The sequence below is a fragment of the Musca autumnalis genome, unplaced genomic scaffold (genome assembly GCF_047663935.1).
Source record: "Musca autumnalis isolate F117 unplaced genomic scaffold, ASM4766393v1 scaffold_3, whole genome shotgun sequence".
In the NCBI taxonomy this organism is placed as follows: Eukaryota; Metazoa; Arthropoda; class Insecta; order Diptera; family Muscidae; genus Musca; species Musca autumnalis.
Genome location: NW_027411866.1, coordinates 126,657,805 through 126,729,893, shown reverse-complemented (window position 1 = coordinate 126,729,893; position 72,089 = coordinate 126,657,805). Strand labels below are relative to the sequence as shown.

The window sequence follows — 72,089 nt, the reverse complement described above, 5'->3', positions numbered from 1 at the left end:
CAATTGACGTGCCCCACGGTTTTATTTTTGACTAGTCTATGCATATGTTTATAATTCCCACGATTGTATCTATTTTATTATTTTTTGGTTTTTAGTACATTTATCTTAAACATTGCAATGTATGTTTAACATAAAACCGTTTAACTTAAAAAGTTTTTTTACCTATTTTTATTTTCTAGTTTTTAGTTTTTATTTCGCATTCTGTTTAATTCATTTAGTGCTTTATTATTGCAAGGTTTCTTGCCCGTTAGTTTATTGCAGTCCAACTCCTCTATACGTAGTCCCTGCAAAGATCTTACTCTACTAAGAGCCACGCAGGCTTGACCTTCTTCAAACAGTTTCGCACCTAAGTATACGACTGCGTGATCCACAGTGCTGCCCTGCATTTTATGTATTGTAGAAGCCCATGATAGTATTAAAGGCAACACACATCTGTGTGTATCGCTCCCGTTGTTTTGTTAACCTGGCTTCATATTCTTCAGGCGTTTCTGACGCTATCATCTGTGTGTATCGCTCACGTTGCTTTGTTAACCTGACTTCATATACTTCAGGCGTTTCTGACGCCCTCATTTGTGTATATCGCTGACGTTGCTTTTTTAACCTGGCCTCATATTGCTCAGGTGTTTTTGACGCTAATTGTTCCCGTCGTTTCTGTAATCGACTATTTCTATCACCTTCACTTTCTTTAGCTCGTTTTGCTTTATACTTTTCTTTTGCTTTTTGAAGCCTTCGTTTACGTTGTGTTGTAGTTTCTGTTTTATTTGTGTTTGTATTTTTTATATTTTTTACAATTTTATTCCCACGAGTAATGGACATTTAAACGGTCGACCCCCCGAGAGGTCCAATAAAGGGGCAGGGCTATGTACAACAAGATGCGCCTGAGTCTTGAGGGGAAAACGCTAACGACATATCATTTTTATCCACCCTAATGCCATACAGTTCTCGGCGCGTTTTAACCTTTCACCTTAACTTGGGTGGTGTACCGCTAACGACGTATCATTTTTAGCCACCCTAAATCCACACAGTCCTCGACACGATAAAAAATCTTGACTTGGGTGGTGGATTCAGGCTGGATTAATCAGATACCTAAATTACAAATTCAATTTCTAAATTTAAATCTTAATTATACGCCATTTAGTGGCTGCGCCCATCTTAAATATTGAGGTTGTATAGAGCACTGTATTATCCTTGTCAAGCCCTTTTATTTGATACCCATATTGGTGGGATTGATAAAAAATTGTTATCAGCCATTTGGTAGCGGCGGCCATCTTAGATTTCATTGTATTCTACTTGTTGAGACCTTTCATTTGATACCCATGTTGATGGGATTGATAAAACCTAAGTTATCCGCCATTTTGTAGAGGCCGCCATCTTGGATTTTAATTTTATATAGTACATTGTATTCTGCTTGTTGAGCCCTTTCATTTGATACCCATATTGATGGGATTAATAAAACCTACGTTATCCGCCATTTTGTAGCGGCCGCCATCTTGGATTTCAATTTTTTATAGTATATTGTATTCTGCTTGTTGAGCCCTTTCATTTGATACCCATATTGATGGGATTGATAAAACCTACGTTGTCCGCCATTTTGTAGCGGCGGCCATCTTGAATTTATAATGATAATGAATAAACATAATTGTATTGTCACCAAAATCCAAAGTGTATACAAAATTTCAGATTAATCGGTTGACAGGAAGAGGGTGAAATTTGAATTACTAAATTTGACCCAAGAATAATAAATAAAACAAACAGGGTGAGCTAAATAAAACCATTTAAAAAATTAAAATCATATTATTCTAATTTTATTTTTTTATGGTTTTATGGGAAAGGTTGAAGAAAAAATGTTCGAGTTCTTCGTCATTTTCGTCCAAATTTCAGGCATTATGAAGATATTCCGTTGCAACAAATTTTTCGATTATAGTTTTCCTATTGGCTAATATTTTTAGAACAAGGAATTCCAATTGTGGCATAACATTAAAATAATCTTATATTGAATATTACAACATTTGAACCGCATATAAACCGCGTAATAGTGAAAATGACATGATGCGATTTTCCAACACAGCGAATCAATCCCTTTTATTTGGTGTACAGTTTGTGAAATTCTATTTGGCGGCCACGATGTAGCATCTGTTGCATATTAGGGCGCAAAATACAGTTAGATGGTCATAATTTCCACGAAGTTCATTTACATTTTATGCGCATCCGATTTCGATGATAACCTTTAAAAAATACATCATTTGATGTCGTTTCATTGCGATCCATCAAGAACCGTGGATGTAGCATCGCACTTAATTTTTAGAAAAAATCAATTGTATCTCCGGATTAACGATAGTTTTGAAATATATGTTTTCGCACGTTTTAAACAGGCATACAGTTCTATTTATTTCAGTAAAAATTACGCTACCAAAACGCGTTTCAATGCGCGCAATTTTCAAAAACATTTTTTGCAGATTTTCGATATTTGAGGGTATCATATCCGCCGATCTAGTGGACGGATTTGGACGCGTGCGTCATGGCTTATTAGATTCAGAACGTAAAAAAATAACTAAGTTCACGTGGGTTTCACCGACAATTTAATGGCAGTTTTAAACAGTTTTTTATAAAAATTTACGCACAAAAATTTCGACTTTAAGCTGAGATTGTTGTGAACCTTTGAAGGCTACAAGCCCTAGTTATAAATCAAATATGCGTAATCGCGAGTACTACAATCTCAGTTTTTAAACGAGTACAGCTGCGCGTCCCGATTGGAGCAAACATTCAAAAACCCCATTTTTCAGTCTTCAAAATGTCAGCACCCGTTTGAGATTGATGCAGCGGTTATATTAAAAAATCATACATTAGAAGCTTCATCTCTGAAGTGCATTCTTTAACTTCTTCTTTGAACATTATATTCTACATTGTATTGTAAAACCACTAATTGAAAATTGAGAAACTCGTTTCCTTCAACGACTTTTTCATATTTTTTTACATTAATATGACCACAACTTCCGCTCAAATTATAATTTTAAGAAATCCATCCGTGAATCGTGCTAAAACAGTTTATTTTACCTATGGTACATATATTACAACAATTCGCGAGTTACAATACCCCATACCTCAGTTTCAACATAAGTAAATTTTCTACAAAAAGGCCGATATCTGGAAAATAAATCAAGATACGAGTAACTATGGGTGTTTATATTTATACCCTATACCACAATGTGGAAAAGGGTATTATAAGTTTGTTTTGGTAAAAATTTATGCAACACCGCGAAATATTCGTCGGAGACCCCCAATGTGGTATACCAATCTTCATATCTCGACGAGATAAAGCGATTTTGAGATGTGTGTCCGTCCGTCAGTCCGTCCGTCTGTCCATTATAAATTGTAAACACGCTCCAGGCCGCAATTATGGACCGATCGTCACGAAATTTTGTATGGAGGTCGGGTTCAGATCAGAATAGATCCCTATTCTTATTGGTGATGATCGTGAAATATTTAGCGGGTGAAATGGACCAAAAACATAATATTTATCCAATTTTCTAGCGGCTCTGTAGGTCTCAATAATAGTCCGATCAACGCGTAATTTTAAATAAGGTAAGAGTATATCACAAAGGAGAAGCTTGCAATTTGAGATGGCGATTGGATAATATTTAGAGGGTTAAATGGACCAAAACTTTTGTGTGAAAATTGTGAAAATTTTTAACAAACAGCTTATATCTTAATTCCTGGAAGTGACATTCCGGACAAGTGAGATATACTTGAAAGTGGAACGCTTGACCTTTCAATTGATGTCAATTATATTGGTGTGTATGATAAGATAACTGAGTTACAGCCTAACATATTCCGTTATTTGTTTGTAGTGTAATAATAAACTCGCTAGAAGTCGCAACTATACATCAATAGTCACGAAATTTTGCACCGGGTAAGAGCATAGGTCGAAAAAGATGCCTACAATTTTGAATGATGATCTGATAATCTTAAGCGGGTGAAATGTACCATTACTTATGTATGAAAAATATAAAAACTTTATTCTTGGTCGATATTTTAATTCCTTGAGGACATATATATTTCGCAAAGTAGCCTACATATGGAAAAAAACTACTGACCTTTCCTCTGATGTAAATTGCAATAAAGTGTTTGCTAGATAACAGGCCTACTGCCTAATATATAATGGGTTCTGTGTAGAGAACCACATTTTTATCCCATGCTACATATTGTCTCTCCAAAAGTTTATGTAACACCACGAAATATTCGTCCTTGTCCCCTTATTTGGTATGCCAAAATTTATGTCTCGACGAGATAAAGCGATTTAGCGATGTGTGTCCGTCCATTAAAAATTGTAAACAAGCTTAAGGCCGCAATTATGGACCGATTGTAACGAATTTTCGGGCCAGAATAGAAATGATTAGTTTTTGCTGATGATCGTGAAATGTTCAGGGAATGAAATAGACCAAAAACAAAATTTTAACCTATTTTGTAGCGGTTCTGTAGGTCAAAATAATAACCCGCAAAATTTTAAACAAAGTTTGAGTTTATGATGAAGAACGAGCGTACAAACCAACGTGAATATCAGATAATACTTAGCTGGTTAAATGGACTAAAACTTTTGTGTAAAATTGGTAAAAATTTCAATAACGAAGCGGTTAAACAACGGAAGTAATAGTACTACATAAGTGGGTTTCATTACATTTTAGTTTGTGTCAACTAAATTTTGCTTGCCTGCTACAAAAATGTCTTTGTCATGCTAGATAACTTTTTGGTTTTGGTCATAAGTATTATACATTACATCTCTGATATTTGATAACTAAATTTTCACAATCATTGAAAAGAAGTTCCGTGGAGAGCGATTGTCCAGGGATAGTGGTATGGTATAGGGTATCCCATAGTCGGCTCCGTCCGACTATAGACTTTTCTTACTTGTTTTTTTTTTTATTTTCCTGAAGCAAGAAGTTGAATCAGCTAGAACTGGGATGCAATTGGACTTAACAAGGAAGAATATACCGTTATAGCATTAGATTTTATAAAATCTCTGCTGAAACTAGTCAAACTACAAAATACAGCAATAAACCTATTGTCGTACTATTCATGACCTTATCACTAACAAGTCATTCATGTATACCTAGAATGAGTGAATAGCTTCACGTGGGCCACAGGAAATATGATCCACGTCCACGGATTGCGGATAGTGGAAATCCAAGTATGTATATGTACATTGGGTAGCTGCGAATTAAATAAGCAGTCGCGGACAGTTCAGCGACTATGGGGGAGAGTCTCGGGGGCTATAAACGCCAAAAATTCCCGAGTTTGACAGAGATCCCTGTAGTGACACGGCGAGTAATTGGCGCCGGAGTGAAAAGCCAATAAATACAATTAAAACCAGAATGGTGGCTTAAAGGTGGCAGCCCCACTACCATTCTAGGGTACAGTGGACCAATCACCCACTTACCTGAAACTTAATCGATTTTCGACATGTCTACAATGAATGAAATAACAACACCCGTAACGTTGACGAACTTTGGCACACAGAAAAGGACACGAATAGGAACTTGGAATGTAAGAACACTAAGTGATTCCACAAAGCTTGCTCAGGTTGTATCCCAAATGGAAATATTTGACATCGGAATCCTAGGGATAAGTGAAATGCGATGGATTCAAAATGGTGAATTTATAACAGCAAACGGAAGTCTAGTTTTGTATAGTGGCAAAGAAGAAATACGGGAAAATGGAGTCGGAATTATACTCTCAAGAGGAATTAAAAATACATTAAAATCTTGGAACGCGATCAGTAATAGGATCTTGACGGCACGCCTCAATACTGCAGTGAGGAAATGTGAGGGTATAAATAACGACGAGTTATAAGAACAATTGACCGCTACTATAGCGAAAGTCCCTAGTCGGGACATGTTACTAGTCAATGGCGACTTTAATGCCAAAATTGGATCTGAAAACACAGGAATAACACAAATAATGGGCAAACACGGTATGAGAATAAAAAATGATAATGGAGAGCGTTTTATCGCGATGTGCCAAGCTTTCAACCTCGACATAGGCGGTTCGCTATTTCCGCACAAGGAAATCCACAAATATAATTGGACATCGCCAGATGGAAACACGAAAAACCAAATAGATCACATTTGTATCCGGAAGCAATGGAGAAGCTCTTTAACGGACGTCCGTACAAAACGAAGCGCAGATACACACAGCGACCACCAACTGGTCATAGCCCATATCCGACTAAAGTTAAAGAGGCGCCAAAGAAGTAACAATACATAGGGAGTAAGAAAACGTTTTGAGGTCCAAAAACCAGAGTACGTATAAATACTTTAATTAAATTTTCCAATCGTTTCGTTTCGTATTTACCATATGAACAATACAAAACGAAACATAACCCTCGTTGGCCGAGCTCGCTGTTTAGTTTCGTTTTGTTTACATTCGTGAGTACGAACAAAACGAAAAGCGAAAAGTACTCAACTCCACAACAACAGATAGAAACCTAAATAGTACTTAACACATGTGAATAAATCAAAAACGTTTGGTGGTTGATAAAATTCACTGTGGTATGCTGATGCTAACTTATAGGGTTGTTAAGCAATCACACGTGTGTGTGTGTGTGTCTGAGTGTGTCATTGACCATAACGCACGGCAAACGTTTCCCAAAAATACTTGTCGTTTCGGTGGTGAATGAAACAACTAGACAAAGCATAGCCGAAGTTACATTTCACCAATCGTACGGTTTCCATCTTTTTACGTTGAAAAGTTTGTGTTTTTGTTTTGGTTGTGAGAATGAAACGATTCAGAGATGCTGAAAAGTTTGTGGCTTTGTGTGATTGGTACGGGAATCGTTTTGTTTCTTTCCATTCATTGCCAAAAACTTACAAACCCCAATAAGAGAGAAGAACTGAGACAAGAAATAAATGATAACTTTTTGCCAAACAACAATGGGAAACTACATGTAATGTTGCAAGAAACATAATAGAGGATAAATTTGGATATGTCAGGAACCGAGAAAGAAAAACCTGGATATCCGACAATACCTGGAGCTTGATCCAAGAAAGAAATCGGTTAAAATCACTATCATTAAATAACCGCAATATACTGCCTACATATCAATACGTTGCAAAGCAAGTGAAACGGTCAGCACGTACCGATAAGAGGAAATACCTAGACGAAATGGCAAAAGATGCCGAACATGCAGCAGGCGCGCACAACGTGCGCAAACTATACCAAATAATTGGTCAAATATCTAACCAATCACTCAACAGGAATGTGGGGATCAAGGATACAAACGGCGATACAATATCTAATGTTGACTTGCAAGCTGAAAGATGGAAGCAACATTTTGAAATCATTTGCAATAGTACTGAAAACGAAGAAAACGGGAGCCTCAACAACAACATGTCAACGAGGCGATAAATGAGAATCCTCCATCAACAGATGAAATTTCAAACGTGATTCTCGCACTTAAAAGAAACAAATCACCAGGAGAAGACAACATACCAGCCGAATTGCTACAGATTGAAACGAGGGCATCAACGAGAATCCTACAACCATATTTGACGGAAGTTTGGCAGCAAGAAAGACTACCAAACAGTTGGACGCGCTGTGAAATCATAAAACTCCCCAAAAAAGGCGACTTATCAGATTGCAACAACGGGAGGGGAATCACCCTTCTTAATTCAATTTATAAAGTACTAGCCGTAATCATTAACAACAGGCTACAAGTAGTTGAGCGCTCACTACGCGACGAACAAGCTGGATTTAGACCCCATCGCAGTTGTATCGACCAATCGAATACTCTCCGAATACTTATCGAGCAATCCATCGAATGGCATTCGCCCCTATACCTAGTGTTCATTGACTTCACGAAAGCCTTCGATTCAGTGAAACGCAGCGCAATATGGAATGCTTTGCTAAATAATGGAGTCACACAAAAAATAATAAATATAATAAAAGCCATGTACGAGAATGTATCACTCAAAGTTCGACACAACAGCATATACAGCGATACGTTCACTACAAACATCGGAGTGAAACTGGGTTGTCCTCTATCCCCACTGGTGTTTGCGTTAGTGCTTGATACCGTTATGGTCGAAGTGTGCAAGAGAAAAAGAGGAATTGTGTGGGGATTTCACCGCAATCTAGGATGTATTATGTCATCCCAAGGAGGAGTAGATGACGACGTGAATTTTAAGCTGGGCAAAGCTAGAACAGCCTTTGGACGACTGAACAAAATATGGAGATCTCCGCAAATATCCTTCCATACCAAGTTGCGTATATTCAATGCCTGCGTCAAAACAACATTATTATACGGCAGTGAAACATGGTTGACTTCCAACTCAATACTTCGGAAACTACAAATGCAAATCAATAATTTCCTGCGAATAATTTGGCGTATATTCTGGCCTAACAAAATATCAAACAACGAGCTCTGGAGAAAGTCGAACGAAATACCTATTGGCAAACAACTAATGAAACCAAAGTAGAGCTGGGTGGGCCATACTCTTCGTAAAACCCCCGACAGCATCGCGAGGTATGCCTTGGAATGGAACCCACAAGGCAACAGAAGACGTGCACGTCCGAAGAATACATGGCGAAGAACCCTAACAACGGACATCGCAAAAATAAACCTGTCGTAATGAAATAAAAATGATTTGTCATGATAAAGTAAAATGGAATGAACTTGTAGATACCCTATGTTCCCAAGTGGAATAAATAAAGAAACAAAAAAATCATAATGTATCACGTGAAAGCCAATAACAACAATTCGATAGGCCAAAAATGCTTGGTATCTGGCCACTCATTCCTACCATTCAAGATTTTGGTCTCATCGAAAAAGAAATAAATATTATAAGGACATTTTTACGCCTTGTCATTGGGATTGTGCAATCATCATGGAAAAAAGCGAACCGTTTCAAATGGGAAATATGCTGACAGGTTATATTAAAAACATATCTTAAATAGAGAAAATAGCGACAAACATAAAAATCTTCCAGACAATTATTCAAAAATTTAATGGCTTAGGATTCAGTGGCTTCAATTCCAAAATGTAAAGCCATTTATAACTCACTAAAAATATTCAAATAGCATAGATATTTTATTTCAAAAAATTGATAATATCTCCAATAAAACATTAATTTTATAATTATTTTTGAAAAAATTCGAGAGCCGAAAAGGAAGATATTCAGGAAGAAGACCAATAATTATTATTAACTAGCAGACCCCGGTTTCTGGTCTAAAAATGATAACACGAATGTTTATCATCAAAAATAGTTTTATTGTTTTTCTAAATAATTCTCCAGCACCATTTATCATAGCGAAACACCTCCAAAACTTTGCTTTTGAACGCTGTTGTGTTGCTTACAGTAACTTGATTAAAAATAACTTTGCACTAAAATGGAATTTACTTGTGAACAGTTTCGTCGTATAATTTTTCACAAATTTCGACATGGATAATAACGGCAATAGTGCATCGATCAAATTAAATCTTTGTATGTCGATAAAGGGCTATCGTATTAATAAATTCTATCGTGGCCGTCACTCGCAAAAAAAAAAACGAAGATCGTGAAGGTCGCCGAAAATCGGCAGTTGTGCCAAAAAAAATTAAGTGAGATTGAGGCATTCTTGATAATGCATGAACACCTGGCCGCACAAATGGATTTTTCTCGCTAGATTCAGCAAAATTAGTCAATCGCTCAAAAAAGGCTCTTGTGGATTTGTGCAAAGAAATTGTGAACAAAACAATCGCGATGCTTCAAACGAAATTTGTAAAATCGTCACAGACGAATCATGGATCTATGCTTAGGAGCCCGAAACAAAACAGGAATCCACCATTTGGGTCTTCGAAAGCGAAAGTTGTTCATGGAAGAAGACCTTCGAAGCAAATGGTCGCCTGTTTCATCGCCAAACCTTACCGTGGGGCGGCAATACGGCTTGAGAAATGTAGGACAGTTAATTCTGAGTGTAACACTATAATTTGTTTGCCTGAAGTCTCCTGAGGAATTCAAAAAACGAACAAGAGAAGACGTATCGTTTTGCATCATAACACTGCGAGCTCTCACACATCGATTCAAAATAGCGCCTGTTTGACCGGATAAAACGTGAAATTGATGGGTCATGTCCCGTACAGCCCTGACTGGGGATCCAATGACTTAATTTGACTGCAGCATATCAAGAAAAAAAGGCGTGGTCAACGATTTTCGTCGCCAGAAGGTGCTTCAAAAATCGTTCGTTGGAGCTGTCTCTATCAAGCCACTGAAAACAACCCAACACATGATCACATGCCAAACTGTCCTGAGTACGCATAGACTACAAACTGTCAAACTTTCCAAAAAAAAATTTCAAATGACGCCTGTCGACACTGTATGTTGCCTAGGCCAGAAGGTTTTCTATTGCCCCTCGTAAACCAGTATATCTCAGAAGTTACTTTGTGTGAAGTTTTAATATCGAATAGAGACATGTGGATCGATGGAACCCAATCACAGATTATGGCTGGTGGAATGAAAGAACGCAATGGTTCTCTATATCGAAGAACTGGAAACAAGAATCTCCCTAAGACGGCCAGTCATATCACGATGTTTCAAGCGGAAGTCCGGTTGGTTACAGAATGCCGGAATAGGTTTAATGCTAATTCAAATCCAACCACTGTAAACAACCTTACTTACTTATTTGGCTGGCCCATTACAGAACAGTTGTTCCATAAGCCGAACAAAGAAAATATCTCCAATTATCTCTGTTTTTTGCTTCGCTTTCCGGAATACCTCGCCTTTTTATCTCTGCGTCCACTTGTTTGTTCCATCTAAGCTTGGGACTGCCAATTCTGCGTGCACCCCCATGTTGCACGTATTTATTCGCCTTTTTAGCGGGTTCATCATCGCTCATTCTTATGATATGGCCTAGCCAACGCAATCGTTGCATCTCGATACGTTTATCTATACTGATGTCGTTGTATAGCAGATACAGCTCGTGGTTCATACGACGTCGATATTCACCGTCAACGCAGATCCATAGATCTTTTGAAGAATTTTTCTCTCAAACACACCAAGCACTGCCTTGTCTGCTTGCAAGGCTTCGGAACCATAAATCAGCACGGATAGTATCAGAGTTTTGTAAAACGTTATTTTTGTTTGACGAGGTGTGGCTTTGTTCTTAAACTGCTTACTTACGCCAAAGTAGCATATGTTGGCCAAGACAATTCTTCTTTTTATTTCACAACTGATATTGTTTGTTGTGTTTCGGGGGTGCCGAGGTAAACGAAGTCTTTTTCTCTCCGATCTCTATGGACGCATTGCGCGTCGACACCATCAACTCGCCGTTAACCGCCAGGCCCACTTTAGCAGATTCCCTTTCGACTCTTGCAAAGGTATCAGTTACTTTCTTTACCGATCTACCCATGATGTCAATGTCATCGGCATAACCAAGTAACATATAGTTATAAATAAGCTAACGGATAGAAAAAACAGTGAAATCAAGTATAGATTAATTAACGACTACTTCCATGATGGTAAACATTCCCCGTATAAGAGCTGACAATTTAAATTTTATAGGAATATCGTTATTTCTTTGTAGGGAAGATCGTTATAAAGAAATTCAACTATACTATCCATAACATTCCAGAAGATTTCAATTAATTAACTATTTTCAATATCTTGCATTGATGGACCAATAAATGTCAACTTCGTTTTTGTTTAAACATTTATTTTTCAGCAACTTGGATACAGTTTCCGGTTTAAAAAGTAAAAGTAGAACAAAACTTATTTATATGTTAACTGAATCTTCCTATTTCCAACTTAAATCGCCGAACTAGAATGACAGCTATTTATTAATATCTTTTATTCCAACAACAACCAATAATGTCTGTGGATCTTAATGTCTGTCTGACAAACATGATTGGTGACACAGTTAAACAACCGATATTTAAGCAAAAGCGTCATCAATTTCGAAAGGGGGGGTCTTTTTGCTCCACCTTAAAACAATGCTGAACACGCCTCACAGTGGGAAAAAATACCGATCTAGCGTACAGAAAATCAAATAATGGGCTTGAAGGAAACTGTGAAACGCTAGTACAGTATTAAAGTACAGTGTTGGCTGTACTCAATTGCATATATAATAATTAGAAATAGTTAGTCAGAACGGAATAACGCTACATTTAAAATTGATATTTTTTACAATGTTAACCATGACCTTTTTTAGCTGTAAATTTGCGATAGACGTGCGAATTCTGTGAATATATTATTGCAAAATTTGTTGTATTTTTGATATACGGTAATGGTTTTTAAATAAATTAAATAGTTTTGTAACCCATAAGTTATTTTAATTTAGATGTTTCGGGGTAAATTAATGTAAGGCCCATTTTTTCTTTAATTAATTTATTTTAAATACTTTTTAAATTTTTTTTGTATCTTGTCTAGAATAATGTCTTAAATGTTTTCCTGTGACTTCCTGTGACTTTTGGTTTTATATCAATTTTTAAGAAATATACCAATGCGGGAACTAAGCTTTTTTTTAAGTTTGGTTCAAATAAAACTACGATTATGGGAAACATTTTGATAAATAAGATCAATTACGAGGGTCACTAAAAACCTTCTGGCCTAGGCATCACGCAGTGTCGCCAGGGGTCATTTGACATATTTTTGGAAAGTTTGACAGCTTTTAGCCTAGGCGTACTCAGGACTGTTTCACATACAACCATGTGTTGTGTTGTTTACAGTGACATGAAAAAATTACTTTGCATAAAAAAGTGAATTTACTGGAGAACATTTTCGTCCGATAATTTTTCACAACTTTCGACGCGGATAATCACGGCAAGAGTGGATCGATCAAATTAAATCTTTGTATTTCGATAAAGGACCATCCTATTACACTATGAAAAACTGGTTTAATGAATACAATCGTGGCCGACACTCGCCGAAAAAACGAAGTACGTGAGGGTCTTCCAAAAACGGTAGTTGTGCCAAACAAAATTAAGCCGTGCATGAACGATTAATGCAAATCAGATTTCAGCCATTTTGATTGGATGATGTGTGTGAAATTTTAAAAATACCGAAAATCGGGCGGTACCGTTCTATGGGGGCCATATCAAAAAGTGGACCTGTGCCGAAAATTCTCTGTCGGAATATTTTATACCCATTTCAGTTGGATAATGCGGATAAAATCTTCAAAATTACCAAAATCGGGCGGTACCTTCCTATGAGGACTATATCGAAAAGTGGATCTGCACCGACAATTCTCTGTTAGAATATTTTGTATCCCTAACGATGACTAAATACCAAATTTCAGCCATTTCACTTGGATAATGCGGCTAAAATCATCAAAATTACGTAAATCGGGAGGTACCGCCCTATGTGAGTTATAACAAAAAATATATAAATAATACAAATCGGTTAAATATATCAATAAATTAAGTCAAATTGTCAATTTAAAGCTATTTTTATCATAATTATGTATAAACATACAATATAACATCGGCTTTAATTTTCTGCACGCTAGATCTGCATTTTTTCCCACTATGCGCTGTGTTTTAGCGCGCAGACTCATACTAACTTTATTTGCATTTTTATTAATATTTTTATTTGTTTTGTTATTGTTAAAGATTCAATCATATGATTGCTTTAAGTCTTGAGTATTCCCCCCTCTCTTTCTGTTACGAAAGTACCTTAGCTGGCCTTTTACAGAACATTAGTTCCATACGCCGAACTAAGAAAAGATCTCTGTTTATTGCTGTGTTTTCCCAATCTGGGATATGGCGTTTTCTGATGTCGTATTTTATTTGTTCGATCCATCGATGCCTTGGCCTTCCAGTTCTGCGTGAGCCGTATTTAAAAGCCTTTTTAGCGGGTTCATCATCATTCATTCTTATAATATGGCCTAGCCTACGAAAGTACCAATGTCCACAATTTTAGATGGACAATTTCTTTGACCACTGGGACCCCAAATAAAATAGCTAATTTGGTCAGCTAAGACTTGAAAATAACTGAAATTGGACTGCATCGCTATATGGGGGCTATACCAAAAGTGGACCTACGTCCAGAAATGTTTGAGCCAAATTACAACCAATTCAGTCTGAAAATGTAGATAATAACTTCCAAGTACCTGAAATCGGGCGGTATTGGAATATTGGGCTATAACAAAACCTGAACCTATGTCTAAAATTTTCAGCAGAGAAGTTCTTTTGACTACTTTGAACCCTAAATTCCACTGTAAACCAAATTCAACCTGATAATGTTGATAAAATCTTCCAAACTACTGAAATCGGGTGTTACCGATATATGGTGTCTCTCCCAAAATACGGATTTTGTCCAAAATTTGTAATGGAGAAGTTTTCTGGCTGCTAATCAGACCAGCCTTAGGATCGTTATAGGGGGCTATACCAAAACGTGGACCGATATAGCTCATCTTCGAACTTGATCTGCTTGCAAACAAACATGCATTTTGTGGTTGCTAGAGTGATTACAAACGGACATGCATAGAATTTTACCCTAATAAAGAATATATGTACATGCTTTATAATAATAACAAGTAGGAACGGCGTTAGGTTCGACCGGGCCGCACTTTTCATACCTTCCACCACCAACTGTATTGAAGTGAATAAAAACATTTAGTATCCTTTAGCTTATGAAACTACTAAGCTCTTTCTCTTACTGCAGAAGTAGTATATCCCAACTGATAATATTCCCTTCAAAAGATTTCATATGCGGCGTCATCTTTGTTCTTTCCAAAACGTGGTTCAACATTTACAATTTTCCCAATTGATCTTTTAAACACCCTGCAACACTCAATATTAAATTACAGCAATCTCGGTTCGAAAATTTGACAAAAAACCCTCGTACTACATAAAATCGGACAATACCGACCAGACTTAAAACTGAAGATATACAGACAGTTTGTTTGCGAGTAAGTTTTAATCTTCTTCTTCTATCTTCTGGGAACACAAAAATACAATTAACGACCAATTCTGTAGAAAAATGTGACTAAAAAAACTCTTCCAAAAACCCTTAAATTTAAATGGTGATTAAGCTTTTACGAGGCCACACAAAAACGTGAACATATACTGTCTAATTTTTTGCAAGGAATGTTTTGTCCCTGTATAAATGTCTTGTGCATTTAGCGAAGACTAAATACCAAATTTCAGTTATTCCTATTGAATAATTTGGGTAAAACATTCAAAACGTTCTATGGGGGCTATATGAAGACGTGGGCATATACCGAAAAATTTCGGGTGGAAAATTGTATGCCCCCAACGAAGACTTAATACCAAATTAAACACATTCTGTGCGATATTGGAGCCAAAATTTTCAAAATACCGAACATTTCGGGGGCTTTATGAAGACTTGGAGCAATACCGACAAATTTCATTTGGAAACTTGTATACCGCCAACGAAGACTAAATACCAAATTTCAGCCATTTCGGTGGGATACTGAGGCCGCAACCTTCAAAATACCGCAAATCGGGAGGTACTGTTCTATGGGGGATATATGAAAACGTTGACCTATACCGACAAGTTTTAGGTGGAAAGTTTTAATCCCGTTGAAGACTAAATACCAAATTTCAGCTAGTTCGGTGTGGTAATGAGACTATAACTTTTAAAATTCTTAAAATCGGGAGATACTTTAATGGTTTGGTCAAACAAAAATTGTTAAGCTACCGTAACATGTTATTACATTTTTCTTTTTCATAAAAATGTTTGTATTTTTGAAGAAAATGTACATCATTTGCTCTGTTCCAGAACCTGCAAGAAGGTACTATTTTTCACTACGATAACATTTTTTCCTTTATGTTATCGGAAAAAATAGTAAAAATTAGTAGATTTTTGCAGTACTGGAACAGACCAATTAACAAGTCTTTAAGTAAATATTTTCAAATGTTTTGTTTGTATATCGTCACCATAAATGCCCGAAGACGTAGCCCACAAAACCAACAAACAGGAGAAGCAAAAAACATTATAAAATTAAAAACTGTTTTACGGAATATTAATCTTATGAAGGCGGGTATATGGTATATTATCGATCGTATACGAAGGGGAATAAGTAGTGAAACCAAAACCGCTGAATTGCTTAGTTTTGAGATCCTCCATCACAACAAAATCTGCAATATTATCCCATTTTCCGAAATGCCATTTCTTGAATAGGATCTTTGTTTTTGAACGTAGAAGCTTGAAATTTTGCCAGATCATGTATTTTAGCTTTATGTATCAGATTACGTCAAAAAACGAATTTCGATTTTCATGTCGGTTACGTCTTCGGGCATTTATGGTGACGATATTCTTTTTGAGAGAAACTTCCAATGAAATCTGAATTACTTCTTCATGTCATATCATTCCACATTCAAATACGTTGAATATACTCCATGTTTGTTAGTCATATTATATTAGGTAATTTTCCTTGCGGCAATTGTCAGTTTGATGGAGAGAGGAGTGAGGCATATGGTAATCCTGTGCTTCTCAACACCCTCTCTCACCTACAAACTGACAATTGCCGCAAGGAAAATTGTCTAATGTTAATATGGACTTATGTCATATTCGAGCTATGTAGGGTTCTCGAGGCTTTATACTCATCCTGTAAAAACAAAAATAACAAAAATGTGTGGCAGTGAACGAAAAAATGTCTATTGGGCAAAATGTTTAAAGGTTCCTTCGTGAACTACATGTCGATAGCCAATTAGAAATATGTTTAACTGCCTTCGCCAAAATTTTGTTATTTTATTTTAGACAAATTTGCTGCTAAACAGTATGAGAAAATAATGAAGAAAAGTGAATTTTTGTGCGCCACTTGAATTTATTCATTATCATCATCGAAGTACAATTGTAGGCTCAGTCTTTAGGGTGACGAGATTATATACACTCGGATACGATTCAAATGTGCCTCATCAAAATAATGATTTTACCCTCCACATACTTTTGGACGATATTCGTTTCGGACAAGCTGGAATTACTTAGCACTATCTTCCGTCTATACCACGGTTTGTTTTGGCCACAATAAATTTAAGTCATATCGGTACCTTCGCCATAAAAGTTCAAAATTCTTCGCTAAAATGGTGCGTACGATATCTCTCGAAGGGAGTCTAAACTTTGCACATCGAAATATTTTTTCCAGACATGAATCAAACCTAATATGGATTATATCGGATCCTTCAACTACCGTAAAATTTCTTCCAAAAGTACACTGGTGAATTTTGTAGAAGACTCTTTTCTGTGTAAATAGAGTCAGGTAGATTTCTTTGAATGCATGTGGTCTATGAATCTATGTTTAAAAATAACCAACTGCCTGTCATAAATAATGGAACAAACGTCGTACCCAAAATAGTAAAGATAGCAAAGGGTCGATAATAAAATATGTATTTTCCATTATCGGCGCAACGTGTGTGTGCACGGCGTCATAATGTATTTATAGATGCAGCGTGCATTTCTAATGTGCGTCCAGACGGAATGTATGTGTGTTATTGTTAGATTATAAGATTTAGTTTTATGGTAGAATGTAAATAAAGAATGAGTCTCTCTAAAGCAACGAAACGAACAACATCGCTAACGCGGGTGTTTTCATTCTCTTAGGTTATTTTTCCTTTGGTTTCTTGTGTGCATTTGTGATGAGACTAGGAGTCGTCTCATCATTTGGTGACCCCAAAGTGATTGTTTCGTGTATAGTAAAGACACGAGGTAGTTTCACGTGTAGTATAGAGACGTGATAGGCGCGTAGTGAAAAATAACTCGTTAGGCCTATCCGTGTTTAGTGTAGTGACGTGTTAGACTCACATTTTTAAAAAAGAAAAGTGCTGTAGTTTTTCCGTCAGTGTGATAACGTATTAGACGCGTAGTGAAAAGTGACTACGTTAGGTTTATTCGTTAGGTTATAGAAAGGCGCACAGTCGAAGCAAAGATTGTGTTAGGCCAATTTTTATAGCTACTAATAATAAAAAAAATTAATAAAGTGACAAAAAGTGTATTTCGTGAAAATGAATTTTCAAGATTTCATCCAACATCAAAGGGTGTTGGGCGAATACATTGTTTCGCTTTATTTAGAACTGAGCAAAATTGCTCAGAAAAGTGTAACCAGGGAAGCAAGGGAAAAATTGTTTAAAGTTGTTAGTTCCTTCACGGAAGCAAGAAGGAATTTTTTAGACAATGATAGAGAGCTCCGCGATATGGGAAAATTTCCATATGAAATGCATAGCATATTCGCCTCAGGTGTGCGGTATGCAATAAAAAAGTTCGACTTCTTAAATCGTCAAGTAAGGATAGATTTTGGGACCGAATCAAAGAAGGATTCGTTAGATACACGAATTCTTTCTAGATATAAATATATAGCTGAGGTGGACAGCTTAAGTCCTTTGGAACAGTATGAAAAAAGAAACATACTGCGCCATTCAAAAACATTAAAAGGAGGTTTAATTAGAGAGTTTGAATATTCATTAAATGCGCTGGAGACTGAGATAAGGAAGGAGTTTCTAAGTGTAGAAGATGTCAAAGACAGATATGATATTGCGTCATCAGTACTGATGCAATATTTGAATGAGTTTCCTAAAGAGGATAATCTCGTAGAGAATTTCAATTTTTTACAAATTTGTTACCGCATGGTGAGATTTGGGAAAATTTCTAGAGTAGCACCTAAAGAGGTGAAGGTAAAAGATTATGAAGAGATCAATGGGAAATGGGTTCCCAAGATAAATACTAGACAGGCAGATAGTAGTTCAATTAGAAAAATTGAGCAGAGTTTTCCAGGTAGTATAGACTCTCAACAGGGGAGCGTTGAAGAAACTTCGGAAACTCAGAATGAAAACGTTCACGTTGATGTGTCGCGGAAATTAAATATCGAAGTCAACCAACTGCGTGAGAAAAATGAGCAGTTGAAGGCCAGATTGGAGCAAACAACCAAGGACTGGCAAATTGCTGAGAAGAAGGCTCGTATGCACGAGTCACGAGCTGCTGATCTTAACGCCAAATACGATGCTGCGACTGCTTATACGAAGGAAGCCGGTGTTGAACTCTGTGAGGTGCATGCAGAATTGGAGCTTCTACGCAAACAAATTAAAGAGGATGCACAGGCACGTATTGAGTTGGAAGGCAACATACAACATCTGCGTAACGAACTGACCTTCAAGGAAAAATTTCACTCAGAAGAAATTAATGAATTACGCACTGGTCTCTCTAAGCAATATGAGACCATATTACAACAGTCGTTGCAAGAGCTGCGTGAACAACACGAAGGAAAAATGCGTAAAATGGAAATGCTGTACGAGCAAAAGATTAAGGATCTCCAAGCAGAAGCCAATCGTAAGTCCGTTGCAGCTTCACGTGCTATCGAAGAATTAGATGTCTCTCATCAAAATATTGAAAGCCTGTATATTCGCATTAGTAAGTTGGAAGCTACAAATGCTGCATTGAATGGCAGAAATTCTGAGTTGGGAAAATTGCTCGCCAATGAACGAAGACGCCATACTTCTGATATTGCCAAAGTGGATGCGGAATTACAATTGCGTGATGAAGTGATACAACAGCTACAAGAAAGTGTTGCCTACGAAAAACTATTGTATGACGAAGAAAATTTAAGTCAAAGGAAATATGTTGTAACCACCAGAGAAATTGCTAAATATGAACCGAAGGTAACGGTACAAAACAAAGGTACAAATGAAGTGCAAGTCGGCGGCAGGCGGTTTAAATGTAAAATTGCTCCCGTATCTCAATGGAATGTAACGAGTGCAGCACATGAACCATCAACCAATATTGTTATGAAGTCACTAAAATGGCAGATTGGCAAAAGCATAAAGACGTCGCCGTGTAATGCCGATGAGGAAGAAGTTACCGGTGCCGACGGTATCAAGCATACCATTATACGTCATGTGTCAAATCATCGTATAATTAATGAAGAAAGTTCTAGTGGCGAGAAGAATCCTCTAAGAAGAAAATGGATTTACCACGTATTTCATCGAGGGAAAAGAAGTCCTCATCCTAGCTGGTTGCTGAAGGTGTTGGGTGCCATCACCTAGAATTAAGTCATGATAATGCTCTATATTTTTTATTATTAATAATTAAACTAAATAATGCCTTCAGCAGAAAATGAAAAGTATTACATTATGACAATGTTTAAGATAATATTCCTATTTTGTAAAAAATAACATTCATACATTATTGTTAAAAGATTAGAATACTCTAAGACCAGAAACTGTTTAGTTCTGTATCTAAATTAGTCTATGTAAATGGAGTCAGATAGCAAGCAAGAAAATGTTCAATGTCCTGTCCTAACAGTTAAAAGATTAGGATCTTTTAAGGCGGGGAGAATGGTGAATTTTGTAGAAGACTCTTTTCTGTGTAAATAGAGTCAGGTAGATTTCTTTGAATGCATGTGGTCTATGAATCTATGTTTAAAAATAACCAACTGCCTGTCATAAATAATGGAACAAATGTCGTACCCAAAATAGTAAAGATAGCAAAGGGTCGATAATAAAATATGTATTTTCCATTATCGGCGCAACGTGTGTGTGCACGGCGTCATAATGTATTTATAGATGCAGCGTGCATTTCTAATGTGCGTCCAGACGGAATGTATGTGTGTTATTGTTAGATTATAAGATTTAGTTTTAAGGTAGAATGTAAATAAAGAATGAGTCTCTCTAAAGCAACGAAACGAACAACATCGCTAACGCGGGTGTTTTCATTCTCTTAGGTTATTTTTCCTTTGGTTTCTTGTGTGCATTTGTGATGAGACTAGGAGTCGTCTCATCATACACCAAGGTACCTCCCTCACACAAGTTCAACATAACTGCAGTTTACAGACTGTTCGAGGATTTTTGGAAATTATGTAGTCTTGTTTACAACGATAACCTATTTTTCGTGGACAACTCCATGCTTTCTGACAAAGCTCTAAATAGTACAATGACCAACTAAAATAGCCCATAACTTTCGAAAGGAGTGACTGCCATAATAAGATTCATTTCCAAAACTAAGTCGGGGAAATATTTTGGTTGTGTAGCCGGTATTCGATCTGTTCATAGTCACAAATTAACACAGGCTGAGGGCACACAACTGTCGAAAAAGGACTACTTTTTACTTATTTTCCAAAAATAAAAATTCACAATTATTTAGTTCATTTCCAAATGTTTACAAGTGAGCATTCGGTAGATTCCTAGTGGATTAATTAGCTTATTATTAGCGAATAATTATGTGATGTTAAATAAGGATCGATTGTTTTTTGTCAAAACTATGTAACATTTTAAGCAATACATTTAATTTATGAGATATTTATCTTCTAGTTCCCGGAACTGGTTCCAGCAAAGTGTTTAATGTCATCGAGTCCATAAACTTATACTCGTACAATTAAGAAAAACTTATAACGCTTCTTTTGTAGCATTATATAAAAAGTAGAGAATACAGCAGCAACAACAATCATGGAAAATTTCCGACTTACAACATATTGTAATGATTTAGATAAGAGTTTGCGGATTGGTTTCATAGTTCAACCATGCTTTGGAAAAGCCGAAACATGAGCATCTTTATGACATAAAAGAATATTATATTCTTAGGTTATCGACACAAAAGATATAGAAATCCAATCCGCACTCGCGGATTTGAGTTATCCTTTTTTAACGTTATGTACCCTGCAACACATTAAATGAATATATAACTCTATTCTAAACCCAGCAAAAAAGTCCTCTCAAAATAATGGTTTTTATAGTACTTTTTGGTAGTCGTAACTACTTACAAAACCTCCTACTAACACATTATTTTAACAAGGGCATGCCGCACTGAATAACTAGTTATTTTATAACCAATATAACCACTAGAATAACTAGGTATTTTATGGCCACTGGAAGTTGAAAAATAAGCTATAAGTTAAAAAATTATATTTTCTATTTTTAAAACAGTTGAGGTGGAATTTGTTTGCAATTTCAACACACTTCATATTTTTTATTTTATTTATTTTTTATTTCTGCCTAGCCTAACACATTACACACTCGGCCACGCACACGAACATTAAGGGTTGTTTCAACGTGTACATATGCTTACATGAGCACCAGCAACTGTTCTTTGATTTTTTTTACCCGGCCGACGCACACTGGTCGAAACCACTGATCTAGCGGCGCAAAAGTCCGAAAATCAACACGTAGAATTGTTATATGTTTTTAATTGTATCGTTTACAGACACTTTGCTGACCAATAGTACAATTCAACTTTTTGTTTTTACTCCAATATTTACATAGTTCTACCCCGTCAAATGCAAACTTTCTTTCTGCAACATATTTTAAGAAAATTTTTGTCAAATTACTCAGATAGAATTATACATTATTTTCCAATAAATTGTTAATGGAACTTAACGATTTGTTTAATTGTTAGGGGACAGTGCCAGTTAAAATTAAAAAAAAAAACAAGTAAAAAGTCGTTAAGTTCGGCCGGGCCGAACTTTTTATCCCCTCCACCATAAAATAGTCTTAATTAAAATGGAATAATTAGGGTTCTTTCACACTTTTAGGTGGAAAAAATTTTCGACAATGGATAGACTCCTACTGCCTCCCACTATTGCTTAAATTACACTGTGAACACAAATGTTGGGGCAGAGAAAGGGGTTCGTAATATACTCACAAAGGCCTTTCTTCCCCAAGAGGAATTTTCCGTGCCCCAGACTTTCACCTCCATTTTGTCGCACAGTGTTATGTAATCTAATCTAAAAAAATGTGTTCAGCTAGGTGAAAGGTACCACCTACGGGGCTATATCAAAGAGTCAACCTATATTTAAATTTTTTGGCGGAAAAATTTTATAGCTGCAGGGAACTTCAAGAGTCAAATTGAGGGTAGTTTCATCAAAACAATGTAGACCCTCAAAAATGGACCCATGTTGACGAATTTTAGTGAAGAAATTTCGTGACCACTAAAAATTCCCGAAAATCGGGAGGTGCAGTTATATGGGGGGATATACCAAAACATGAACCTATATTGACGATTATTTTTGAATAGACAAATTTGTAGCTACATTTCTCAAAATACCGATCATTACAGCTAGTTCGGTTAAAAATTGCAGCTAAAATTCTCAAAATACCGAAAATCGGGAGATACCGTTTTATGGGGGCTATACCAAAACATGGACCTAGGTTGGCGGTGTTTCGTTGGAGATGTTTTATAACCACTGAGAAATTCAAATGTCAAATTACAGCTATTTCGGTTAAAAATTGCAGCTAAAATTCTCAAAATACCAAAAATCGGGAGGTACTGATATATGGGGGCTATACTCGTACCAAAACATGGACATATGTTGAGGATGTTTGGTGGAGATGTTTCATGACCACTGAGAACCTCAAATGGCAAATTACAGCTAGTTCGGTTAAAAATTGTAACTAAAGGGGGCCATACCAAAACATGGACCTATGTTGACGATGTTTGGTGGAGATGTTTCACGACCACTGAGAACCTCAAATGTCAAATTGCAGATAGTTCGGTTACAAATTGTGGCTAAAATTCTCAAAATACCGAAAATCGGGAGGTACCGTTATATGGGGGCTATACCAAAACATGGACCTATGTTAACGATGTTTGGTGGAGATATTTCATGACCACTGAGAACCACAAATGGCAAATTACAGCTAGTTCGGTTAAAAATTGTAGCTAAAATTCTCAAAATACCGAAAATCGGGAGATACCGTTTTATGGGGGCTATACCAAAACATGGACCTAGGTTGGCGGTGTTTCGTTGGAGATGTTTTATAACCACTGAGAAATTCAAATGTCAAATTACAGCTATTTCGGTTAAAAATTGCAGCTAAAATTCTCAAAATACCGAAAATCGGGAGGTACCGATATATGGGGGCTATACTCGCACCAAAACATGGACATATGTTGACGATGTTTCGTGGAACTGTTTCATGACCACTGAGAACCTCAAATGTCAAATTACAGCTAGTTCGGTTAAAAATTGTAACTAAAGGGGGCCATACCAAAACATGGACCTATGTTGACGATGTTTGGTGGAGATGTTTCACGACCACTGAGAACCTCAAATGTCAAATTGCAGATAGTTCGGTTACAAATTGTGGCTAAAATTCTCAAAATACCGAAAATCGGGAGGTACCGTTATATGGGGGCTATACCAAAACATGGACCTATGTTAACGATGTTTGGTGGAGATATTTCATGACCACTGAGAACCACAAATGGCAAATTACAGCTAGTTCGGTTAAAAATTGTAGCTAAAATTCTCAAAATACCGAAAATCGGGAGGTACCGATATATGGGGGCTATACCAAAACATGGACCTATGTTGACGATGTTTCGTGGAGATATTTCATGACCACTGAGAACCTCAAATGTCAAATTGCAGATAGTTCGGTTAAAAATTGTGGCTAAAATTCTCAAAATACCGAAAATCGGGAGGTGCCGTTATATGAGGACTATATCAAAAAATGGGCCTATGCCCATATCCTTTGGGATATAAGTTTTTTGATCACTAGGAACCCTGAGTGCCAAATTATAGCTAATTCGGTCTGCAAATGTGGCAAAGAACGTCAAAATACCTCAAATCCGGAGGTACCGTTATATGGGGGCTATACCAAAGAGTGGACCGATATAGCCCATCTTAGAACTTGACCTGCCTATGTAAAAAAGACCCTCGCGTGCAAAATTTGAGCACTCTATCTCAATTATTGCGGACGCTAGAGTGATTACAACAGACGGACAGACGGACGGACAGACGGACATGGCTAGATCGTCTTAGAATTTTATCCTGATCAAGAATATATACTTTATAGGGTCGCAAATGATTAGTTCGATGTGTTACAAACGGAATGACAAACTTAATATACCCTCCATACTATGGTAGAGGGTATAATAACTAGTTTAGCTATGTATTTAAATAGCAAAAAAAATCAAAAAATTAAATTTTTATAGTGCTTTTATTGGTTATACTGGCTTCTCACGTGGAGTGCATCTTGTAAACTTGGCCGAACGTGGGTTCCATTATTTTTTAGTGAATTAAATTGGACTCTCTAGATAACGAATAGCCATATTTGGGCTGCAAATATTTGCAAATCTGCTGATAGAGCCCGTTAAATGCTTAGACTTACAGGGTGTTTTTGTAAAAATGCTTGCCTGTCACACGAATCGTTCGTACTAAAACGTATACGTTAAAAATTTGGTTCTTGTAAAATTTTACGAACCATTCGTTTTTATCTGAAAGTTTTCGTCTATTTCATAAAAGGTTTTATATTTCAGGGTTTCCATGATACTTATTTTGTGAATTTTGCATAGGCATCTGCACGTAAAATGTGTTACTTGATGGCAGCCCCGATAAACAGATGACAAACAAAAAATAAGAAAAAAAAATGTAATCAAATTTGTGCAAAAATAATTGTGATAATATGAAGAAACGGATGTACATATACGCGTGTGCTTCTATGGAAATAAATAAAATTGCATTCCCTTCCAGTTTTCGAGTGTTTTGTTCCATTTATTACTCAAATTATTTAATTTTCATTCGAAACGATGGGTCTTTTCCATTCGTTTATTTTTGACGTATTCGTTCGTCTGATTTTGTTACGAAAACCAAAAAAATACGAAAATAAAAAGCTTTCATTTGTTTGTCACACGAATACAAACGTCAACCGCTATGAAAACCAAATTGTGTCTTCGTTCATGAAATCGACGAACGAATGTGCAAAAACTTTTTACAAAAACACGCTGTTACTCAAATGTGCTTAACATACACATGTATTGGACTATTTTGTACTTTATCGATAATGATCGATTATCGATAAGTTTTCTCGTATTGTCTTTCAATATTCAAATATGGCGCTTCAAATTCATTTACAAGATTTCTGTTCTTTACATTTTCAGTCACATTTAAGACATCTTCTATTAAATTACAAGTGCAAAAATTCTAATTTAAAGCAAATAAAGCAATTAAAAGGCAGAGGTTTGTATTAAAAACGAAATAATTGAATTTTGCTTCTTGTATTTACAGTAGATATTAACATTTGTGATAAAGTGTTTGTGATTCAGTGTTTTGTGATATAATGTTTGTGATATAGTGCTTTTGTTTTGGAATGCCGTTTTTAGAATTTTTTGAATCGTTGTCAATGTGGATGGACTCAGCGCACAAAAATGATTGGATACATATTTTTCAGACATTACGAGTGTTTCCAAACGCGCACTATTTTTAATATGTTACAATAAAACTACCAGAAGCGAAAAATATTCTGCAGTGAAAGAATTTGTATTAAACAATATAATAGAGGAAAGTACATGTTGTAAAGTGCAGTGCCAGAAAATAAACCAAAAATTGAGAAACTTCATAGATCAGTTGGGCATGAAGTGGGAGAGCTGCAGGATGCTATCATTTTATTGGAAAACGCTACGAAGAATGGTTAAACAGCGAGATAGTATTAGTTGAGCAGGCAAGTAGCATGTGCATGGGACGACCTGAAAATGATTTTGCGCAATGTACACATAAAACACAAATCAAAAAAGTTTCACATCTTGTAAATAAAACATCTTGCAAGGAGCTTTTGTAGGCTTCAAGCGTAAGTTTGCGGAAAAAGGGGAAAAGAGCTGCATCTGAAGTGGTAACCATGGTGCATTCTGACACTAAAAATGCAGCAACAATTCAAAAGAGAACTTTTGCTTCTGCAGCGAATCATGTTACAGCATATAGTTCAGATGAAGCTTTAGCGCTCTATGTGGATGGCGATTTCACAAAACATTCGTAAAAATTGATGCAATCTGGAGCCAAAACAAGAAATGCTAATACATATCCGACATATCGACGCCTCCAAACAATAGTATGCTAAGTCGACTTAGCATGTTTTCAAGTTCTTTACATTTTTAGAGTTTACGTCCTTTAACTTAAATTCTGTAAAATTTTGGTAATGATTGGTCAATCCGAACAGAAGTTATAAACAAATGTTTACTCAGAATTGTAGTGAAGGTCAGAGAAAACTGTAAACTTTGAGAGCTTCTTCTGCAAAACTCACTTTTCAGACTTAGCATACTATTATTTGGAGGTGTCGATATGATGCATTGCTATTAGCAAAGAAGAAATGCTATCCAGCCGGATTACAAATGAGAGATACATCTGCGGAAGTGCCACTACAGGCACTTGTAGACCATACCATTAGAAGGGTCGTCGAATCCCACCAGGGATCTTTCGTAAGCCCCATTCAAGATGTTATGACTGCGATATACAAGTGGGGATGTGATGGTAGTAGTGGACACTCACACTACATGCAAAGCTTTTCCGACCCCGAATCCGACAGGAATGACGAATATTTATTTGCAATATGTATTGTTCCACTACAAATCAGAACGGGTAGTGTTATTCTACGTGAAAATTCTCGGTCTTCTTCTACCCGGTTCTGAAGGCCAATTAAATTAATATGTGCAAAAGAAACTTCCAACTTGGTCAGCTCTGAAAGTGAAAATGTAAAACAGCAAATATCTAACATTAAATCAACACAATTTGAGACATATCAAATTCAACACCAATTTCACTTGAGAATGATTGATGGAAAAGTTTTCAATGTAATAGCTGAATGTTCGTCACAAACATGTATTTGTGGAGCCACTCCTATAATCATGAATAATTTAAAGTTCATTAAAAATCTGCCAATACGTACTAACATGTATGAATACGGCTTATCCACATTACACGCATGGTCACGATTTTTAGAGTGTATATTACATATTGCATATAGATTGCCGATTCAAAAATGGCAAGTTCGTGGCAATGACAAATGTGTTCTACAAGAAACGAAACAGAATATACAAGAAAAGTTAACACGTAAGATGCAGCTTTTAGTTGACATTCCAAAACCTGGTTCAGGGAACACAAATTCTGGTAATACAGCAATACGGATTTTCCAACAACCTAAATTAGCTGCACAATTAACTGGCGTTAGCGAGGAGCTAATCTATAGATTCAGTGTCATTTTAAGAACTATGGCTTGTGGCTATAACGTCAATACAGAATAATTCAGAGCATATTCTTTGAAAACTGCAGAATTTTTTGTAGAAAAGTACCCTTGATTCCATATGCCATGTTCCGTGCACAAGGTATTAATTCATGGTGCAGACATTATTAGTACGGTGTCGCTTCCTATTGGCATGATGTCAGAAGAACACAGGAAGCACGCAATAAGGATTTTAGGAACTATAGAGAGCACCACACACGCAAAAATTCAAGAAAACATACCATGGAAGATTTAATGCATGCCCTTCTCTTCTCGTCTGATCCTTTAATTTCAACGCTTTCCAAACAAACATCTAACAATTCCCGGAAGATTATAGAAAAAGACAATGAGGTACTAAATTTGCTTTCAGACTTTACAAGATGAAGTAGTTAGTTCTGACGATTCTGATCAATAAAAATATATCTTTCCTTATATCCAACCATTTACATAAGTGATAAATAAATAATAATTTATGAAATTTTGAAATATATACATTTTGTTTTAATTTTGTTTCCAATCGGCTATTTTTATTTAATTTTACGAAATACGTTAAAACTGTGATTTTGACCACATTGTGATATGAACAATATGGACTTTAGGATGAAGCAAATTAGGTATGGCAGCTAAATAAAATGTGAACCTATACCCAAAATTCCCCGCGGGTAGGTTTTCTATACCCTGGGGTAGCGAAATATGTGATAGTAACAAATTAGACTGAATAATTTAGCCATAACCCCAAAAATTTACGAAATCGGTTACTACCGTTATATGGGCGCTATAGCTATTTGACCAAACTTTGCCTATATTTGGTCCATTATTACCTACAGATACAAACTGCTTATTTGAAAATTTTCAGCCATATACCACCATTATTTTTTTAGTTTTTAATTTAGCGCCGTTGGATCAGTGATTTCGACCACAGTGCGCCGGTGAGCGTTGAACGCACAACCTTTGCATTTGTAGTCGGACACACAAACACACAAACATTACTAAATAAGGAGTAATATAAGTACTTATATTGGTATACACTACTTTATAATGGGTTACATAATGACTAACGGATGCGAATTTTTGTTGGGAATATTCAAAAATAAGCAAATTTTTTATTTCTGTCGTTTTTATAATGACATATAAACTGTTTTCTCTTTTTTTTAGGATAGCGTTTTTCCATTGCGCTAAATTTTAATAATTTGCGATAAAATACAATATTTTTACACACAATTATTAAAATGTATACTAATATTGCAGAAAAAGGTCGACAATGACCTGTTTTTTGACAAAATATTTAACAAAAGTTACAAGGTTAACAAATTTTTCTTTGTTTATCTCGCCTATAGGGTTGCCATGGATCCATGTTATATACAATTTTTTAATTGCCACAGGACCAACATTTTTTTAGTATTTGGTTTTTTGGTTATTGGATATGGGCTTCTAAAAGACTGAGGTGTTATTATTGGTAAAATTGAAAACCGAATATTTTTGACATTCTCTATAAATTTTGGTAAATCGGATTAGCCGTTTTTGAGTCTATACGGAACACACAACCATTGATTTTTATATAGCAGACCCGGCGACTTTTGTCTCGCAGTCATTTTGGGTACATTGAAGTTGACGATTTTAATTTAAATATTTATTGGGCGGAATGTACGGGTTTTATGATAAACCAATTTTTTCTTTTATTATCAAATTCGAAAAACGAACAATGTGGATGGTTTTCCGACATGGGAACTTGCGACGTATAGTTATTCATATGAAAATCATTCGTTTTCAAACTTAGCCATATTCAGCTTTCCAATTTATTTGTTGTCGTCCCGCAATAGCCATGACGAAATTGAATTACTTCCATTAAATTATGTTTGTTACTTTATTATCGTTTGGGAGAATGTTTCTCATGTGTGCATCCTATGTTGGGACGAAATGGGAAAAATTAGGTCAATTCTTAGGTTGTTTGGACAAATAATCGGCATCGTGTTGTTATGAATTCCACATATTTGTCGTGATCTTAAGTTTACGACAATGACGATCACTTCAGGCAAGCGTTAATCTGATCGACAGCTATGGAATGTGGTATACATGGGAAGGTTTTATCAACACCCGATAACAGAAAAGCACTTGTTTTATACCCTCAGCATTTCTGCTAACGAGAGTATATACACTTTCATACGGGCAAAATGTGCGTCATCGAAATAATGATTATAGACCCCAAGTATGTTTGGAAGAAATGTGTTTCAGAAAATTTGGAGTTGATTTAGCCATGTCCGTCCGTCTTACTATCTGGCTGGAGCGCACGATAACTCTCGAACGGATTACCCGATTCGGTCCAAAATTTTGCTTTCGTAATATATTGCCCAAACTTAGTTTAAGTTCGAAGATGGGTTACATCGGTCCACTCACTCCGGTACCTCCCCCACAAAAGTTCCGAAAATTTGTGCGCACGATAACTCTTGAAGGAACTAACCGATTTGGTCCATACTATGCACATCGTGAAATTTCTACCAGGTTTAGATGAGGTTCCAATATCGACTCAATCGGTCCACTCCTTCGGGTACCTCCCACACAAAATTTCGGAAAAGTTCAGTTTAGGAGCTGCTCTCGAATCGCTTTGATTTTTGTTGTAGCAACTTGTATTCACTGCTACCCATACGACGGTACAAGTTTCATCAGGGGCAAGTCCATACTTCCTGAGAAAATAGCCTGAACGGTACAAAAACCCCCATGACACTGTGTGCAGTGGTTGGAGCGCAAGATAACTCTCGAACGGATCTACCGATTCGGTCCAAAATGTGGCCTTCGTAATATTTTGTGCAAACTTAGTTTCAGGTACCTCCCCCACAAAAGTTTGAAAATATTCGCTAAAATGTTACGCGGGATTTCTCATAGACGTAGCAACCGATTTGCTCCAAACTTTGTATCTCTAAATATTGTCGAAACTTAGTTTATATTCAAATGTTGGCCCTATCTGTCCAATCCTTGTGGTACCACCCACACAAATGTTCAACATTTTTGTGTGGTTAAGGGTCTGTTCGAGGATCCTTTGGACATTTTTACCGAAGGTTTTCCTAGTGGCCCTGTTTACTGCGATATTATGTTTTTCGTAGGCTAGTGTGATAAAAAGCCCTATCTATTGATATCCCCGCATTAATCCTAAAAAATGCATCATTTCAAAGGCTGAAAAGCTAATTGATAATTCCCTTCACCGGGATGAAATCATGATATTGGTAGCAATCAGTAGAATCTTACTCTCTGTAATAGAAAGTAATGATGAAGTTAAGCCTTTGGGGTAATACTCCAGACTTAAAACAATCAAATGAGATTGGAACATCAATCGAAACAAAACAAAAAAAAAATAATTAATTAAATAAAACGATTGTATAGATCTTTCAAAAATTGACATAGATATACTTTTTCATTGATTCTAGCAAAGCAAATACAGTGGCAGTGGTATCAAGCCAGCTGGTTGAATACGAAATGTCTGACATAACATATTAATATATGTTAATGCCACTACCTTAATAATTTGTCTTAGATCCTAGTTGGTGCGTATACCATTTTCGCCAAAAGCAGTCCAAAAAGTGCCACTACATAATGCAAACACAAAAACGCGGTAGAAATGTGCGAAGAAGATATTTGATCCATAATAGATATTGCATATTTTTCGCGGATTTTCACAGATTCTTTTAGGTTTTATCCATTCCTGCCATGAGATCATTCCGAATTGTCAAAATCAGCTCAGCTGTTATGTAATCTATTTTACCTGGGGCCATCACTGTACATTCTCTGAAAATCGGAATCTCAGGATAATCGGTTTTATTGATTTTTATGTGTAAGGAGAAGAAGATGAATATCTAAATATATAGCTGTTTCAACAAATAAAATATGCCAGAATCTTCCATGGATAAATATAAACATTTTAGGACAAACACAAAATAAATCTGTTATATTTTGGTCGAGTTTTTGATTCACTTACGAACGTCATTTCAGTTCTACATATGTACATATATATAACAGATATTGAATTTAATATATAACCGTTTTAATCTACATTTTCGGTTCAAATGTAAAATAATGTAATTGATTTAAGGTCCCAGTGGTCAGTCCTCACCACAAAGTGTAGATTTGATACCTTCGTAACAGAAAGAAAACTAATTGCATAGATACGGAATTTTGGATGGTAGACGGGTTCCGACCAGAAATGGGGTGAAATGGACAAAAAAAAAAACAAACGCATTATCCGATCTATAACTGTTCTGAAGGTCACGCAATTGGCTAACTAATTACACTTTAACTAAGGTTTGAGTTTATGGCGAGTAGAGACTTGCAATTACCTCCCATAACCTAATACTCGTTCCCTGGATATTCTGAAGACATATATCTTCATTCCAAAGCATTGGTGTAAATGACATGCTTTGGATCCAAAAATGAATAGCATCTTTTGGGGTGCACGCTCATATAAAATTCACCGATGAAGATGCTAAAAAGGTGGCATGCCAGATCACTTGCACCCATGATTGAATGGCATCTTTGGCATCGAAAATTTTTAAGGATAAGGATTATTGCATGTTTCTAAAGGACAATGGCCCCCCAAAAATATGGGTTTCCTTCAACAAATTTCCGTTTCATCAAACAAGACAAGTTGAAACTGGATCAAGATCACCACATATTGCAACCTTAAAGCTTTTCTGAGCTTTTGAATTCATAAACAGGACGTAACTCCCGGTATTTTGTCGCTACAGTAGTTGTATTTATAGATGACTAACATTAAATCAAATTAATATCCTATAGAAGATCTCAAATATAGATTTAGTTATATACTAACTTTTAAGAATACTTTCGTGTCTATCAAATTAAAATATTTGTTTGTTGTTTTCAAAAAGTATAAAGACAATTAATTAAAAACATTTTATAATAGAATACCGCAGGATACCGCAGCTTATTTCTGATTTCTCAAAATATCACCTTTCTGCCCTCCCCTTTGAAAACTCTAAGGAAGGTAAAAAAATGTAAGGTACTAACTCCATAAAAATCATTATTTTTTTACAAAGAACGCACAAAGGGACTTTTCCATGGTAAAACACTTAAAATCATTTAATGAAATTTGCAATTTTGAGTAGAATGTCTTATTTCTTCAAATTTTTCCCAGCCACAGTTGACATTAGATACCCAATATAGGATTAGGGAAAGCACAGTAAAAATCTTATGATCAACCATGGCTAAATAGTTTCTACAAAATTGTAATGGTCAAGGCATAGAATTGGAATTTTACTTAGTGACCGCTAATTGACTGCCCTATAACGGAAAACTTTAACGCATGTTGCTGGCGACGGAAGGTAATTATTTTGCATACAATCTAAAAACATTAAAATCCAGTTTAATTTTTGAATTCACTTTTATAGATGAGAAACTAAAGCAAACTACTTTCAATTATACATAAATCATGAACTCAATATGGGGCCAAGTACCTTGATATGCTAATTCTCTACTCAGTGAAAGCTTGCATTTTCCTTAGGAATATTTGTGTATATAAGATCTAATAACTTAAATTAATGGTATCAGTTTCGATTATCTCTTGCAGCGGAGTACAACAAATCTCAATTAGCAAAATGGTAAGAAAACTAGCATTAGAATTTGACAAATTTTTAAATTGCAATTTTTTGTGTAGAAATCCATGGTTATTGCGTTGGCATTGTTCATTGCGTGTGCATCATCTGGAGTCGTTGCTCACATTCCCGTTGCTTCTTACGCAACCTATGCTGCTCCAGCTGCTGTCTCCACTTACGCTGCCCCCGCCGCTGTAGCCTCATATGCCGCTCCAGCTGCTGTAACTAGCTATGCTGCTCCAGCTGCTGTGTCAACCACCTACTCTGCTCCAGCTGCAGTCTCAACTCATTATTCCGCTCCAGCCGCTGTATCTACCACCTATGCTGCTCGTGCTGCTGTTTCCACATACGCTGCTCCCGCTGCTGTCTCCACATACTCTGCCCCCGCCTCTGTAGCCACGTACGCCGCTCCCGCTGCTGTAACTAGCTATGCTGCTCCAGCTGCTGTGTCAACCACCTACTCTGCTCCAGCTGCTGTCTCCACATACTCTGCTCCCGCCGCTGTAGCCACATATGCCGCTCCAACTGCTGTAACTAGCTATGCTGCTCCAACCTACTCTGCTCCAGCTTCGGTATCAACTCATTATGCTGCTCCAGCTGCTGTCTCCACTCATTATGCCGCCCCAGGCGCTGTATCTACCACATATTCTGCTCCTGCTGCTGTAACCTCTTATGCTTCACCAGCAGTTGTAGCCCCATCATCCACTTTCCTTGGCACACTTGGAGGTTTCGGAGCTTATCGTTTCGGTGGATTCGGCGGTTTCTTGAAAAAATAGAAATATTTAAATTATTCACTTTTGGAATATAATATTAAATAAATATTATATGAAATGAAGGAGTATGTAACTTTGTTTTTTTTAAGGTGTTTTAAATGATGTGAAGATAAAATATGATTTAAATACAAATGGTATCAACAAGGTATAATATCATTCGCCACAAAACTATTCAATCTGTTGTCCAAAATAATATTCGGACCAAATAGCATTTTAAAATTTGTGGTACATATGTACATATGTAGGAAAAGGATTTGATAGACCTCCTACTGAACTGTTCAAGAACGGTAGCGACATACTGATAAGGGGCATTCATCAATCCATCCATAAGACGTCAAACATGTTACCATTATCTTCACAAAATGTTTGTTGTTTACTGTTTACTTGGGATGTAAATAAAAGCAAGGATTATGGTCTTTGAACCACTTTTAGAGTAAATAGTGGTTCCATATGGAACATAAACATAATATTTTGATATTGTTACAATTTTTTTTGTAACAGTAAACGCATGCAGCTAACTTTTCTCTCTTACGTTTCGGTCATACGAGTTACACGTGCAGTTCTAGAAGCAACTTAAAAGTGTACAAAAAATAACACAATGTGTAATTTTTTTAGTCATGATTTATTAGCCATATTCTGATAGAAGAGCAAAAATAAGAAGACCCGTGTCCTGGCGCTTTTCCCTAGCACTTCAACTTTCGCGGTTATGGGCCCCAAAAACTTGAGGCCTTGATGTCAAAGGGGATCATAATGTCAGGCACATATCTTCTAAACCGCCATAAACAACTTTCTTGAACATAAAAAGATTCTAGGAACGGTTCTTCAAGCTCAAAATTCGATTATTTTAGATCACTCTTTCCTGTTCAGGTCTGTAAATAACAAACCTTTCAAATTTCCTTGAGTTTTAAACAATATGTTATTTCCAGATCTGAGATGGGAAAACGTTAAAAATATTTTTATTTTTTTATGAATTTCAGCTTGAAAATTGTTTATTGAAATCGTAGGTACATTTTTGTAGTTGATTGTATCCTTAATTTTTGGGCGGTTCGGCATCTGTGGACCGGAATCGGAGAAAAAGTATAAAAATCGAATATTTTCAAAAATTGTTGGCTATTTTCACATTTAAGAACCGGTCATAAACATTCCGCATATTCCAGAAAGTTGTTTGGTGTTATCTTTGCCACATTATTGTGGTCCATTGTTTTCTTGAATTTTGAACGGTTTAGTATCTATGGAGCAGGAACCGAGAAAAGAGGATAAAAATCGCATTTGATTTGCTATTTTGACAATTAAGAACCATTTCTACAGAGTTTGTATGTTCTAGAAAGTTGTTTACTAAGATCTAACGTACATTTTTCTAATTGGTTCTTTGCTTCAATTTTGATCGGTTTGACATCTGTAGACTAAAATCCGAGAAAAAATTAAAAGATAAATTTGACCTTGACGATTTTGACCTGGAAGGTGAGGTTGAATGGATTTTATGTGTTCACAATTATTATTCCTTAAGACGAGGGCTACAACTTTTCTTCTACGAGTAAACCCAAAATTTTGGCGGTTTAGAAGATATGTGCCTGACAAAATGATCCCCTTTGACATCAAGGCCTCAAGTTTTTGGGGCCCATAACCGCGAAAGTTGAAGTGCTAGGGAAAAACACCAGGACACGGGTCTTCTTATTTTTGCTCTTCTATCAGAATATGGTTAATAAATCATGACTCAAAAAATTACACATAGTGTTATTTTTTGTACACTTTTAAGTTACTTCTAGAACTGCACGTGTAACTCGTATGACCGAAACGTAAGAGAGAAAATTTAGCTACATGTGTTTACTGTTAGAAAAAAACTGTAACAATATCAAAATATTATATTTATGTTCCATATGGAACCACTATTTACTCTAAAAGTGGTTCAATATGGTACCTCAGCAGTGATTGGGTTAAAAAGACCATAATCCTTGCTTTTATTTGCATCCCAAGTAATCAGTAAACAACAAACATTTTGTGAAGATAATGGTAACATGTTTGACGTCTTATGGATGGACTGATGGATGCCGCTTATCAGTATGTCGCTACCTACCAAACCCTTTTTCTACATATGTACCACAAATTTTATAAGCTATTTGGTCCGAATATTATTTTGGACAACAGATTGAACATTTTTGTGGCGAATGATATTATATTTTTTGATACCATTTGTATTTAAATCATATTTTAAAATAAAAAGTGGTTGGCACTGTCTTCACGCCATTTAAAATACCTTTTCAAAAAAGTCCTTATTTCCTTCATTTCATATAATATTTATTCAATATTATATTCCAACAGTGAATAATTTAAATATTTCTATTTTTTCAAGAAACCGCCGAATCCACCGAAACGATAAGCTCCGAAACCTCCAAGAGTGCCGAGGAAAGTGGATGATGGGGCTACTACTGCTGGTGAAGCATAAGAGGTTACAGCAGCAGGAGCAGAATATGTGGTAGATACAGCGCCTGGGGAGGCATAATGAGTGGAGACAGCAGCTGGAGCAGCATAATGAGTTGATACCGCAGCTGGAGCAGAGTAGGTGGATGACACAGCGGCTGGAGCAGCATAGCTAGTTACAGCAGCTGGAGCGGCATATGTGGCTACAGCGGCGGGAGTAGAGTATGTGGAGACAGCAGCTGGAGCAGAGTAGGTGGTTGATACAGCAGCTGGAGCAGCATAGCTAGTTACAGCAGCGGGAGCGGCGTACGTGGCTACAGCGGCGGGGGCAGAGTATGTGGAAACAGCAGCACGAGCAGCATAGGTGGTAGATACAGCGGCTGGAGCGGAATAATGAGTTGAGACAGCAGCTGGAGCAGCATAATGAGTTGAGACTGCAGCTGGAGCAGCATAATGAGTTGACACAGCAGCTGGAGCAGCATAGCTAGTTACAGCAGCTGGAGCGGCATATGTGGCTACAGCGGCGGGGGCAGCGTAAGTGGAGACAGCAGCTGGAGCAGGATAGGTTGCGTAAGAAGCAACGGGAATGTGAGCAACGACTCCAGATGATGCACACGCAATAAACAATGCCAACGCAATAACCATAGATTTCTACACAAGAAATTTGCAATTTAAACATTTGTTTTGCATCATCAAATTCTAATGCTAGTTATCTTACCATTTTGCTAATTGAGATTTGTTGTACTCCGCTGCAAGAGATATGCGAAACTGATACCATTAATTTAATTTATTAGATCTTATATACACAATTATTCCTAAGGAAAATGCAATCTTTCACTGAGTAGAGAAATTAGCATATCAAGGTACTTGGCCCCATATTGAGTTCATGATTTATGTATAATTGAAAACATTTTGCTTTAGTTTCTCATCTTTAAAAGTGAATTCAAAAATTAAACTGGATTTTTATGTTTTTAGATTGTATGCAAAATAATTACCTTTCGCCGCCAGCAACATAGTCTGTTTGGATCCGAATTGATCCATCAGGTGTCAAGCATGCTGTTTCGTGCGCACTAAATGCTAAATTTGATATGCGTTATTGTTTTTCGTTATAGGGCAGTCAATTAGCGGTCAGAAAGTAAAATTGCAATTCTTTGCCTTGACCATTACAATTTTTTAGAAACTATTTAGCCATGGTTTATCACAAGATTTTTCTGTGCTGTCCCTAAACCTATATTGGGTATCTAATGTCAACTGTGGCTGGGAACATTTTGAAGAAATAAAACATTCTACTTAAAATTGAAAATTTCATTAAATGTTTGTAAGTGTTTTACCGTGGAAAAGCCCCTCATTGCGTTCTTTGTAAGAAAAATAATGATTTTTATGGAGTTAGTAACTTAAATTTTGTATCTTCCTTTCGTATTGAGCTGTTATGACCTAAGGTTTTGAAAAGAACAAAAAAATATTTTAATTTGATAGACACGAAGGTAGTCTTAAAAGTTGGTATGTACTGGAGAACCCTAGTGGAACTGTGTAAAAGATTCTTGATATTTTGAACAAAATATAACTAAATCTATATTTGAGTTCCTCTAGAGTATATTAATTAGTTTTAATGTTAGTTACAGTGCTGATAATTATTCACAATTAGTCGTCTAAAAAAACAACTACTGTAGCGACAAAATTCCGAGAGTTACGGCTTGTTTATGAATTCTGAAGCTCAGAAAAGCTTTAAGGTTGCAATATGGGGTGATCTTGATCGAGTTTCAACTTGTCTTGTTTGATAAAACGGAAATTTCTTGAAGGAAACCCATATTTTTTGGGGGCCATTGTCTTTTTGAAACATGCAATAATCCTTAATACTTATTATACCCTCAGCCTTAAGGCTGATGAGGGTATATACACTAGGGTTATAACTTTTCTGCACTTTTTGCAAATATCAAAAATACCACCACATTGCCGAATAGAGCATAGAAAATATTTAGAAATGCGTTATCACTTTTAAAGTTTCCACAAAAAAAACTAAAGTCAACATTTTTCTTTATAAAAATGTTCAAAAGGAATTTAGATATCTTAGTCGGTGCGGAAACTTTTTTTACCGAACGGAACTTAAACACGCGTTTTCGTTATCAGGACAATATTCCGCAAATTGCGCTGGCGTGGTATTTCTTTTTTTTTTTTTTTGTTATAGTCCTAATATACACTTTGATACGACCCTAAATGTGCCGCATCTAAATAATAGTTTTAGACACCAATATGTTTGAACGAAATCCGTTTCAGACAATTTGGAGTTGATTTAGCCATGTACGTCCTTAATATTTTGCCCAAACATAGATTAAGTTCGAAGATGGGCCATATCGGTCTACTACCTCCCACAAAAGTTCAATTTTTTCTATTAAAGGGTGTAAACGATAAATCTCGGAGGAAGCAATCGATTTGGTCCAAACTTTACACATCGTTTTATTTCTTCCAGATAATGATCGGGTGCGAATATGGACTATATGTTACATCCCACCCAAAATTCCGATAAAGTGAAATTTAAGAGCTCCTCTCAGATCGTTTTGAAATTCTTTTCAGCAGGTTGTGCCCCTTTATGACGGCAAAATTTTTATGACGGTAAAATTTTTTAATGGCTTAAAAGCTCCCAGAAACCCAGATTACACCAACGAAACTGACAAATCCGCAAGATAACTCTCGAACGTAGTTTCTGATTGGCCCTAACTTTGTACATCGTAGTATTTTATCCAGTCATGTATCAGGTTGGATGTAGTCCATATGGTCCCTCCTTCTGGTACCTCCCACACAAAAATTGGGAAAAACAATGACCCAAAAGATCAAAAAACCCGCCGGCACCAAATAAAGTGGGTAGGTAGTACGTAAGATAACTTTCGAAGGGAGAAACCGATTTGTTCCAAACTTTGTACATCGTATTATTTCTTACACACTCGAATTATGGCCGAATACTGACTACATCGGAGCACTCTTTCGGGTACCTCCCACACAAAGATTGCAAATTGTGCAGTTGAAGGACTCGTCTGGGATCGTTCTTAAACGTTTTTTAAACATATATACGTCCCTAGTTATGACGGAACAATTTTATTTGGGGCAAGTTCATATACCACAAAGTGGAAAGGGTAGTTTATTTTTCCGAAATTCATTCGCCGTAAACCCCCATTGCGGTATACCAAAATTCATATCTCGACGAGATTAAGTGATTTTGAGATGTATGTCCGTCCGTCCATCAAAAAATTTAATCAAACTCCAGGCCACAATTATAGACCGATCGTCACGAAATTTTGTATGAATGTGGGTTTCCCACTAGAATAGACACCTATTGCTATTGATGATGATCGTAAAATATTTAGTGGGTGAAATTGACCAAAAACAAACTTTTTATCCGATATTGTAGCGCCTCTGGGTTACGACAAGCTTGCAATTAACAATGATGATGAGACAATATACAGCGGGTTAAATGGACCCAAACTTTTGTGTGAACATTTGTAACATTTTTAGTATAGTGACTATATTTTTATTCCTGTAAGATATGTTTCACTTATTGTATTTAGAAGAGGAACTCTTGACCTTTTTTATTGATGCCAAGTATGTTGATGCACGTGGTCAGATAACATAGTTACAGCCTTGTATGTATTTACAGGGATCCGAGAGTTTTAATCGTGTGTAGGGTAATCATAATAGAGGTCACAGTTATATTTTAATATTGCATATATATATATATATATATATATATATATATATATATATATATATATATATATATATATATATATGTATATGGGAGCTATATACAAATCTGAACCGATTTTTGCCATAAGCAATTGCGTTCTTCCTAAGGCAAACAATTATCTTCCCCAATTTTCAGCTGAATCGGACAATAAATGCCTGTACGTTACGGTCGGAAGGACGGACATACATAAAAGGAACTATGGGTTTTTATCGTTTACTTTTGCATGTTACATACTAATATCCATAATACCCCTAACCACAATGTGAAGTAGGTGTGCCCATAAATTTTTTCTTAATAAATATTTAAAAAATCAATAACAAAAAATTTTTTTCTGCAGCATATATATTTTTTTTGTTTGTGCTTTATTTGTATTAAACAACAATTACCAAAATTGATCGATTTAAGCAGATATTTCAAGAATTACCAAAAAGTCGTATTTTTGCTCTCAAGAAAATTAGTTTTTTTTTCTAATTCTAGTTGAGATAAGTATCTACTTCTTTAAGAAACCATTGAATCCTCCGAAGCGATAAGCGCCGAAACCTCCAAGAGTTCCGAGGAAAGTAGCAGATGGAGTAACAACAGCTGGAGCAGCATAAGAGGTTACAGCAGCGGGAGCAGCATATGTGGTAGAAACAGCAGCGGGAGCAGCATAATGAGTGGAGACAGCAGCAGGGGCAGAGTAGGTGGTAGAGACAGCAGCTGGAGCAGCATAATGAGTTGAGACAGCAGCTGGAGCAGCATAGCTAGTTACAGCAGCAGGGGCGGCATAAGTGGCTACAGCAGCGGGGGCAGCGACATGGGTTGAGACAGCAGCAGGAGCAGCATATGTGGTAGAAACAGAAGCAGGAGCAGAGTAGGTGGTGGAGACAGCAGCTGGAGCAGCATAATGAGTAGAGACAGCAGCTGGAGCAGTATAGCTAGTTACAGCAGCAGGGGCAGCATAAGTGGCTACAGCTGCAGGAGCAGAATAGGTAGCAAAAGCAGCAGGAGCAGCATAGGAATATGGAAGCACTCCAGCTGATGCGGAAGCAACAAAGAGGGTTAAAGCAATAATCATTGTTTTCTAGAGAAGAAAATATAACATTAGCTAATCGTTTATCTTATGAAGCACCTAACCATTTTATTCAAATTACCATTTTGATTATAGAGATTTGTTCTGTTCTGCTGAGATACTTGAAACTGATACCATTTATCAAACTAATCAGAGCTTTTATACAAAATGTTCGCGAGTAAAATTCCACATTTCACCGACCAAAGAAATTTGAATATCAATTTACCTGGCCCTAATTAGAGTTTTAGTATTTGTAAATAAAAACAACATGTTTTTTTAAGTGTGAGGTATGCAGTTAAAATTGATTTGCTTGTGGGAAAAATGAAAACTCGTTTTTTTATTTTAATTTTTAACAACAAAACTGAGATTTAATTAAATTACTTTCGGAATTCTAAGTAACACGTCTTGAGCCTTTAGGCGAACGAGGGTATGTATATACACTTTGATACGACAAAATAAGACTCTTTGAAATAATGGTTTTAGACCATAAGTATGTTTGGAGGAAAACAGTTTCGGACAATTCGGAGTCGATTAACCCTTCCGGTGATTCTATGTCATATGGCGTAGCCTGTCTAAGAAGACCTCCAGATCTTGTGCAGACTTCCATGTCTTCTATAAGAAGACCTCCTGATCCACTATACGAAGACTTCCAGGTCTTCTATAAGAAGACCTCCAGGTCTTCTGTAAGAATACCTCCAGGTCATCTACAAGAAGACCTCCAGGTCATCTACAAGAAGACCTCCAGGTTTTCTATAAGAATACCTCCAGGTCTTCTAGAAGAAGACCTCCAGGTCTATAAGAAGTCCTTCAAATCAACTGTAAGAATACTTTCAGGTCTTCTATAAGAAGTCCTCCAGTTTGTCTATAAGAAGTCTTCGGAGCATATAAGAAGACTCTAGGTCTTCTATAATGTTCAATTTTCTAAAAGAAGACCTCCGGCTCTTCTGTGGGAAGACCCCCAAATCTTCTTAAAGAAGACCTCTAGATCTTCTATAAAAATCTTTCATGTCCTGGTCTTCAATAAAATCCCAACGATCCCCAGCTCTTTTATGAAATGGCCACCTACCCTTCTATGAGAGGACCATCTGCTCTTCTATGAGAAGACATCCTGCTCTTCTATGAGACGACCTCCTGCTCTTCTCTAAGAATACCTCCTGCTTTTCTATAAGAAAACCTCTTCCTCTTTTATACGGCCTCCTGCTCTTCTATAAGATGAAATCAAATTAAAACTTATATATTTCAATTTTGTTTTTTTTTCCTTTAAATACATTCTATGCCATATGACATAGGGTCCAAAAACCACTTTTTCAAACAAAATGTTAAAAAGTAAGCTTTGATTATTCATATAGTGGACTTAAGTATATATAAAATTGAAAAAAAAACATATTTTTTAAATCAAAAACAAAAAAGAAGCACCAATAGGGTTAAGCAGTCTTTTTCCGCCTGTCTGTTAAAACTTTTCGCGAATATTGTGCACTCGAGGCAGTAACCGATTTGGTCCATACGTTGCACATCGCACTATTTGTACGCGACATAGACATAGGCCCACTACTTAGGGCACTTCCCACACAAAATTTCGGAATTTCGACCAATATGTCAGGAACCATTCTCTTGTCTACGAAAAATATAATGTCGTTCTAAATATTGGACCCGAGTTTAAGCCCACGATATGTGGATTGAAACCACACGACAAGCTGCATTTATTTAGCTGCTCAGCTAACCCCACTCATCTGTCTCCTGATAAATTATCTTGTCTACAAAAAATATAATATCGCTCTAAACATTGGGCCCGAGTTTAAGCCCACGATATGTGGAGTGAAACCCCACGACAAGCTGCATTTATTTACCTGCTCAGATAACCCCACTCATCTGTCTCCTGATAAATGCTACAGCAACATGTGTAGCACCCATATAACGGTACCTCCCCATTTTTCGATATTTTGAGGATTTTACATTACATTTGTTGACCGAACTATCCCTAATTTGACATTTGAGGTTCCCAGTAATCACAAAGCTTTTCCACGAAAAATTGTCAACATAGGTCCACACGTTGATATACATAGGCCCCATCCGCCTAAAATTGTAGAAAAGAAAATTAATTATTCCATTTTAGTTCAGAATATTTTATGGTGGAGGGCAGCGAATACAAGTTTTAAATAAAAACCAAAAATCTATTCGAGAGCAAGTCTTGAACTGAACTTTTCCGAAGTTGTGTGTTGAATGTACTCGAAAGGGTGGAACGATAGAGTCCATATTGAAAACACATACATGCATGACTGGAAGAAATTTCACGATGTGAAAGGTATGTACCAATGCAGAAAGTCCCTTCAAGAGTTATCGTGCGCACAAATTTTCCAAACATTTTCGAACATTTGTGGGACAGGTACCTGAAGGAGTGGACCGATATGACCCATATTCGAACTTAAACCATGGTTGGCAAAATATTACGAAGGGCATGTTTTGGACCAAATCGGTTCATCCGTTAGGGAGTTATCGTGCGCTCCAGGCAGACAGACAGACGGTCCTATGTTACTAAATGGACTCAAAATTGTATGAAATGGATGCATTCAAACATATTTGTATAAACCTTTCTAATCCCCTGGTTTTGTAAAAATATTATTCGTTTCAACATTCAAGATTTGAACGTAACTATTATATCTACTGTTATAATTATTATTATGTTACTAGCCGACCCGGTCCGCGTTGCTGGCCCTTGAAGCAATTTTATTTTACCTTAAGTCAGCGATTGTATTTTTATTGCATCGCTAATTAGTCGAGATCTGCAAGGGATTAAAAATAAAAAAATTTCAGATTTGTTTGTGTCGACATGTAATTTTAACATAACGTGAAAAAGCTGATGACTTGAGGCATGCATTTATTTTATCTGCTGGAATAGTATAACTGGAAGTGTTTGTCTAAAATTTAAGGGTGAATTGCTTCTTAAATTATTATGTGCCATTGTAAATTCGTTCCAGGTGATAACTTATATTTAATATTGCATATGTGCCCTTCATTCACATGAATGTACAATGGCTTAAGGGCCAACTGTGCCGTCCTTCCACCTTCTTATAATGTACATCTTATATACCTGATGAAGCTATAGCTATCGATATGTTGCCTTCTAATTTAAATACTTGCTTTCCAATAAGACCAAAACTTAGCTATGCATAACATCTGGTATTTCTATTGATTTGTAACATATTTAAGAAAGTAGGAGTGTTCGGGTCTTATGGTTTGTCCATTTTACATATATAGCGCATTTAAAAAAGTAGGATGCAGGGTATAACCATCACCTCCGAAATTTAACAAAATTTATAGCATTTTTCCACTAAGGACCATCCCTGTACATCATCTGAAAATTACATGGAAATCGGTTTAGAAGTTTTGAAGATATAACACACTTAAAAAAGTGGGCGTGGCCGGGTCTTATAGCCACAAATAAGTCCCTCGGGCGTGGTCGGGTCTTAAGGTCCCAAAATGAGTACCTAGGTTCGGAGAATCGAAGGGTGGATGTTCGGAGCAGGGTGGTTCGTTGAAGAGTGGTTCGATATGTAGAAGTTCGGAGCGGGGTGGATGGGAGGGTGTGGTTCGGAGGGTGGAAGTTCAATGCGGGTTGGTTACGAGGGTGGAAATTCGCAGCCAGGTGGAAGGTCGAAGCAGGGTGGATCGGAAGGTGGAAGTTCGGCGCGGGATGGTTCGGAACGGGGTGGTTCAGAGGGTGGTTGTTCGGAAGAATTTCAATTTCAGAAAAATAGGTTCAGTAGTTTTTGTAAAAATGATAATAATAATAATAATAATAATAATAATAATAATAATAATAATAATAATAATAATAATAATAATAATAATAATAATAATAATAATAATAATAATAATAATAATAATAATAATAATAATAAAAATAATAATAATAATAATAATAATAATAATAATAATAATTATAATAATAATAAAAATAATAAAAATAATAATAATAATAATTTTTTGTTTTTTTTTGCGGGTTGAGATCGGAAAATGCGTTACGCATTTGACGAAGTCGTCACAGTCGCCTTATGCCGGACTCGATCTTCATACCGGCTAAAAACCCACCTCCTTTCACCCCGGGGATATGAAACCACCTCGGAACCGCTTTCGCATTACTTCGAGGTGGATCCCCTGATCGGTGTTTGTTTCAACCAAATCTGCTACGATTATTGCCTGCGTCCAGGCCCCGCTTTAATTTTATGCACTCGCGTCAAGGTCTTTCTTCTTTTCGCGGAGTACGTTTTCAGCAAATGCTCTTATCAGCTCCCAGTTTCTTTCGTTTTGTATCATCTTTTCAGTGACATTTGTACAAGTAAGTGAACCAATCTCAGCTTCAAGAGTATTCCGTCTATTTTCCCAGCGGGCACAGTGGAAAAAAGTATGTTCAGCATTATCAAGAACTTCTTCTTCTTCATAGATGCAATACGGCGAACTGCATTTCCCCATGTGGTACAAGTATTTTCGGAAATAGCCGTGTCCGGAGAGCATCTGTGTAAGGTAATAGTTTACCTCTCCTTGCTTCCTGTTGTGCCATTTTTGGACTTCTGGAATAAGTTTATGCGTCCATCTGCCTTTTGTGTCGTTTGACCACCGGCATTGCCAAGTCTCCATTGTTTCCCGTCTTATCGGTGACATCGGATCGGAGTAGACTGCACTCTGCGATCTGGTCATGAAAGCCTTCCTTCGTTCCATTGCCTGTAAGTCTATAGGAATCATACCTGCTATTACTAGAATTGCTTCTGAGGAAACTGTACGATACGCCGACGTCACTCGGAGCGCGGCTGTTCTTTGGACGGACAGTAGTTTTTTTGCTCGAGTCTGCTTTTGTAACGTTGCTGCCCAGATTTCTGAGCCATAGAGAAGTATACTGTTGATCACCTCCATTAATATTTTCCTCCTGCTAGGCAAGGGGCCGCCAATATTTGCCATCAATCTACTGAGTTGCGCAGTTATTTTGGTCGCCTTTGCTGTTGAATTATCTATCTGTTTAGAGAATGTGAGTTTTGTGTCTATGTTCATTCCTAAATACTTTAACCATGGCTTAGACTGTATGGTTATATCTCCTAAATCGATTTCGATATTAGTATTGATATGTCGCTTTGTAAGTAATAGGACTTCGGTTTTTTGCATTGCCAGTTGCAAACCGTGAGATTCTAGCCAGCTTTTTGTACGGATCATTGTTTGCCGGAGCTTCCGTTGCGCCTCTTCAGTGTTTCTCGCTTTTATCACGGCCGCAATGTCGTCGGCGTATCCCACGAGGAAGGTGTCATCTGGCATCTCTATCTTTAGAATTTCGTCATACGTCGCATTCCACAGATCAGGTCCCAGTATTGATCCTTGTGCGGCACCAGAGGTAATTTGCACATTTTTCGTGCCTTGATTGGTTTCATAAATTAATATGCGGTTCCTGAGATAGTCTCGTATAATATTCATGAGGTACTTCGGAACTTTGAAGATTTTGCTAAGCGTTTCTACCACGTCCACCCATCGCAAGCTGTTAAAAGCATTCTTGACATCTAACGTTGCTAGCAAGATAATCGGTCTTGAATAGTGATTTCCTTGTTCTGCGCTTTCTACAGTACTTATGACTTCATCCAGGGCACCAATAGTAGACTTTCCGGGACGAAAGCCATACTGCCTTCTGGAGAGCCCACCTGCCGCGTTTATTGCGTCTCCGATTCTTGGTTTTATTAGCCTTTCAAACATTTTACCGGCAGTATCCAACATGCATAATGGCCTATATGATGATGCCGATGATCGTCCTTTCCCTTGCTTATTAGGACCAGTTTTTGTACCTTCCATATATCAGGGAAGATGCCCTCAGTTAAGCACTTATTGTACATAGTAAGTAACACTTCCGGGCGCGATAGCGCTATCTCTTTTATGACCTCCGCTGGTATTCCATCGGGACCGGGTGCTTTCTTGTTTTTGAGACTGCGAGCGGCAGTTTGTAGTTCTTCAGTGGAAAAAAGTGGTATGTTTGCAATGTTTTCCGATTCTATTTGATCGCATGTGATCTCGTGTTGTGGAAATAAAGTGCATACTATATTTTGCATCACATCTTCATCCATCTTGTCAACCGAGCTTCTCCCTCCAAGCTTTTTCATGGCGATTTTATAGCCAAGGCCCCATGGGTTTCTGTTAACATCCATCCTGAGTTCTTCCCACTTGTCCTTTTTGCTTTTGCTAATGCATTCTTGTAGTCGTTTTTTTTGCCTCTTTATACACATTGTGTTCTGCTTCAGCTTCACCTCTTCTTTTAGCCCTAGTGTATATTCTCCTCGTCTTGACACATTCTCGCCTGGACTCGGCAATCGAAGAGTTCCACCAGTATACTTCTTTACGCTTTGGTAGTGCGTTTGTTTTGGGCATTGCTTTATTACAGATGGCTGTAATCATCGGCATTATATGGTCCACTGTATGTTTCGCATCCAGTGTGGTTGGGATTTCGTCTAGTGCCCTGTTGTTTAGCTCCCTGAGAAGGATGGATCGGTTGAGTTTGTTGACATTCCATCTACGGGAGGTTGTGCAGGTGGTCGTGTTCTGTCTGTTCGTGGCTGTCTCCAGGCAATAAGCTATGTATTGGGGGTCGCTAGCTGTGTAGGTATCTAGGACTTTCCACTCTCTAATTTTATTTATTAAGTTCTCAGAGGCAAAAGTAACGTCTGGGATGGTTCCTTCACATCCTGGGCGTTCGAAAGTTGGTCTGTTCCCCGTGTTTATAGTTATCATCCCTAGTCGTGCAATCATGTCTACCACGCGCTTCCCTCTTGAATCCGTTCTTGGCATTCCCCACTCGGATGCTCGGGAATTGAAATCACCTGCCACGATCATATCTATTTATTTATTTATTTATTACGTCTATGGAACAATTATTTCCTTACAGACAATATGACACTTACATCTAAAAGTATATTAAATCTAAAGTGTTAGTAAATTTACTTAGGGGATCGCAAAAATCTAAGTCACGAGAAGATATATTATTAAATTCATTCATGGCCCGTGAAATAGGAGCATTACAAGCATAATTAGTTCTGTGAATAGCGTTGTGGAAAAAATTGCAATGACGGAGAAGCCTAGGGGGGACATTAAAATTTATTAATTCAAGTAACCATTCGCAATCAATAATTCCATTTATAACCTTATACAAAAACACTTGCGAAGAATAAGTTCTCATATTTGCAAGAGTTTTTAAATGTATAAGGCGGCATTTATGTTCATATGTAGGATGTGGATCAGCAAATTGGATGTGTCGAAGACTAAATTTAATGAATTTCCTTTGAATCTTTTCCAGCCTCGAGCAATGTACCTTATAATAAGGGTTCCATATTAACGACGCATAATCTAGTTTTGACCTAACAAAGGAAGTATACAATACTTTAAGTGAATAAGGGTCAGTAAAATGCTTACAATTTCTTTTAATGAAAGCAAGTAGCCTATAGGCTCTTGGGACGATATAATTAATATGAGAAAGAAAAGTAAATTGAGTGTCAAACACAACACCCAAATCCTTTACCTCATCCAAACAGTTTAAACTAAGGCCATTCAAAGTATACGAATATAAAATAGGGTTTCTACATTTATAGTAAGACACCTTGGAATATTTAGCAGCATTAATATCTAAAAAGTTGTTATAACACCAATTGCAAATGCTATCAATGTCGGATTGCAACTTATGAACATCATCGGTGGAATTTATTCGCATAAATAATTTAAAATCATCTGCATACAGAAGAATGGAAGACCATTTAATAGTAGAACATATGTCATTTATGAACAAAACAAATAACAATGGTCCTAATATACTACCTTGTGGTATACCAGAAGAGGCAGAATAACTGTAAGAAGCAGCGCCATCGATAGAAACAAAGTAAGTTCTGTACATTAAATAAGTTTCAATCCATTTAAGAAAAGTAGAATGGAAACCCATGCGATGCAATTTCTTTAACAGTAGTCGAAAACAAACTTTATCAAATGCTTTAGAGAGATCGGTGTATATAACATCGACCTGACAACCAAGCTCAAAACTAGAAATGCAGAACTGCGAAAAAACAGCTAAATTTGTGACAGTGGACCGCCCACGAACGAAACCATGCTGAAAGGGAGAAATGCAATTCCTAACAGAAAAATACATTTTATCAAAAACAATGTGTTCAAAAATCTTACTAACGTTACACAATTTAGAAATAGGCCTATAGTTGGAAACATTATCTTTAGCACCAGCTTTAAAAACCGGCGTAACAGAAGCAATTTTCCACCTGTCAAGAAAAATACCTTGCTTCAAAGACATGTTAAATAGTACCATCAAAGGCAGAGCTAAAGATGAAGAACATTTTATAATGAAAAGACCACATAATCCATCAGCATCCATTTTCACAGATGGCATAAGCATAGAAATACCTTTTTGGACATCCAATAACGAAAGACGCAAATGGCCAAAATCAGTCAATGTATCACCCACATTATAGTCTACATCTAGATTGTTGCATGATGAAAAATTGGAACTAAAGAAATCAGCAAACAAATTTGCAATTCCAGAAGGTGTATCAGCGAGTGCCTCATTAAAGTGCATTAGCGAGGGATAATCAGTGCAAGATTTTTTAGAATTAATATATTGCCAGAAAAATTTAGGATTATTTTTAATACTAGACTCAACATTAGATATATATTGTTTATATAAGAATTTATTCAAAAAATTGAATTCTCTACTGCAATTATCATACCTCTGTTTACTATATAAGCAACCACTGATTTTGAACGCTTTATACAATTTATTTCTCCGATTCTTCAGCTTTTTTAAACCCGGAGTATACCAAGGTAATTTATAAGGCGGCGGCCTCTTTCGAGGTACATTGCGAAAGATTATGTCATTAGATATGGAAATAAACTTATCATAAGATTCAACAAGACTTAAACCATCGAACATATTCAACCAATCAATATCCATAAATAAACCATTTATGCAATCGAAGTCGCACTCATTAAATTTGAAACCTTCAAATTTAACGGTCTGTTTAGAGAAAACATAAAAATCCACATTGACCTCCAAAGGAACGTGATACATGTCCGAAGTAACGAATGGGTTAAAAGATTCATGAATTTCACACTTTAAGTTTGGACTTATAAAAACTAAATCAAGAATTTTATGCAATCGATTACGAAATATATTAATTTGACGCATATCACTACCAAAAAATCCATCAATTACCTCCATTTCACAGGCCTTGTTTACATTAGTAGGACAAAAAATACCGGATTCAGATACATTTGACCAAATTAAACCACTAAGATTAAAATCTCCAAAAATTATCATCTCGGAATTTAAAAAACTTTCACTTAAGATAACATTATTTTCCACATGCGCCGCATAAACATCATCATGAGATCTCGGGGGAATATACGAAACAGAAATAAGTAAATTCTTGTGCAAACCATTAACTGAAACACATATTTGATCTAAGGACGAATCAACATTTGGGAGTCGACACAATGAAGATTTAAACGATTTCTTCACAGCAATCAAAACACCCCCACCTTTAGAGCATTGCAGTCTGTCATAATCTCTATCCTTGCGGTAAATGCAGTAAATATTTGCATCCAATAATTCCTCATCCATAAAATCTTCCTTAAGCCAAGTTTCCACCAAAACAATGACATCAAAATCAAACTGTAAACAGGCATTATAAATTTCTTCCAACTTTGACCGCATTCCGCCAACATTTTGATAATATATTTCCAAGTCGGAGCATTTAGAAACATTAATCAAACATTCGTCTCTGCAGTACGTGTCTTCGCAAAAAAATCAAACGGACGAACTTGAACATCCGCCGGCCATAGTGACGGTTTGAACATGTCTTTATAACAACGAGGAGGAACACCAAGTTTAAAGGAAATCCATTTAAATTTCAGTAAATAAGCATCTTTCTTAACCAGTCTGTAGCACTCCATATTCTCCCTAGTAAGACCAGTTCTCTTCTCAAGGTAACTCAAAATCTGTTCGCAGGTAACAGCAGGTTTGAAAGAAGAAACGTGAATCCATTTTTTAGAAGAAAAAACATCTAAATCGTTATTCGAATTGTCGCCAAAAATAACTCGATTGCGATTTCTTTTTGGCTTAGCTTTGGAATTTTTCACTGGGACATGACTGATCTCCGACGTCGTCGCAATAGACGCAGAATAAACATCCGAAGCAAATCCATCCATGAGTGGATTGTTATTGTGTATGCGCAGTATCAGCAGCAGAGGAATATTCAGCGTTATTCAAAACATTCTCATGAGAAACAGCACCAGTAACATTATGAGCAATACCACTATTTCGAGAGACATTATTCAGCATAGAGAGGCTCGCATTCTCACGAACACATGGAGCATTGCCAACAACTTCATTAGCAGGTGCATTATTGCTCTCAGCGCCAGCATCAGAATTATCCAACAAAAGAACGTCAGCAGAGCAAACAGTACTAGAACGGAGAGGGGTAGGTGAATGACCCACTGCATTAGACAATGTAACATCAGCATAATTTGACTTAGAAGAAGTGTTAGTTGTTGGTGGACTGACAATCTCCTTGTTATTAACAAATGAGTGGAATTGAGTTTTTAGTTCTCTAATTTCTGTAGATAGCATAGAAATAGAGGCAATTAACTCCCTTGAAACAGCCGCACAATCATCACAATTATAAACAATATTTACTGAATTTTTAAGAAGCTTATAATCATTTTCGTTTTCAATGCCAGCACAGAGTCTGTGAAATTTAGAGCAACATATTTTGCATCTAATAAACACGTTAGTGCTTAGCACTTTAAAGCACTTGGAACAAATTGACCGTCTTTTCTCCGACATTAAGAATGCGTGTTGCACAACCAACGAACAGAACTGAATATCTCTACACTGAGACCTTGCAAAATCTTCAATCGAGTCAAGTTTCTCTTGGAATGTGTCAATATTATCGCTTGGGGTGAGGTAACAGCTTATTATGGTCACATTTGCAAGTTGTACCCATGTGTACCCGTTTCCTTTTCCGCTGGATTTTATGACATACTTAGTGTTTGAGATCCATATTGCTGCAGTTTTAGAGTCGTCCTCGAACCATTTACCGCTATATGTGTTCGAATATTGTTCGCTTATAATGATTATTTCTGCGTCTGTTTCTTGTACTATCTTTGGCAGCAATGAGTGTGCTACTTTTCCTCTATGCATGTTGCCTTGAAGAAATCTCATTGAGTTTTCTTTGTTTGGGGTCTACATTTACGTGACCCAGGCATGTGATTTGTTGGTCTATTCTCCTTCTCCGAACAAATGCAGCATTTTACAGGGTTTGAGCAATCTTTCATTTTGTGACCTGTCTGCCCGCATCTTCTACAAATATCCATTTTTTTCCTATCTGGGCCTTCACAGTTCCACTGCATGTGCCCTGCACTGAAGCATTTGTAACAGCGTTTTACATCCTTTCGGTATTTAAGTCGGCAGTATCCTAGCCCGATATAAATTCGTCTTTCTAGAAGCAGAGTGTTTGCATCTTCCGAAGGTAAGGCTACGAATGCTCTTTTCTGTTCGCGACTATTTGTTGAGGTTAGTTTAACATCTATGTCTGTTTTTGCGGCTTTTGTCACCTTGTAGACAGCTTCAAGTACTTCCTCCTCTGTGGAAAGTGCATCAAGATCTTGAAGTTCAATTGAGACTTTTGACTTTCTGCTTTGCACTAAGGCTTCCTCTTTTAGTGAGCCCGCAATTGTCTCGCGGAATTCATCTTTGTTTCCTCCTTTTCCCATTACTAGGAGGATCGATCCAGTTTTCGTCTTTCGGACCGTTTGAACTTCCACTTTGGTCTTTTCGGGATCCACCTTTTCCCGTAGTCTTCGGAGTACGTCGGAGTAACTGTGTCCATCTCGGGGCTTAATAACGACTGCGTCTAGTCGTTGTTTTGGCCTCTTAGGTCGTTGTCTTCTTTTTCTGGGGACAGTTTCCCATTCGTGAGAGTTCTTCGCGTGGGCATTTGTGGGCGCTAGATCGGAGGGGGAACTAACTGCCTTCTGTTTTTGCTTTTTCTCCGGATTTGTTTCGACAGGGCTTGGCGCGCTACGCTTCGCTTTTTGCGTTTCTTGAGGCACTTTTTTTTCAACATCCCTTTGTTGGTGCTTGCTGCTCTTTCTACTTCAGCTTTTTTCCAGTTTCTTCTATAGTCTGTTATTACATCTAGTAGTTCCTCTAGCTCAGTAACACCAGCTTGAACATCCCTGCTGATGTTGCATTGCTTGCTAAAAACAGCTTTCATTTTTCGGAGCACGTTTTTACAATTCGTGAGGGCTTCCTCTTCCGATATTCTCATTTTAAGAATGAATTCTTCTTTGGAAGAGTTATAGATCGATGGTTCTTTCTCTATGTGGGTTTGTGGAGTTTCTGTAACACTTGGTGTTTGTGTTGTTTCTTCTTCTGTGCTGGCTGGTGGAACGTTCACCGGGGTTCTTTTAGTTTTTGAACTCATGCGGAAAGCGTTATCTCCATCTTCAGTGGTTTTGGGGGTATCATTATTAAACATCAGGTGAGTGGGTCCCAACTCAGAGCCGTTATCCTTACTCGTTATGCAGTTGTCCTTCTTTGACCCCGAGGGTGCCTTTGCTAGCAGTGAGGTCCTCGCGAGGGTTGACACAAGGCCTTATGAGCACTTGTGTTCAGAGCCAGGTCGGACACGAATCAGGATTAAATCAACTGAACCTGCAAGGCCAATTTAATGGCGACGAAAATAGGGAGCGTTCTCTGAGTCCTAGCCAAGGTTTTATTGGGACGGAAGACAGACACGACATTAGCCTGAAAGCCATTTCGATGAGATGTCACTCTCATTTACTGAGGTAACAGAATGCCGCGTCTGCCAGCTCGAAGCAATCTTGTCGTAAAGTATCCAAATCGTATACCATGTTCGTAGCGATGTCGTCAGCGTGCCGTTGTTTGATTGGGGGGGACAGCTAACCTACGTAATGTAGGCCATTCAGCTATCCGCAACCTACTGACCCACCGTAGTAGCTCTGAGCATGAAGCCCTAGGATAATAATAATAATAATAATATTAATATATATAATAATAATAATAATAATAATAATAATAATAATAATAATAATAATAATAATAATATTAATAATAACAATAATAATAATAATAATAATAATATTAATAATAATAATAATAATAATAATAATAATAATAATAATAATAATAATAATAATAATAATAATAATAATAATAATAATAATAATAATAATAATAATAATAATAATAATACGAAAATCGGGAGGTACCGTTCCTTGGGGGCTATATGAAGTTTTACTTGGCAATTTTTGAATTCTTCCTTGGTCGATTCCAGCTTACTAACGTTTGTTTACATCGCATTTTCGATACCGGAAGATCACGTTGACTGTTGTTTTGAGATGCAAAATTATTTCAACTGCAATAAATGGGAAAAATAAGCGATTCTTGCCGTCAAAGTGGCGTTGGAGAACCCTCCAGACTTTTTTGACGTTGAAATTTGCGCTCAATTTATGAATCTTTTTAAAAAACTGGATTTAGTTTTTTGATTGATACTCTTTTCATGCAATCTGAAATGATCCTTGCCTCTGACATCAACAGATTCACCTCCTCTCCCACGTTAAAAATTTGTTTCTTAAAAACTGCTTTAAAGTGTTGAACAAATCTGCATTTTGAAAATAATTCGCGGACAACATCTAAACTAAATTACTCCTTGGACATGGGCGATCTAAAAAAACAACGATTTGTAAAAGGTTTTCCTCAACTTTATACCTCTAAATCCCCAACAATTGCCCTGAACCTATCGTTATTTCGCACCAAAAATAAAGGAAAAAATTTTAAAATTTTACAATTTTTTATTTTGTCGCAAAATCAAATAATTGATATATTGATATCATGGGGAGTGTCCAACTCCATAATACAAAATTATAAAATCCTATAAAAGTCATCGGAATTATGAAAAAATAGAAATTTACATGTGAACCTATATTTATTTCGGGCACTGTAGAAACTTCTATACCAAATTATAAAGCTCTAGCGTACAAATTGCGAGCTGTATCTTAATTTCAACAGATGGACAAACGGACATGGTTATATCGACTTAGAATTTTACCCTGGTCAAGAATATATATGGGGATTTCTGAGTGAAATCGGACACTTTTTCAAGATGAGGTTTTTGATTTCCTTTATTTTTTGCTATGGTGATGCTGCTCATTAGCAAAACACTTTAGTATATTTTCAGATTTTTTTTTGACTAACGGTTCCAGAGATATCGCGCCTTGAAAAAGTCAAATTCTGTAAAAACTACATGCAATGAAATACTCATAGCTTCTTTAATATTGGTCCAATTTGAAAAAATCTTTTTTTGTATGTTTTGTTGTTTTATCAGCTATTTAATAAAAAATAGCAAAAAAAATTGCACAGTGGGCTTGGATGATATTTTCGCGATTTAATATTTAAAATCAATTTTTAAAGATGTTCGACCCCTTCGATTTTCTTTAATTATTTTTGTATTAAACTACGTCCAATTACAACAATTTTAAATCCTATGTGGTAATGGGATTCGGACGATTACTATTTTTTCTGAATTTTTTAACATTTTTCAATACAATTTTTCCTTTATACCCGTGTGAAACATTTGTTATTTTACCAAAACAATACAAAATTACATTTTTTACATTGGTTTTGTTGTTTTATTTAGGAATTTATCTTAAACAACTTAAAAAGTGCTTAATTTTTCTATTTTGAAAATGAATTAGCAATAAGTGTACCAACCGGACAACAAGCTTAATAAATTGTTAATAAAATAACCACGGTTTGGGAATTACATGAATGGGCATCCGAGCAAATAATATACCAATTATTAAAGTAAGATTTTTCCCAAGAAGATGATTATTTAAATACGAAAGTGGAAGTGACTGCGGAGCACTAACAATTTTAGTGCTCCGACTGCGGAGTACTAAAAATTTTAGTGTTCCGACTGCCGGATCACTAAAAATCATAGTGCACCACGTGTTGGAACACTAAAAAATAATAAAGGTATTATGTTTTCTTAGAAAAATTAAATATTTGGTTAAATTTGATTAAATAAAAATTAAGATAAACTGTTACATCCATGTATGTTTAAATTAGTTAAACACATTGCGAAATATGGTCAAAATTATGAAAAAACAATATTTAGTTTTTGCGGAATGAAGCAGAAAGATCGTCGTGCCGGAGCACTAAAAATCGTTTGGTACCACGTTTTGAAACTATAAGGTAATGAACCATACATTAATTTATTATGATTTCTGAGGAAATTAAATATTATATATATTTTTTTAATAAATAAAAATTAAAAGAAAATGTGAAAAACATCTGATTTGGTTTTTGGACAATGGAGCACTAAAAATCGTAGTGTTCCGACTGTCGGAACACTAAAAATCGTAGCGTACCACGAGCTGAAACGCTAAAAAGTAACGTTAAGGTAATCGTATGTTTATTATGATTTATGAGGGAAATTAAATATTTTATGTTTTTAGGATAAATAAATACATATTAATAAATAAAAATTACAAGTAAATGTGTAAAATATCTGAGTTGATTTTTGGACAATGGAGCACTAAATCGTAGTATTCGACTGTGGAGCACTAAAAATCGTAGTGTTCCGACTGCCGGATCACTAAAAATCGTAGTGTACCACGTGCAATACGAGAATAAGGTAATGTACCACACATGAGTTTATTATGATTCGTGAGGAAAATTTAATATTTTATGTTTTTTTTAATAAATACAAATCTATCTATATATATAAAAATGGTGTAAAAAATGTATAGTAATTCATAAAATGAGAACGGCTAGGCCGATTTCTGTAAAAATTTTTTTTCAGTTATTCGTATTTTCAAGGAGAAGGTCTTTATGGAAGAAAATTTTGGAAAATCTCTCTGGAAAAGTCGGAAAATTGGAAAAATCGAAAATTGAGTTTTGTATGAAACTTTATTCCTTAATAGCGAGACGAAGTTCGCCGGGTCCGCTAGTTAAGAAATAAAAATTAGTAGGAAATGTGAAAAACATCTGACTGGTTTTTGGACAATGGAGCAGTAAAAATTTTACTGTTCGACGTTTCGGTAATCATCTGTTTATTATGATTTATGAGGAAAATTAAATATTTGATGGCTTTTGGGTCAAGTAAAAATTAATAAATACAAATTAAGATGAGCATGTTATATCCATGTACCTAAAATTAGTTACAAAATTTGAGAACGTTAGTAGAAAATATGACAAGATGTATGCGGTACAAATTTTTATAAAACACTATATATTACATTTTTATACCCTCAGCATTTATGCTAACGAGGGTATATACACTTTCATACGGGCAAAATGTGCCTCATCGAAATAATGGTTCGATTCGGTTCAAATTTTGGCTTTCGTAATATTTTGCCCAAACTTAGTTTAAGTTCGAAGATGGGCTATACAGGTCCACTCCTTCCAGTACCTCCCCCACAAAAGTTAGAAAATGTTCGGAAAATTTGTGCGCACGATAACTCTTGAAGTGAGTAACCGATTTGGTCCATACTTTGCCCATCGTGATATGTGTACTAGACTTAGATAAGGTTCCAATGTGGACTCAATCGGTCCACTCCTTCGGGTACCTTCCACACAAAATTTCGGAAAAGTTCAGTTTAGGGCCATCTCTCGAATCGCTTTGATTTTTGTTTTAGCAACTTGTATTCACTGCCCTCCATATCACGGTACAAGATTCATCAGGGGCAAGTTTACACTTCCTGAGAAAATAACCTGAAAGTTGCAAAAAACCCCTATGACACGGTGTGAGGTGGTTGGAGCGCAAGATAACTCTCGAACGGATCTACAGATTCGATTCAAAATGTGGCCTTAGTAATATTTTGTCCAAACATAGTTTAAGTTCGAAGATAAGACACATCGGTCCACTCCTTCAGGTACCTCCCCCACAAAAGTTCAAAAATATTCGGAAAAATTGTTCGCACGTTAACTTTTGAAGGGATTGGCCGAATTGGTCCATACTTTACACATCCTAATATATCTACCAGATATAGATCAAGTTCAAATATGGACTATATTTGTCCACTCCATCCGGTACCTCCCACACAAAATTTCGTATAAGTTCACTTTAAGACCTGATATGGACTAACTTTGATTTTTGTTGAAGCAACTTGCATTCGCTGCCTCAATTACGATGGTAAAAGTTTTTTCAGAGGCAAGTCCATACTTCTTGAACAAACAGCCCGAAGGGTGTAAAAATCCCTATGGCGCCATATGCAGTGGCTGGAGATCCATTATTTTTAGTATCTCCTCCGCAAAACTTTTGATCTTTAATCCTAATAAACATTTTTTGTCGGTTTAAACGCCCACAATTTTTAAAACCCCCTAAATATATACGTTTTTTGAGACAAATTTGTTTCAATATACACAGGCGACTGATACTTTCTTACTTGTTTGTTTATAATCTAAAATATTACACGTTACTGTGGTTGCACGTTTAGACGCTCAGTATATACATACGTATCAGAATAACAATACTTAGTTTCATAAAGATGTACATATTCGTATAAAAATTGTCTTCTTGATCTTCATGAATTTCTTAATTTTTTAATGTGAACAAAAAACAACACAATGTTTGCGGAAATTGTACCTGTAACTTTTTGTATCAAAAACAAAATTCCTCAGTGAATTCAGTTGAAGAAAGTATGTGGATTTTCCTAAGTAGACTTGTACGTTTGAAGACACTTATTATTTTGGGGAAATTGTATCTGGTGATATTTGTACAACCAACAATATCACTCAATGAGAATGTGCTGATTTTCCGCAAGCAACTTTATGATTTCGGGATAAATACTACCACACACTTATTATTTTGGGGAAATTGTACCTGTTGCCATTTGTACAAGAAACAATATTCATCAATTAATGATGATGATTTTTTTTCTAATTTTCTACTAAAGCTCTCAACGTTTGTAACTAATTTAAAACACGTGTCATTTTATTTATTAATTTTTACTCGTCCCACAATCCATAAAATATTTAATTTTCCTCAGAAATTATAATTAACAGCGTTTCGAGAGATCCGGCATCCGGAACACTACAATTTTTAGTGATCCCGCAGTTGGAACACTACGATTTTAGTGATCCAGCAGTCGGAACACTACGATTTTTAGTGATCCGGCAGTTGGAACACTACGATTTTTAGTGATCCGGTAGTTGGAACACTACGATTTTTAGTGATCCGGCAGTCGGAACACTACGATTTTTAGTACTCCACAGCCGAACACTACGATTTTTATTGTTCCATTGTTTCGATTTTTAGAGATCCGGCAGTCGGAACACTACGATTTTTAGTGATCCGGCAGTCGGAACAGTACGATTTTTAGTGCTCCGCAGCAGAACACTACGATTTTTATTGTTCCATTGTTTCGATTTTTAGAGATCCGGCAGTCGGAGCACTACGATTTTTAGTGATCCGTCAGTCTGAACACTTCGATTTTTAGTGCTCCGCAACCGAACACTACGATTTTTATTGATCCATTGTCCAAAAATCAAATCAGGCGTTTTTCACGTGTTCTATTAATTTTTTTTAATTTGTATTTATTAAAAAAAATATAAAATGTTTAGTTTTCCTCACAAATCATAATAAACTCATGTATCCACAGTCAGAACACTACAATTTGTAGTGCGCCATTGTATAACAACCGAATCAATGTTTTTCATATTTCCTCTTTAAGTTCCCAACGTTATTAATTAATATGTATACATACATGGATTTAAGAGGTGTATCTTAGTTTTTATGTCTTAATTTGCACTTATCTCAAAAATTATAAATATTTAATTTTCCTCGCAAATCATAATAAACTCGTGTGTGGTACATTATCATTACGTTATTTTTTAGTGTTCCGACATGTGGTACACAATGATTTTTTAGTGTTCCGACTGCGAAGCACTACGATTTTTAGTGCTCCGACTGCGGAGCACTACGATTTTTAGTGTTCCGACTGCGGTACCCAACGTTTTTAGTGTACCAAAAGGTGGAACACTACGTTTATCGTTGTGCTCCGGAACAGTATCACTAAAATATTTTTTAGTGTTTGTGTTCCGGAACACTAACGCTAAAAATATTTTAGTGATACTGTTCTCGGAGCGGTACACTATGTTAGTGTACTGTTTATTTTCGAACTCTGCAAAAAACAAAAAATTTAAAATTTTTCCAAAGTGGTTTGTGCATGAACTTTTTCCATATTTGAATGAAATAAACATTATTATAGTTATTAGTAGGCTTATATTTATTCATTCGTGCAACAAAAAATATTTTTTGATTTTTTTTTTTCTTTTCATACATTTAAAAAAATATATATTTTTAAAATCGATTTGTGCATGAACTTTTTTTATATTTCAATGGAATAAACGATAGCGTAGTGATTATTAGGTAAAAGTAAATTCATACCTGCTACAGGAAATCATTTTTGAGACAAAATGTCAAAATGTCATAACCCTAATGTCCAGATCTGTTTCTGTCCAAACAATAGATTTATGTATGCATCAGTTTTTTTGAGTTATTGGATTTTTATTGAAGTCAGTTTTTTGAAAACAGTGGATTAACTCCTCTAACTTATCGTTACTAATTCCCATGTAGTTTGAACTTGAAAAAACAAAACAGCTTCATTCAGATATTGAGTCTGTTTAAAAAATACTTCGCCAATGGAAATTTTCTCAATCTAAATAATCAAAAAATATTTTTTGCTTGTGCTGTATTTATATTTAAAAATTAACTACAAAAAGCAGATATTTCAATAATTACCAAAAATCGTGCTTTTGCTCTCCAAAAATTATTTTTTTGTCTAATTCTAGGAGAAAATCATTATTAAAAATATGTATCTACTTCTTTAAGAAACCATTGAATCCGCCGAAGCGATAAGCTCCGAAACCTCCAAGAGTTCCGAGGAAAGTAGCAGATGGAGTAACGACAGCTGGAGCAGCATAAGAGGTTACAGCAGCGGGAGCAGCATATGTGGTAGACACAGCAGCGGGAGCAGCATAGTGAGTTGAGACAGCAGCAGGAGCAGAGTAGGTGGTGGAGACAGCAGCTGGAGCAGCATAATGGGTGGAGACCGCAGCAGGGGCAGCATAGCTAGTTACAGCAGTAGGGGCGGCATAAGTGGCTACAGCAGCGGGGGCAGCGACATGGGTTGAGACAGCAGCTGGAGCAGCATAATGAGTTGAGACAGCAGCAGGAGCAGAGTAGGTGGTGGAGACAGCAGCTGGAGCAGCATAATGAGTGGAGACAGCAGCAGGGGCAGAGTAGGTGGTAGAGACAGCAGCTGGAGCAGCATAATGAGTTGAGACAGCAGCTGGAGCAGCATAGCTAGTTACAGCCGCAGGGGCGGCATAAGTGGATAGAGCTGCAGGAGCAGCATAGGTAGCAAAAGAAGCAGGAGCAGCATAGGAATATGGAAGAACTCCAGCTGATGCGGACGCAACGAAAAGGGCCAAAGCAATGATCATTGATTTCTAGAGAAGAAAGTATAACATTAATTAATCGTTTTTCTTATTAAGTACCTAACTTTTTTTTGAAATTACCATTATGCTTTTTAAGATTTGTTCTGTTCTGTTGAGATACTTGATACTGATACCATTTATCACATTAATCAGAACTTTTATACAAATTGTTCGCGAGTACACTCCAGCCTTTCACCGTCCAAAGAAATTTGAATATCAATTTACCTGGCCCTATAAATCCTTCCCGATATGTGCATAATTGATACAATCTGCTTAAGTTTCTTACCTCTAGAAGTAATTTAAAAAATTAAACTTGATTTTTATGTTAAAGTTTATACTGGAAGCATTTCGCAACTACTATTAAAATGATATATAAATCACATATAAAGTTTTATTACACTAATTTTAAATGTGACCAGTTATAGTAGATTTAAATGCATATATGTATGTATATGCAAAAAACACGTTTTCTAAACGACGTCATATTGTCTGCATAACCGGTGAAGGTATTATTTTACTATCGTTTGGATTGTCGATTCCTGGCAAAAACATTCATTAAAGTTTTTAAATATTTACTACTACGATTGAAGTTTAATATCACTATGCGACTTGAAAATGATTAACCCTATTCTGACAGCACAGCATGATAGAAGCCAAAGAAAGAGAAGACACGTGTTTCGACGTTTTTCCCTATTTCCTCAAGTTTCGCGGTTATGGGACCCGAAAAATTTGAGGCTTTGATGTAAAAAGGGATCATTTTGTTAGGATCATATCTTCTGAACCGCTAAGTATTTTATTTTGAACTCCGGGGCGAATTTGTAGCTGTGCTCACAAATAACAAAAAATGTGAATACATAGAATCCATCGAACTTCATCTTCAAGGTCAAAACTGGCAATGTCTGATTTCTTTTAAATTTTTTTCTCTGGTTTTGGTCTACAGATATCATACCAATTGAAGTTAAAGCAAACAACCAACTACAAAATTGTGCCGTCGATCTCAGTAAACAACTTTCTAGAACATGCGTACTCTGTAGAAATGGTTCTTAAAGGTCAAAATAGCAAAACATATGGGATTTTTATCCTGTTTTCTCTGGTTCTGGTCCATAGCTACGATAATGTAGCTAAGATATCAGCAAAATGCCTCAGAAAATATACGATTTTTTTACTTTTTTCACCTATTATGTAAGTATTATGTAATCAACTACAAAAATTTACCCAGATCCGATCTTTTCATTGGAATTTGAACCAATGCAAAGGAAGTCGTGAAAGATCCGATCTTTTCATCAGCATTTGTACCCATTCCATCGATCCAATAGAGATGATGTTTGTGTTTTTATTTACACACCTGTTTATATTCATTTTGGTATGTTCCAGTACTGCAAAAATCTACTAATTTCTACTATTTTTTTCCGATGACATAAAGGAAAAATGGTTATCGTAGTAATTAGTAGATTCTTGCAGGTTCTGGAACAGACCAAAGTTGTTAGAACTGTCGTCGTGATGTTGTCTTACATTTCCTGCATATCAGACAACTAAAACTTCTAAACAATTGGTATTGTATGAAGATCGAAATGTCTGCAATAAAAATGAAGTCCCAATAATCGAGCTAAAAATAGAATCGGACTGCACACAATGCTATTTTAAAAGTTTCCTTGTCTGTTCTAAATCTGACATAGAACGAAATCAATCAAATCTCGCTTCTTGGAATTTGAAAAAAGTCCGAAACGAAAAGGAACAAGGTTCTGAAAATTAAGAAGAAACCACTTTAAGAAAGAAACAATTAAAAATAAATTAATTAAGCATAAATGGTATTTTCCAGAAAAAGTCTCTCCTCCCCGTTCGTTACATTTTGTTCTTAGAGATCCTTAAAGCAAACCGGCTTGTAGATCCCTACATATTTGTGTCACTAAACAAAAGAGTATAAATTTCCAAAATGTTGTTATAAAATAACAAAATTATAAAATAAAAGTAATTTACGAAATAAAAATATTTAAAGGAGTGCATTTGGAGTCCATGTCGAAATCTGAACTGGTGATGGGAAGATAACAGAAAAAACCTTTTGTAAGATGAAAGAATATCAGTTGCGGAGAACGGAGGAAGTAATCTCTTGCGTTGCAGCGGTGGTGATTGCATTGCAATTTTGGATGTAAACTTTTTACTGATCAATTAATTGTAGTTATTTCGTGAATTCGTTTGAATTAATAAAGAGTTTTGTTTGTCCATATTTCAATAGAGCATTTCCATTTTCCAAACAAGGCATGAAAATGCCATGCCAAGGGATTGGTGAAAATGACATGTCAAAGCATTGGTTAAAATGACATGTCAAAGAATGGGTGAAAATGACGTGTCAATGCATTGCTTAAAATGACATGCCAAAGCATTGGGGAAAATGACATGTCAATGCATTGGTTAAAATGACATGCTTAGGATCCAAAAAGGAACGTCATCTTTAGGGGTCCACGCTCATATAAAATTCATCGATGAAGATGCTAAAAAGATGACATGCCAGATCACTTGCACCCATGATTGAATGGCATCTTTGGCATCGAACATTTTACTGGGTTTGCTACACTATTGTAGTAGATTGTTTTCTTGAATTTTCACCGGTTTAGTATCTATGGACCAGAACCAGAGAAAAAAGGGTACGTGTCGCATTTGTTTTGCAATTTTGATCTTTAAGAACCGTTTCTACAGTCTTCGTATGTTCCAGAAAGTTGTTTACTGAGATCTAAGGTACATTTTTGTAGTTGGTTGTTTGCTTAACTTTGATCGGTTTGATAACTGTAGACCAAATCAGGAGAAAAAAATTTAAAGAAATCAGACATTGGCTATATTGACCTGGAAGATGAAGTTTGATAGACGTTAAAATTAAATGAGTTAAAATTAAAATACTTAGCCTGACAAAATTATCCCCTTTGACTTCGAAGCCACAATTCTTCCGGGGTGCATAGCCAGTGTTGCCGTTCGAAAAAATATTTTTGGACCAAAATATTCGTGAAAACGGTCCAAAATTTAAAATCGGATACTCAGGAAAACATTTCAGTGCAAATTCAGATTTTTTGGCTGACGGTTACGGAGGTGTCGCACTTTGAAAAAAAGAAATGCTCATAACTCCTTCAATATTGGTCCAAATAGAAACCCTGTTTTTTATCAGCTACATAAAAAAACTTGAAACAAATTGCACCGTGCACGCAGAGAAAAAATATTTTTCGCTTTTGTTGGAACAAAAATATATGTTTTGGTTCCAAAAATGTATTTGTTTTGTTCAAACATTGTAATCCAAATCCAAAAATACCATCTTTTGTTCCAAACATAGAAAACAAAAACAACTTTCGAATTTCCGCAATATTGTTAAAATCGTTAACAATACCTATTGTAGGAACTATCATAATCTAATTTTGTTTACAAAAAGTATTGTCAATACAGAAAACCAGCCCAGAAATTTTTGATTTGAGTGCATATACTTCTCATATACACTTTTCGCATAACTTGGATATAAATGTCGCGTATAATATTGCAATCATTGATGAACACAATACATGGTTTGCTGCATTGGCTGACAACAAAGACAAACAAAAAGCCACAAGAACCCACCACAACATAAGGAATAATTAAACACCATAACAAACATGAAAAGGAAAGAAGAATGAAACAAAACAGAAACAAATAAAAACAAGAGTATCATTGTTGGTATACATACACACAAAAACAGAGGTAAAGGCAGCATGTCATACAAACACACCACAACTCACCAAAATTGTTTTTTCAACACGGCATCGAATAGCGAGAGAAGAGAAAAAATTTTCGAAGAAAAGAGAGAAATATTGTTCAGTTGACACAAACTATTTTTGGATTTACAATACTACATGAGGAATCCAACAATATGTTAACAATACATATTTTGCTCTTGGTATATTGTTGGATCAAACATATTTTTTTCTCTGCGTGTGGGCTCTGATACAATTTTCGGGACTTAATATTTAAAATAATTTTTTATCAATGATTGTACTCTTTGATTTTCTTAATTTTTTACATTGGTATAAAGGAAAAATTTTAATTGAAATGCCGACTGAGATCAGCTTGTCCTCAAGCGAGAGACTTTAATTTTTTTGACAGATTTATGGCGAAAAAACTGTAAATTTGTTAGGTAAAATTGAAATTTGGACTTTGACAGTTCATATTTTTTTTTAAATGGATATTTTTAATTTCGTTTCGCATAAGGACAAGATTATTAGTTTCTTAATGATCCCACAAATATATACAGTGGGCACCGCAAACAGATTTGGTAAAAACAGTGTTTGGTAGGCGTTCATTTGTCAGAACACTCACAGTGTGACCTATGCAATTTGTTAGAAAAACTTTGTATTTTCTAAAATAGTGAAAATATTTTTGTTAAAAATCGATCGATTTTTTCAAAAATACTTTCGCCTGCGGCCCTTTTCGGTTTTAATAAAATATTTGCAAGAATTCTTAAACTGTAAAAATATTTTTGTTAAAAATTACGCAATTTTTTTTTTCAAAAATATTTTCGCCTGCGGCTTTTTCGCCTTTAAAAATATTTGCACATGTTTACAAAAACTTAGTACTTCCTTAAATTGTGAAAATATTTTTGAAAAAATCAATTCAAACTGAATTAGAGAAAATGGAGAGTAGACGTTTTTTCAATATGTTAAAATTACAAAAAAGTATAACCATCAATTAGTTACATATTACAAACTATTGACTGAATATCTTTAAAAATCATTTTTGGAAATACACCCCAAATTTAGGGCTTCAATTACACCCCAAATTTAATTGAAAAAATTTTTTGGGGCGTAAATGGGTAGTTTGCGTCCTAATTGTATTTGCGGTGTTTGGGGTGATATTGCATTTGCCAAATGGACCTCAATTTCAAAAAATGCATTCTGGCTTCAATGCCATTTTGGGCATAAATGTAATATTTTTTGGGGCCAAATTATCCTAGTTTGGGGCCAGTTTTGTATTGGGGCCATTTTTCATATTGAAAAAACACCCCAACAATTTGGGTCCATTTTCATTTCCGTTTGGGATGTTATTTCACGGGGCCTTATTTCTCTACGCCATGGTGGAGGGTATAAAAATGTGAACTTTGATCGCGATTTATTTAAAAAGCGCTTCGGCGATTTGTTCTTGTTTTTGAATTTTTCTCATCTATGAGCATTGCTGTTTCAGAATCGGCAAAAACTTCCCAGGTGTAAGCGGTTTTCATTTCTGTTTTATAAGGAGGCGATACAGTCAGTGCATTATTCCAATTTGAACTCCTATATCTTAGAAATGGTAAAACCTACGAACATATTATTAAGGTCAATCTTATAGAAAATTTTCACTGCTACAACATTTTTCTTGTGCCATTTTGATAGGACTTGCAGTTTCCAAGCAAAATCGTAAAAAACAAAAAAAAAAACCAAAAATTTCAACTCCATAATGGAGGGTATAATTAAATTTGTCATTGCCTTTGTAACATATCGAAATAATCATCGGAGACCCTATAAAGTATATATATATATATATGGTAAATAACAAAAATGTTTTGCAATCGATGAATTCGAGTTTCACCTTTTCAGAATTCGCGAACTGTTAACATATTCTATAAAGTATGACTACAATTCTTTAAAATGAAGTGTTTTAGGAGGGATCCCATAATGTCGACCATTAAAATTAATTTTCGTGGAAGCTGTGTTGGCATCAATGTAGAAAAATGGGTAAAAATGGGTTGAAGCCAATAAGTTTTTTTATGTTCCCATGCGATTTCTGCCTTAACCTTACATTTTATAGACCTATTCCCAAAGAGTGAATCACAGAATACTCCATGGGCAATAAGATAGCTGTGTATGATTTTTCGATATATCCACTGCATCCACCTAAAATTGATGCTGACATTTTGAAGCCGGACTTTCGGGGTTTTTTGAATTTTTTTAATAATCCGGACGCGCAAGAAGATAATATTCCAAACTCATAACACGATTATAGAACTCGTGATTTTACGTCGTTTGGTGCATATCTCATGAGTGTGCTCCTTACAGCATCCTAGTAATTGGAGACGAAAGGCCAAAATTTCATGCGTGAATTTTCTTACAAAACATATTTTTTGCGTGTAATATTTACAACTGTCATTCAATTTTCTTTGAAACCCGCGTGAATTTAGTTTTTTTTACGCGGCGGTTCTAATGAAGCCTTCCGCGATCGAATTTATTAATTAAAACCGCAGATATAGATACCTTGAAAATCGGAAAATCAGCAAAAATATATTTTGACAAATCCGCGTACTAAACCGCGATTTTCTTTAAAATTTTTTTACGTAAATGGAATCCTTTACTCGCGATTATAATATTTGCGAAAACACCTGTCATAAAAAAACAGAGATACGCGAGTAATATGGGTATTTCGCCAAAAATTTAATGTGGAGGCACATCCGCGGTTTTTGAAGAATCTATTTGAAATAGGTGTATATTGACGTATTTTTGATGGGCGCTGATGAAACCGGATGCGCATCAAAATCGTATGCACATTGCGCGACTTTGGCCAACTTTAAGGTTTTTTTGCAGTGCATGATGCAACTGGCGGCACACAATGGCCGCTGACTGAAACATCGAAATATGCATAAATATTGAAAGAGATTGATTCGCTTTATCCAAAATCGGATGCGCATCAACCGACTTTAACTAATTCGTGAGTTACAGGCTTTTTAATTTTCACATCTTTTAAATGATAGTAATTTCAATATTACTCATAATTTCCTATTTTATAAGTTATCACAGTAAGCAATTAAGCTTTCACGATGGTAAACCATATATCTTGACAAAGTTTTAGCAGAATACTTTAATTTATGTATTAGATTATAGAGAACTAGTTGGATAACTCTCTAATATTTTTTTCTAATTTTTCGAAACAAACCAAAAAATATATTTGTAACAATATTTTCCAACAATGAGTTGTTTCTCCTTTGTTGTTGTTATATTATGCAATTTATAAAGCCAATGTTTATAATTTTGGTTTCACATTTTTTTACGCGTTGTCTAGTTTCTGTACGTATTTTTAATTTAGTTTTTAGAGGTCTATACGGTCTCTGAGTTAGTATAATTTGAATTTATTGCCAGATTTTTTTAATTTTTTTTGATTTTCCGCGAAAATAAAAACACATTTTGGAAATTTTGGTGCATCTACGGATGGATATCAAATGCTGTTACTGATATATGCTTACATTTTCTCAATACAAAAAATAAGAAATTTTAAAATATTTTTTCTTTATAAGAGGTTAAAAACCGCTATAATTTTTGCGCGCATCGGCCAATTTCGTGAACGCGAGCAGATTTGAAACCAGATTTGTTTCCTTTAACTCTATACCAAAAATCGTAGATGTGCTCGCGAAAAATTTTTTTAATTTTTTTCAAATGGAATTGCAAAGGAATTTTGTTATTTGCCATATATATATATATATATATATATATATATATATATATATATATATATATATATATATATTTGATCAGGGTGAAATTCTAAGTCTACATAAACATGTCCGTCCGCCCGCCTTTGAAATCTAGGTACAGCTTTCTATTTTTAAGATAGAGCTTTGTAATTTGGTATAGAAGTTTCTATAACTCCTAGGACGTTTGGTATTGCAACCGACTATATCGGTCTACGTTTTGATATAGGCCCCCCGAGAACGGTACCACACGATTTTCAAGGTTTTAGCTTCATTATCACACCGAAATGGCTGAAATTTGGTACGTAGTCTTCGTTGGGGGTATAAAACTCTCCCCCAGAATTTTGGCGGTAAAGACCTCGCCCCCATAGAATGGTACCACCCGATTTCCGGTATTTTAAAGGGGTATAAAACTTTGGGGTATAAAATTTTCCATACGAAATTTGTCGGTATAGATAGACACCTTCATATAGCCCCCATAGAACGGTAGCTCCCGATATTCGGTAGTTTAAAAGTTGTGGCCTCAATATTCCTCCGAAATGCCGAATTTGGTATTTAGTCTTCGGTGGGCGTATAAAACTTCCCCCCAGAAATCTGCCGATTTTCGTTATTTTGAAAGTTATGGCCTCAAAAATCCATCGTTGGGGTGTTAAAATGTAGGAAAATACTTTTATAGGGTCACATATGATTGCTTACTTCAATGAGTTACAAAGGGAAAAACAAACTTATTCTCAAGTATATGTTATGAGAACATGTTACCAAATTTACTACTTTTGAAACTTTTAGCATTTGTTAAGTAAACCCAGCAAAAAATTGGTTGGCACATGTCATTAATTCATGCATTACCGAGTAATGAAAGTTCATTACTCTCCTCATTATCAGGCTATGTACTGCTTACTTTACTCATTACTCAGTAATTACTAAGTAATTAGTACGGTGGCACAGAACTTGTGTGTCCGACTACAAATCATAGGGTTATGTGTAGAGTTTCTGGTCGGGAATTTTCGATTTTTTTCGGACGGAATTTTTTTGCAATTCCCGGGAATACGGGAAATAAAGTAGAATAACGATTATTCATGTCCCGATAATTCGTAATTCCCGATCATTTGTAACAAACTTAGGGTCCGTAGTAAAAATCGCGATTATAAGTTTTTTCTGGAATTCGAAGTCTGTATAACTTCACATAATTCTGAACTCTTTGGAACCATTTCCTTTTTGTTCTAGTCCATATTTTTTTTAATGGCATTTTTGAAGTATATTAATTTGCTGAGATATAAACTCTGTGATCGATTCGAATTTTCGTTTTCTCCAAAATTATTGTATGTAATATTAAAAATTGTATAATGTGTATGTTTGCAAATCGTGTATATTAGGAATGGAAGTCAGTAATAACTATAGTACGTATGTTTATATAAGTACGCCTCTATATATTTGGTGCCACCGTGGTGCAATTGTGAAGCTTTGCACACAAAAGTTCAACCATGTAAAAATCCTTTATCAACGGATTTATAATTCGGCTGAACCATAAAAAGAACTCACCAAATCATTGACCTAAAAATAGAGTCGCACAGCAAGCTTTGATATGAAGGAAGCCTTTGCGAGGATGGTCCTGGGAAACAGCAATTTATATAATCTCCGCAAATTAGTCAGGAAGAATTGGTTGGCTTGAACATCTGTCATATATGATGTACTGGTACTTTCAAGATTTTGGCGCATCGTCGTTAATATTGTTCCATATTGTTCCAAAGAGATAACTACTGATACAACTATACATATAAGGAGTATTTATTTCCTTTATGTTTGCTCTCTGTCACGTCTGTGCCCCACAAACTCGATTTCTCATAGTCCCGGGAATTCCTGGTTTCCCGGGAATGAGAAATTTGTATTCCCGATTACCCGGGAATGAAGAAAGTCGGGAATTCCCAAACTCTAGTTATGTGTTTAAAGCTCACGCATGGGAGTTTTTTTTAACAATATTAGGAAAAAATGTTTATGTACATGCATGTGTTTAAACAGCCCCACTGTGGTTTAGCTTGTATGGGAGAGAGCGACAAAAATATTTATAATCAAGATATCGATCTGAAAATTTTACCATAAACTAGTAGTGACTAGAAGATAATTTTCCCCAAAGATCGTCAGGATTGGTCCACTTTTAGGTGTAGACCTCCCATAACGGTACCTCCAGTTTTTTATTAATTTCAAGATTATGTGTATATTTTCAAAGTGAATTCGCTGTAATTTGACATTTTGTGTTTTTTGGTGGTATAAAACATCTTGCATAGGTCCATGGTCAATAGAGGTCCATGCTTTGGTATATTCTCCATATAGACGTACCACCCGTTTTTTAATAATTTCAAGATTTTGACCATATTTTCCAACTGAATTTGCTGCAATCTGACATTTAGAGTTTATAATCTGTATCAAACATTCTTGCAAAAATTCATCACTATATGTCCACATTTGGGTATAGTCCTATATCATGTTAACTCCAGATATTTGGCATATTAAGTATTTGGTCTAAATTGTTTACATATACGTTTGTAAAAATCATGATATTTTATGAATTTTATTCTTGACAAGGATTAACTGGTAACAAGTATCAACAATATAAGGAA

The 72,089-nt window shown here is 36.0% G+C and overlaps 4 protein-coding genes across 4 annotated transcripts; 2 read left to right on the top strand and 2 right to left on the bottom strand.

The window, feature by feature from the left end:
- Positions 1-18,550: 18,550 nt before the first annotated feature.
- On the top strand, positions 18,551-19,963 carry LOC141398303 (lamin-C-like). Its single transcript, XM_073975584.1, has one exon. It carries the CDS (start codon positions 18,551-18,553, stop codon positions 19,961-19,963), a length of 1,413 nt encoding a protein of 470 aa, XP_073831685.1.
- A 13,584-nt stretch (positions 19,964-33,547) lies between these two features.
- Positions 33,548-34,277, top strand: LOC141398302 (uncharacterized). Its single transcript, XM_073975583.1, has one exon. It carries the CDS (start codon positions 33,570-33,572, stop codon positions 34,275-34,277), a length of 708 nt encoding a protein of 235 aa, XP_073831684.1. The 5' UTR covers positions 33,548-33,569.
- Positions 34,278-36,611: 2,334 nt separating this feature from the next.
- Positions 36,612-37,337, bottom strand: LOC141398301 (uncharacterized). Its single transcript, XM_073975582.1, has one exon. It carries the CDS (start codon positions 37,335-37,337, stop codon positions 36,612-36,614), a length of 726 nt encoding a protein of 241 aa, XP_073831683.1.
- A 3,584-nt stretch (positions 37,338-40,921) lies between these two features.
- Positions 40,922-62,036, bottom strand: LOC141398300 (uncharacterized). Its single transcript, XM_073975580.1, has 3 exons — positions 61,414-62,036; positions 53,021-53,456; positions 40,922-41,494 (listed from the first exon to the last, which is right to left on the bottom strand). The coding sequence occupies exons 1-3, from the start codon at positions 62,034-62,036 to the stop codon at positions 40,922-40,924; spliced, it is 1,632 nt and encodes a 543-aa protein (XP_073831681.1).
- Positions 62,037-72,089: the final 10,053 nt, after the last annotated feature.

Coding starts and splice junctions, on each gene's coding strand:
- LOC141398303 (XM_073975584.1), top strand. CDS start 18,551: ATGGTGAGATTTGGGAAAATTTCTAGAGTAGCACCTAAAGAGGTGAAG.
- LOC141398302 (XM_073975583.1), top strand. CDS start 33,570: ATGGTTATTGCGTTGGCATTGTTCATTGCGTGTGCATCATCTGGAGTC.
- LOC141398301 (XM_073975582.1), bottom strand. CDS start 37,337: ATGGTTATTGCGTTGGCATTGTTTATTGCGTGTGCATCATCTGGAGTC.
- LOC141398300 (XM_073975580.1), bottom strand. CDS start 62,036: ATGATCATTGCTTTGGCCCTTTTCGTTGCGTCCGCATCAGCTGGAGTT. Junction 53,457..61,413: donor TTCAATGGTTTCTTAAAGAA/GTAGATACATAT, acceptor AACTGTCCCCAG/AAAAAGAAGACAACGACCTA. Junction 41,495..53,020: donor TAGCCTTACCTTCGGAAGAT/GCAAACACTCTG, acceptor TTTCTTCTCTAG/AAAACAATGATTATTGCTTT.